At 48.4% G+C, this 67979-nt stretch overlaps 8 protein-coding genes and 1 pseudogene across 13 annotated transcripts; 7 read left to right on the top strand and 2 right to left on the bottom strand.

Moving 5' to 3' along the window:
- The first annotated feature begins 17368 nt into the window (after window positions 1-17368).
- On the top strand, window positions 17369-26740 carry LOC120664279 (boron transporter 4-like). 4 transcript variants are annotated; one of them, XM_039943418.1, is made up of 15 exons: window positions 17404-20724; window positions 20821-21349; window positions 22176-22282; window positions 22371-22453; window positions 22747-22939; window positions 23023-23161; window positions 23237-23402; window positions 23487-23653; window positions 23756-23929; window positions 24191-24286; window positions 24370-24486; window positions 24950-25272; window positions 25355-25622; window positions 26027-26158; window positions 26285-26366. In XM_039943418.1, exons 3-15 carry the CDS (start codon window positions 22176-22178, stop codon window positions 26357-26359), a joined length of 2040 nt encoding a protein of 679 aa, XP_039799352.1. In that variant the 5' UTR covers window positions 17404-20724; window positions 20821-21349; the 3' UTR covers window positions 26360-26366. The 4 variants fall into 4 exon arrangements, with proteins under 4 accessions (XP_039799351.1, XP_039799350.1, XP_039799352.1 ...); XM_039943417.1 differs by having other exon boundaries at window positions 17369-21349; XM_039943416.1 differs by lacking the exon at window positions 20821-21349 and having other exon boundaries at window positions 17403-19356; window positions 26285-26740.
- A 2691-nt stretch (window positions 26741-29431) lies between these two features.
- Window positions 29432-30292, top strand: LOC120667354 (annotated as a pseudogene).
- Window positions 30293-35812: 5520 nt separating this feature from the next.
- Window positions 35813-36607, top strand: LOC120664278. The gene has a single exon (XM_039943415.1). The coding sequence runs from the start codon at window positions 35927-35929 to the stop codon at window positions 36263-36265; it is 339 nt and encodes a 112-aa protein (XP_039799349.1). The 5' UTR covers window positions 35813-35926; the 3' UTR covers window positions 36266-36607.
- Window positions 36608-42326: 5719 nt separating this feature from the next.
- On the bottom strand, window positions 42327-46405 carry LOC120664277. Of its 2 annotated transcripts, XM_039943412.1 has the most exons (5): window positions 46232-46405; window positions 46046-46140; window positions 45866-45956; window positions 43200-43277; window positions 42327-42603 (listed from the first exon to the last, which is right to left on the bottom strand). In XM_039943412.1, the coding sequence occupies exons 1-5, from the start codon at window positions 46258-46260 to the stop codon at window positions 42573-42575; spliced, it is 324 nt and encodes a 107-aa protein (XP_039799346.1). In that variant the 5' UTR covers window positions 46261-46405; the 3' UTR covers window positions 42327-42572. The 2 variants fall into 2 exon arrangements, with proteins under 2 accessions (XP_039799346.1, XP_039799347.1); XM_039943413.1 differs by lacking the exon at window positions 43200-43277 and having other exon boundaries at window positions 46232-46399.
- Window positions 46406-46559: 154 nt separating this feature from the next.
- LOC120664276 (mitochondrial ATPase complex subunit ATP10-like) lies at window positions 46560-49601 on the top strand. Its single transcript, XM_039943411.1, has 7 exons — window positions 46560-46765; window positions 46869-46909; window positions 47038-47101; window positions 47201-47398; window positions 48310-48381; window positions 48884-49044; window positions 49136-49601. The coding sequence occupies exons 1-7, from the start codon at window positions 46637-46639 to the stop codon at window positions 49251-49253; spliced, it is 783 nt and encodes a 260-aa protein (XP_039799345.1). The 5' UTR covers window positions 46560-46636; the 3' UTR covers window positions 49254-49601.
- An 851-nt stretch (window positions 49602-50452) lies between these two features.
- Window positions 50453-54180, top strand: LOC120664272 (zinc finger CCCH domain-containing protein 34-like). 2 transcript variants are annotated; one of them, XM_039943408.1, is made up of 3 exons: window positions 50453-50643; window positions 50833-50940; window positions 51946-54179. In XM_039943408.1, exons 1-3 carry the CDS (start codon window positions 50545-50547, stop codon window positions 53242-53244), a joined length of 1506 nt encoding a protein of 501 aa, XP_039799342.1. In that variant the 5' UTR covers window positions 50453-50544; the 3' UTR covers window positions 53245-54179. The 2 variants fall into 2 exon arrangements, with proteins under 2 accessions (XP_039799342.1, XP_039799341.1); XM_039943407.1 differs by having other exon boundaries at window positions 50465-50646; window positions 51946-54180.
- Window positions 54181-54188: 8 nt separating this feature from the next.
- On the top strand, window positions 54189-55751 carry LOC120664274 (uncharacterized protein At1g15400-like). Its single transcript, XM_039943410.1, has 2 exons — window positions 54189-54560; window positions 55464-55751. The coding sequence occupies exons 1-2, from the start codon at window positions 54217-54219 to the stop codon at window positions 55720-55722; spliced, it is 603 nt and encodes a 200-aa protein (XP_039799344.1). The 5' UTR covers window positions 54189-54216; the 3' UTR covers window positions 55723-55751.
- Window positions 55752-55895: 144 nt separating this feature from the next.
- On the bottom strand, window positions 55896-57392 carry LOC120664273. Its single transcript, XM_039943409.1, has 2 exons — window positions 56578-57392; window positions 55896-56424 (listed from the first exon to the last, which is right to left on the bottom strand). Exons 1-2 carry the CDS (start codon window positions 56935-56937, stop codon window positions 56392-56394), a joined length of 393 nt encoding a protein of 130 aa, XP_039799343.1. The 5' UTR covers window positions 56938-57392; the 3' UTR covers window positions 55896-56391.
- Window positions 57393-60148: 2756 nt separating this feature from the next.
- On the top strand, window positions 60149-66515 carry LOC120664271 (probable cellulose synthase A catalytic subunit 1 [UDP-forming]). Its single transcript, XM_039943406.1, has 14 exons — window positions 60149-60518; window positions 61194-61389; window positions 61603-61793; window positions 61879-61963; window positions 62054-62240; window positions 62457-62723; window positions 62825-63170; window positions 63249-63386; window positions 63471-63596; window positions 63683-63895; window positions 63976-64234; window positions 64412-64608; window positions 64734-65084; window positions 65557-66515. Exons 1-14 carry the CDS (start codon window positions 60432-60434, stop codon window positions 66142-66144), a joined length of 3231 nt encoding a protein of 1076 aa, XP_039799340.1. The 5' UTR covers window positions 60149-60431; the 3' UTR covers window positions 66145-66515.
- Window positions 66516-67979: the final 1464 nt, after the last annotated feature.

Here is a 67979-nt window from a genome sequence, read left to right as displayed (position 1 = left end):
GAGATTGTTTAGTACTTCAAAAGTACATTATAAGTAATCTGGTTTCAAGTTTGAAAACTTTAAAAATTTCAAATGGCTTCGGATGTAATTAAGTTCTATACCAAAGTTGTAGAGCTCGTTGAGATCTGAAACTTTATAGTTGAACACTTTTTTATTTGAGCTCATTTGCCTATCCAAAAATACAGTATAAGATCATAAAAAAACACAACTCGCCACGTCAGCAATCCAATTCTTTGAAACGAAGGCTTCCTATTGGCTAAAACACCTTCCCACGGATCCATCCCCACCAGCGGCCTTCTTCTTCCCTCTCTCGCGCGCCTCTCTCCTTCTTCCCTGCAGTGGCGGCCGGTGGGCCCCCGGCATGCGTGCGCGGGCGGCCTCGGCGGCGGCGGCGCATCCTCGTGCGGTGGCCCCGGCGGCCTTGGGTGGTGGCCCAGGCGGCCTCGGGCGGCGGCGGCATGGCCTCCCGCGGCAGCCCCGGCGGCCTCGAGCGGCGGCGGCCGACGAGGGCGCGGCCCCGGGCGACGGCGCGGCCACGGGTGGCGGTAACGTGGCCCCGGGCGGCGGCGCGGCACCGGGCGACGGCCCGGCCACGGCCGGCGGCCGGCGGGATCCTGTGGGCGCCGCCCCCTCCCCTCCTCTCCTGGCTGTCCGGTGTGGTGGTGGTGACGGCAGCCGGCGGCGTGGTGGTGGTGGTGACGGCGGCCGGTGGCGTGGTGGCGGTGGCCGGCATGGTGGCGGCAGCGGCTGTCACTGTTTTTTTTTCTTTTCTAAAAAATACTTTGCCGTGGGTCAGCTTTGGCACACGGCAAAGGTTTTGCCGTATGCCTGTCGGTACCCTGTAGCAGGGATACCCACTCTTACTGCAGCAAGGCAGGACCCAAATAGTTATCCGTAACTGCGCGGAAAGGACGGAGTAGCCAGGCCCCACGGGTCAGGCTCTTCCCTCACCAGGCCAACGGCCCCGGACCCGTTCTCCGCCTGGGGATGGGTCCGGAGACGCCACGTGTCTCTAAGGAAGGGAAGCTCCGAGCTGACAACCGAGGCCTCGGACCCCCCATAGGGGACCGGGACCTCCTGCGTCCGTACGGACTCCCCTTACCGCATGGGGGTCCGGAGCCGCCACGTGTCCCGGAGGCGCGGGCTCATGCGCGAGCCTTCCGCTGGGAGCTCGCCACCCACCGCATTTAATGTGGATGGTGAGGCGTGCTCTGTCGCCGCGGCACGCGGGACAACCTTTGTCAGGCCTCACTGTGCACCGCTTATTACCAAGGTGCACAGTGCAGCCGCCTGTGCCGCACCCGCGCAGAGCCCGTCTGCAGCATTAAATGGATACGACGGCACGGCACTTTTCCATCATGCCGCCTACGCCACAAGCTACACAGCCCGTGTAGCTACATGGCAGGCGACGCCACTGGCTACGTCTGGCATCGTCCCCGACAAGACAGCGCCTGGACATGAGGAGCGAGAGATCCCCTTTGCCTACGACGCCATAATGTATGAACAATACGTTATTTTATACTACATCGTTGGGCCCACCTGTCGGGGACCCAACAGCCATGTACGCGCCTCCCTTGAGATATATAAGGGAGGCACTCGCTGTGCACAGAGAGCTCTCCAGACATACAAGCTCTCGCGAACTCTCTCTCGAGGGAAGGCAATACAACACACATTGGACGTAGGGTATTACGCTCCGGCGGCCCGAACCACTCTAACCCTGCTGTGTTCATCGTGTTCTTGAGAGAGATCGAACTAGGACTAGCTAACCCCCGAGTACACACCCTCTGGGCTAGGGCGGGTGCCTTCCGCCACCCGGCTGTGGTTTGCAGCACCACGATATTTGGCGCGCCAGGTAGGGGAACAATTTAGCTGGTTGCAGTTCATCTCTTCTTCGTCCCCATGGTTCGTGTGGACGACGTGGAGATGACGGAGGGTGTGGCGTCCTCCACGCCACACGCCTCTCGTATCCCTGCTCCAGGGGCAACTGTGCCTGTGGAGCAGCCACCGTCGGCGGCGGCGCGCGCTGCTCGCCGGCAAGAGTCAGGGCGCCTATCAAGGGCCCCCTCACAAGCTGCGAGTGGCGGAGCGCTGGCTGCGGCTAGGGAGTTGCTTCGCAACCCCCCGTCTGAAGAAGCCTTGCCAAACGCCCTGAAGCAGTGGCGGGACGACGTTGACCGTCTCCTCCACCTGGCTCAGGCCTCCCCCAGTTCTGCAAGGACTGGGCAACGACCTCCGCCCGGCAACGCGGTGGTACCTTACCTCCAGCGTCAGGGCGGTGCGTCGGCGTCTGTGCGCTCCCCTACCGTGAGGGGTGCACGAACAGAAGACCTGCGGGCGGAGCTCAACCGCCGGCGCGCGGGAGAGGATGCCCGCATCTCCGTCGAGAGGGCGCGAGAGCGCCGTCTTAACATTGAGGGCCGCAACCTCAACGCCGACTTGGACGTGGTGGCACCCAAGCCCCCGGTGAACGCCCGGATACAGCCAGGCGCACCAGTCGCTGAGGTGGGCTGCGCTGCACTGGCGGAGCACCTCCGCGCTGTGGCATGGCCATCCAAGTTCCGCCCCCACCTGCCAGAAAAGTACGACGGTACCACTAACCCGTCGGAGTTCCTGCAGGTGTACGTTACCGCCATCACAGCGGCTGGTGGTAACGGCGCCGTCATGGCAAGCTACTTTCATGTAGCCTTGTCTGGGCCAGCCCGGACCTGGCTCGTGAACCTCACACCTGGGATGATCCAGTCCTGGGAAGAGCTCTGTGCGAGGTTCACAGCGAACTTCGGCAGTGCATACCAGCAGCATGGTGTGGAGGCACACCTTCACGCCGTGAGGCAAAAACCCGGAGAAATGCTCCGGGCCTTCATCTCGCGCTTCACCAAGGTACGGGGTACCATTCCTCGTATCTCAGATGCATCTATTATCACTGCTTTCTGCCAGGGGGTACGTGACAAGAAGATGCTCGAGAAACTGGCGACGCACGAGGTGGAAAGCGTCACTACGCTTTTCTCCCTGGCAGACAAGTGTGCCAGGGCCGCTGAGGGCCGTGCATGGCACTCAGCCCCCCAAGACGGAGACGCCAAGGCTGGTGGCTCCGGTGCTACCGCTCAGGGCGGTGGCAAGAAGAAGAAGAACAAGAACCGGAGTCGCGGGGAACCGCATTCTGGCGGACCAGTCGTTGCAGCAGCAGCGCCAGCGGCGGCGCCGGCAGCGGCTGGGGGCCAGAATGCACATGGCAAACGCCCTCGCCCGCAAGGTGGAAGCGGAGGTTCATGCCCAGTGCATCCCACCGCTCGCCACAGCGCCGCTGACTGCCGCGAGATCCAGAAGCTCGCGAAGCGGGTCAGTGGGCGGTGTGAGCAGTCCTCCAAAGACGGTTCACCCCCTCCTCGCCAGCGGGCCAGCAAGGAGAAGGCCTCCGACAGCGGGGCCGCGACCGGGGAGAAGGAGCTGGGGTACCAATCCCCCGCTCGAGAGCTGAAGGGCGTCTACCACGACGATGACTCCGATTCCGACAACGGCGACCGCCGCAAGAAGTTGTACGTAATGTACGGCGGAAGCTAGGAGCTTGTCTCCCGGCGGAAAGTGAAGACCCTTCGCCGGGAGGTCCTTTCGGTGAAGCCGGGGGTCCCGAAGGCGGCGCTGCACCAGAGGTGGATGAACACCACCATCTCTTTCGGGCCATCCGACTGCCCGGAGAATATGGCCGGAGCTGCTGTACTACCTCTAGTCACCGCTCCTGTCATATCCAACGTAAGGCTCTATCACGTGCTGATTGACGGTGGGGCTAGCCTCAACGTCATCAGCTATGCAGCGTTCAAGCAGCTGCAGATCCCGGAGTCCAAGCTGACTCCCTCTCGCCCATTCTCCGGAGTGGGCCCACACCCGGTGTTCCCTCTGGGGAGCATCACATTGCCGGTCACGTTCGGGACCGAGGAGAACTTCCGCACAGAGAGCGTTCTGTTCGATGTTGCGGAGGTGAACCTCCCGTTCAACGCCATCATTGGCCGACCGACACTCTACCGCTTCATGGCCATTGCTCATTACGGGTATTTGGTCTTAAAGATGCCTTCCCCTGCCGGAGTCCTCACCGTGCAGGGCGACCGCACCACTGCCGTCACTGCAGTTGAGAGACTGCATGCTCTGGCGGCAGAGGCTGCACGTTCCGAGGAGGATCCATCCACCTCGCAACCCAAGGCGCCTGCAAAGGCTCCCAAGGTCCAACCGTCCAATCCGGACCATGTTCCCGTGAAGACGGTGCAGATTGGAGCGGACTCCACCAGGACCACCCGCATCGCGGGGAACCTGGAGGAGAAATAGGAAGACGCGCTCATCGCTTTCCTACGGGCAAATGTCGACGTGTTCGCCTGGGAACCGTCACAGATGCCCGGGATCCCCAGGGAAGTGATCGAGCACAATCTGAGGATCTACCCCGACGCCACGCCGGTGCGCCAAAAGCCTCAGAAGCTGTCCGTGGAGCGGCAGAACTTCATCCGCGAAGAAGTCCGCAAGCTCCTACACGTCGGCTTCATCGAGGAGGTCCACCACCCCGAGTGGTTGGCCAATCCGGTCGTCGTCCCAAAGGCCAACGGGAAGCTTCGGATGTGCATCGACTACACCAGCCTCAACAAGGCATGTCCTAGAGACCACTATCCTCTTCCGCGTATCGATCAGATCGTGGACTCCACCTCCGGGTGTGACCTTTTGTCTTTCCTAGATGCATACTCTGGTTTCCTCCAGATTCAGATGTCTAGAGAGGATAGGAAGCATACTGCCTTGTAACAGTAGATGGGCTTTATTGCTACAATGTCATGCCGTATGGTCTAAGGAATGCCTTACCCATGTTTGTACGAGCTATGAGCAAAACCTTCTGTAATCTAATTAGAGATATTGTTGAGGTTTATGTCGATGACATTGTGGTCAAGACTAAGATAGGGTCAACACTAGTGGAGGACCTGTCCCTCGTCTTCGACCGGCTCCGCGCCACGCGCACGAAGCTGAACCCCGAGAAGTGCATCTTCGGCGTCTCAGCAGGGAAGCTGCTGGGTTTCCTGGTCTCACATCGAGGCATTGAGGCAAACCCAGCCAAGATCAAGGCGATCGAAGCGATGAGGCCTCCTGGCCGCATCAAGGACGTTCAGAAGCTTACTGGATCTCTCGCTGCTCTTAGCCGCTTCATATCGAGGCTGGCCGAGAGGGCCCTTCGCTTCAAGCTATTGAGGAGGTCCGGTCCATTTTCTTGGACCAAAGAGGCTGAACAGGCCTTCTAGGAACTAAAGCAGCACCTCACCTCGCTGCCAGTATTGGTGGCTCCAGAGCCCGGTGAGCCGTTGTTTCTGTATCTTGCTGCGTCAGCGGAGGCAGTCAGCATGGTGCTGGTCGCCGAAAGGACGGAGCAAGCTCGCCAGGGGAACACCAGGGTCTCCCCGGCCAAGGATGGTGAGCCGGACCACGGACACGGGGGCCCGTCAGCCTCACCCCAGCTTGAAGGTCCAGATCCCGCACAAGCGGGTCCGGAGGAGCCTCGTTCCAGTGGGAACCCAGAACCGCTGGGGGCCCAAGGACCTGATGTGGTGGATAAGGGCGAGCCGGACCCGGTAACTAGGGTTCGGACCGTCCAAAAGCCAGTTTACTACGTCAGCGAAGTCCTCTACGAGGCGAAGGCCAGGTATCTTGAGACGCATAAGCTTATCTATGCAATACTTATTGCGTCCAGGAAACTGCGCCACTACTTTCAGGCACACCGAGTTGTCGTAGTGACCTCTTACCCGTTAAGAGCGATCCTGCACAACTCCAACGCCACAGGCAATATCGCCAAGTGGGCGGCAGAGCTGGCAGAGTTCCAACTGGACTTCCAGCCACGCCATGCAGTCAAGAGCCAGATCCTGGCTGATTTCATAGCGGAGTGGACTCCTTCCCCAAGCAATTCTGGGGGTCTGGTCGTCAACGCTGGACCCCCGGAGCCGGAAATCAGGACACCAGTCCTCACCGAGCCCCACTGGACACTCTTCTTCGACGGGTCCGCCCGCGAGAAGTGGGCTGGAGCTGGTGTGGTCCTCATCGACCCAAACGGAGATCAGATGAAGTACATGGTGCACCTTGAGTTCAAGGCCACCAACAACATGGCGGAGTACGAAGCTCTGATCTTTGGCCTGACGCAAGCCCTCTCATTGGGGGTCCGGCAGCTTCTGGTGAAGGGGGACTCCCAGCTAATCATCAAGCAGGTCCGAGGGGATTGCAACTGCAACAATCCCCAGCTCGCGGCATACCTCATACACGTGAGGAAGCTCGAGAAGGATTTCGACGCCTTGGAACTGCAACACGTTCCCCGCGAGCACAACTCAGTAGCAGATGATCTCTCTGCGAGAGCATCTATCTGGGCATCCGTGCCCGAAGGTGTCTTCGAAAGACGGCTGCTGAGACCTACCGCCCAGCCTACCGAACTGGGTAAAGGGGATCAAGATAGCACCTCGAAACCAGCGGTCCCGGCAGCATTTCACCTATGGTGCCCGACCTGGGCTGTGTGCTCCGTTGAGGGTCCTAGTGACCTCATAGAGCCACCCCCACCTACTCAGGGAGCTCCCGATGCATGGATCTCCGAGATCCGGGACTACCTCAAAGATAACATCCTCCCTAATGACGATGTGTCCGCTGAGTGCATAGTCCGATTGGCTAAACGCTACGCGGTGGTAGAAGGGGATCTCTACCGCTGTGGCGCCAACGGTGTCCTCATGCGGTGCATTTCCCAGGGAGAGGGCCGCGAGTTGCTCGCGGAGATCCATGGAGGCGAGTGCGGAAGTCATTCCTCCTCTCGCACGCTTGTTGGCAAGGCCTTTCGGCATGGCTTCTACTGGCCAACAGCACTCCAGGATGCGGCTGAGGTGGTAAGGTCCTGCAAAGCATGCCAATTCCATGCAAAGCAAATACACACCCCGGCTCAAGCTCTGCAGATGATTCCGCCCTCATGGCCATTCGCTGTGTGGGGTGTGGATATCCTGGGGCCTTTCCCCCGGGCTGTCGGCGGGTACCGGTTCCTCTATGTCGCCATGTTCACCAAGTGGCCGGAGGTTACCCCTGTGGTGAATATCACTAAGAAATCAGCAGTCGCATTCCTCAGGTCCATTGTGTGCAGATTTGGCGTCCCAAACCGCATCATCGCGGACAACGGGACCCAATTCAAAAGCAGACTCTTCCAAGAGTACTGTGAGGACATCGGCATCCAGCTATGCTTTGCGTCCGTAGCACATCCCCGCAGCAATGGACAGGTTGAGAGAGCAAATGTAGAGATCCTCAGGGGACTCAAGACCCGCACCTACAACTGCTTGAAGAAGCATGGTGCCAAATGGGTTGACGAGCTTCCATGCGTACTATGGGGCAACCAGACCACACCCAGCCGAGCCACCGGGGAGACTCTGTTCTTCCTGGTCTATGGGGTTGAAGCATGCCTTCCCCCAGAAATTCACCTGGGCTCACCACGGGTCCAAGCCTTTGACGAATCCATGCAAGAATAGCTGCGGTGTGACGACGTGGACTTCGTTGACGAGCGAAGGTGGCGAGCAGCAATCCGAAATGCACGCTACAACCAGGCGCTCCGGCGCTATCATCAACGGTTCGTGCATAGTAGGGAGCTCCGGGCTGGCGACCTCGTCCTCAGACGGATCCTGAGCCGAGCAGGGCTCCACAAACTTTCCCCCAGCTGGGAGGGGCCTTTCAGGGTTACAGAGGTATGCCGGCCCGGATGCGTTCACCTCGCCACAGAAGATGGAGTGCCGCTGCCCAACCCATGGAACATAGAGCATCTGCGTAAGTTTTACACCTAGACGAAGCAGGGAAATAAACTTTTCCTTTGTAATAAGATACAGTTAGCGTGTGGCCCAGAGCGGTTGGGGGCCACCCTCGTAAACCCGACCTCTGGCATCCATCGCACTGTCGGCTAACGCGCAGCTCAGAACGGTAGAGGTCCGACCTCGTAAACCCGGCCTCTGGCATCCATCGCGCAAGCCATGTACATCAAGATTGCAAAGGAAAGATTTTCTCCTAGTTCTGTCATTGTGTCAAAGTTAATTTACGCATTTCGATTCTCGAAGATTTCGCTTTTCTAACCCCCACGGGGACCTCTATTCTTGTTGCTACAACTAAGATCTGCATTGAGCTGCTGGACTGTCGTATAGATCCGAACCCTCTTGCTGCTGGAGAGGGGTCCGGACCCCTAGGGACCTACTCTGGAGAGCGGGTGCTTGTTTCCTGGGGTGGTCCGGAGCCTGTGTAGCCGCTTAGCTGGTTCCGTACCCAAAAGCCTACACACTCCACCACCCTGTAACGAGTACTCTAGTACCTGGAGCCGGGTAATTAGGGGCCCGGACCTCGTTCCAGCTCAAGAGTTGGCTTCCTAAGTCCAACACGGCATGTCCAGTCCTATATCTCAAAGGATCGAGTACAACAAAGTGACCTCACCCACTGCTGTGAAAGGTTTGGGACGATGAAGCCAGGTCCGGAAATATCGTGTTGTTTCCTGGAGTGGTTCGGAGCCCTGTGTAATGCCTTAGCCTGGTCCCGTACCCTAAGCCTACGCACTCCACCACTCTGTAACAAACACTGAGCTACCTGGACCTGCGCATCTAGAGCCCCGGACCTTGTACCAGCCTGGCACTGGTCAGGGATGAGTCCCGCGGGACTGCCACTAAGCTGTAAATTTGAAATGGTACACAGATTAAGCCCTGACTGGTGGTAGCCAGTCTCAAACCATTAAGCCTACCTACCAGGGGGTCCTAACATCCGCTTCAAAGCCTTCATGCAGATCAAGGTCCAGTCTCAATGGTAGACAGACTCAAAACAACTGAGTCTATCTCCCAGGGGGCCCGGAGCATCCGCTTTGTCCCAGACATCATGAATGGATTCTGCATGCGTCAAACAGCTAAGTTGCAGTATCATTGCTACCGTATAAGCGAATTTGATTCTTCTCTCTGTAGTTCTGTATGCTACACAGGGAACAAGGCGTTTGCTCGTCTTACAAACTATGCGGCACCTATGCCCAAGGAGGTCCGGAGTATCTTCTACGGCTCACGTGGCAGACAGGTCCAAACAACTGAACCTATCCGCCAGGGGGCCAGGGCGCCGAGGTGGTGCATACCGCAAATCAGCAACTAACAAACAGCTAAGTTGAAGTTTCTTCTATTTCAAAGAATTTCAGCTAGAACAATGTTTGTTGCATAGTGCAAAAGGAAAAAGATACAATGCCCAGCTCAAGGGTCTGCAGGTTCCCGCTTGAAGTAGGCGGCAACGAAGTCGACGACCTCCCGCACGCTGTCCCGAGCGGCGGCATCCGTCCCTGCTACAGGGCCATTGACCACAGGCGCCAGCGAGATGGCCGGGTCGTGGCTCCGGAGGCAGGTCAGGATGTGCTCCGCCACCATCCGGATCAGCTCACGACCCTCGGCTTCGAGCTGGCTAGCAAGGACCAGCCCCAGACGTTGGAGCCTATCCGAAGCAGAATTCAGCACTGGGAGGGCGTCAGCTATCGAAGCTGGCGGCTCCGCCCCCTGGATTGGGCTCATTCCAAGTGGCACCAGTGCTAGGCTCGCTTCGGTCGCCCAGTCAGCGATCCGCTGGGCCTCCACACGCTGGTCCTCCTGGTGCTCCCGGACCGCCTCCTGGACCGCCTCTTGCACCCGGGTGTCCAGAGCCGCCTTGGCCACCTCCACCTCGCGGGACCTCTCCTCGAGCTCGCGGGACCTCTCCTCGAGCTCGGCCTTCCTCTTCTCCGACCACTCTTTCAGCTTCTTGAGGGAGTCCCGCTGACGCCCAAGTTCCTTCTCTATGCCGGTGGTGTGGGCCTCCCGCTTGGCGAGGGATTTCCGGCCCTCCTCCAGATCCGCCTCGTCGACAGTCAGCTTGCTGGCTCTCTCCTGCAGTTGCTCGCGCCATCCCTGCAGAGTCGCAGAGAAGACATCGAGCTCCTGCCTCCGGACCTCGAGGCCCTGGCTGCGAGTCTCCAGCTCGGACTGCTGAGCCGCGAGGCGAGTCTCGAGGTCGGACCGCTGAGCCGCGAAGCCAACAACCTCCAGGGCGAAATCCTTCTCCCGCTGCGCCAGGGTTTTCTCTCAGTTCGACAATGCGAACTCCTAGTCAAACACCTTCTTAAGGTTGGCTCGGTAGGCCTCTTGGTCCGCCTTGAGCTTCGACCGAGCTTCCGCAGCGCGGGAGGCTTCAGCCTTCATGTGCGCTTCCAGGCGGGTGTGCCAGTCGGAGAGGCGCTGGCGCTCGCTCTCCAGAGCAGACCACTCCTGTTGCAAGGCCTCCTCGGCGGAGGAGGTTGCCTCCTCGATCGACCGCCGGACCTGAAACAGCACCTGGGGGAGGGGAGTCACATCCTCCTCCGGGAGTTGGAGCTGCAGGATCCGCCTGCCAAAGACCACCTCCAACTCCTCCTCTGCAACGGGACCGGAGCTGGAGGTGGGGGCTTCCGCTGCAGCACTTGTCTCCGGCGCCTCCGCTGCCGCCGCGTCGGGTGCGGCTGTGCCCAGCACCGACGCCTCTGCCGCCGCCGCATCGGGTGCGGCTGTGCCCAGCACCGGCGCTTTCGCCGCCGATGCGTCGGGTGCGGCTGCGCCAGCACCGGCGCCTCCGCCGCCGATGCGTCGGGTGCGGCTGCGCCCAGCACCGGCGCCTCCGCCGCTGCAGTGTCAGGGGCAGCAGCGCCCAGTCTCAGCCGCCGCACCGGCGCTTCCGCCGCCGCCACGACGGGTGCGGCTGCGTCCAGTGCCGGCGCCTCCGCCATCGCTGCGTCGGGCACGACTGCACCCAGCACCGGCGCCCCCACTACCGCTGCGTCTGCTGCCTCCGCCACAGGTGCCCCCGCAGCCGCAGCGTTGTGCGCTGCTGAGTCTGGAAATGACGCGCCTGTCAGCATCACATCGCGCAGCACCGGGCTGGCATAGGTCGCTGTACCTGAGGGTCCCGCACCCGCTGTCGCCGTTGCTGTCGACGCCGAGGCCGCGGACGCCTGTGTACCAGCCGACGTGCCGGCGATGGTGGAAGAACTGCTGGGGCGACGACCCCTGGCAACAAAGTGGAGAAACCTTCAGCAAAAAGCGGGGCACCTGGCACAAGGGAAGAGAGCAGGGTAACACTAACCCAGAAGTGCCGGGTACCCAGCGTCCTCGGAAGCCCGGCCTCTTCTCCTGCAGCTGCTGCTGTTGCTGCTGCTGCTCCAGCAGCTGCGATGCAGGTGCAACCCGGGCTTGCTCCTGATGCTGTTGTTGTCCCCGTGGCTGCGGCATGGGCGCGACCCGGGGTTGCACCTGTTGCTGCTGTTGCCGCTCTCGCGCCCGTTGCAGCTGCTCCTGCGGCTGCTGCTGCTGCTGCTGTTGCTGTCGACGGGAGGAATTCCTCGGCGGCGATGGTGGTGGTGCAGTCGCCCCAGAGGACCCGCGAGGGCCGGCAGCCCGGGAGCTACCCTGGCCCGCGCCCTCAGAGGTCCTCTGGCGCTTCGCGGCGGGCTCCGAGACTAGGGTCCCGTCGCCCCTGAGTAGCCTGCGCCGGCCTGCATCTCCCGACGATGCACCGGAGCTGCTCTGTATCTGGCTGGAACCGGTCGTGGCGGCGCTGCTGGCCGCGGCCAGCTTCCCCTTCGTGGTGGCGCCGGACCCCGCGGTGCTCAGTGTAGCTTGATCCCCTGACGCGCCAGGGATCCGGAGCCCACGATTCGGATCGCCCCCGGTCTGGCGTGGGGCCAACCCCCCGTCATCAAGAGTTGGCAGGGTAACCAGCACCGCCACCCTCGCGGAGTCCACGCAGAGGGGACAATTCCCTGGGGGAGGATCAGGTTCTCTGGGATGAAGGCGTCTCCCGTCACGTTCCGCACCAGGACCTCTAGGGCTTCCTGGGTCAGGTCGCTCCCCTCCCCACGGTGGGTCCTGCTGCAGTCGTTGAGACCGGTGAAGTTCCACACAGGACGCGGCCGCTGCTTCAAGGGAGCGATCCGGCGCTTCAGGAAATCTCCAAGCACGTGCCACGAGGTGAGGCCGCTCTCCGCCAGCGACCTGATCTTGCCCAGCACAGAGTCGAATTCCGGCTGCAGGGACGGCTTGGCCCTCCAGGTTGCGCGGTCGGAGGCGGGCCCCTCGGTCGGCAGGGCGAGGCGCTCGTTGGCTTCGGTGGTGGCGATCACCCAATCCCTGCGCCACTCCTCCCACTTCCCGCCAGTGAGGCCGGGAATGTAAGGAGTCGATAGGTCACTCCTTATCTGGAAGTAGTACCCCCCCCCCCACTTCGTCCTTGCTCCTTCCGGACCTCACCAGAATGAAGAAGTAGCGAAAGAGGATGACGCAGGGCTGCACTCCCACGAACATCTCGCACAAGTGCACGAAGATGGACGTCAGGAGGAGGGAATGGGGCGTCAGGTGCTAAAGTTGGAGGCCGAAGTCTTCCAGCAGCAGCAGCAGGAACGAAGAAATCGGCAGTCCCACGCCGGTGGAGATGTGCGAGGTGAATAGCACAAACTCCCCGGCGCGGAGGTTGCCAAGGGGAACCGAGCTTGCTCGGATCCCCCAGCTGGTCTCCTGAGCACTCCACCCAAGCAGGCGGCGCACTGTGTTCAACTCTCCCTCGGTCTGGAAGCGGCGGGGATGAACAAGGGATGCCATCTCTCGGTGGAGTGAGGAGCAGCCTGCGTAGGGGAGAAAGGGGCAAGGAAAGCTCGAAGGCAAAAGGGCGCAAAGGTTGGAAGGAAGAAGGCGAATGCGGGAAAGTAACCGTGGAATGCGGTTCGCCCCATTATAAAGTCTGACTCAACCGGCGCACCCCGGAACCGTTCCCCGCCTGGGGATGGGTCTGGAGACGCCACGTGTCTCTAAGGAAGGGAAGCTCCGAGCTGACAACCGAGGCCTAGGACCCCCGTAGGGGACCGGGACCTCCTGCGTCCGTACGGACTCCCCTTACCGCGTGGGGGTCCGGAGCCGCCACGTGTCCCGGAGGCGCGGGCTCATGCGCGAGCCTTCCGCTGGGAGCTCGCCACCCACCGCATTTAATGTGGATGGTGAGGCGTGCTCTGTCGCCACGGCACGCGGGACAACCTTTGTTAGATCTCACTGTGCACCGCGTATTACCAAGGTGCACAGTGCAGCCGCCTGTGCCGCACCCGCGCAGAGCCCGTCTGCAGCATTAAATGGATACGACGGCACGGCACTTTTCCATCATGCCGCCTACGCCGCAAGCTACACAGCCCGTGTAGCTACATGGCAGGCGACGCCACTGGCTACGTCTGGCATCGTCCCCGACAAGACAGCGCCTGGACATGAGGAGCGAGAGATCCCCTTTGCCTGCGACGCCATAATGTATGAACAGTATGTTATTTTATACTACATCATTGGGCCCACCTGTCGGGGACCCAACAGTCGTGTACACGCCTTCCTTGAGATATAAAAGGGAGGCGCTCGCTGTGCACAGAGAGCTCTCCAGACACACAAGCTCTCGCGAACTCTCTCTTGAGGGAAGGCAATACAACACACAGTGGACGTAGGGTATTACGCTCCGGCGGCCCGAACCACTCTAATCCCTCTGTGTTCATCGTGTTCTTGAGAGAGATCGAACTAGGACTAGCTAACCCCCGAGTACACACCCTCTGGGCTAGGGCGGGTGCCTTCCGCCACCCGGCTATGGTTTGCAGCACCACGACAATGCCCGATAAAAGGCACACGGCAAACGACGCCTTTGCCGACGTCTGAATGCCGTGTGCTCTTTGCCGTGTGCATATAGGGCTTTGCCGTGTGCTTTGGCACACGGCAAAGCAGCAGTCTCCCGTAGTGAGTATACTTGTCCAGATTGAATCCTTTTGAGTTGGAAATATTATTATATCATCTAGCAGTGTACTTTAGTAAATATACATACATGGTTTTGTAATGTCCTCCGTCAAATGCTATTTAGTGGCTCTAAGCAAAGGAATATCTTATCAGTGTCTACCAGCAAATTTTGCTTTGGAATGCGGTCCAAATATTTGATGTGGGTAAAAATCACTATGCTCTCACAAAATTAGTTCTCAGCTCATTTGACACCGTTGCATGCTGTCCGCGAGTAGAAGCAAACTTAGTCTTCAATTTTAAAAAGTAGAAGTAAAATCACAAAGGGGATAAAAATGAGGGTAAAATTTGCACTTCGGAATGAGGGTAAGGACCCAATAATCCAAACTGTTTGCTACAATACTTAATATTTCAAATGGCCATTTAGGTCACCGACCCGGTACGTTCACAAATCAACCAGACGGCTCTTTTTATGGAACTAGTAAAGTGTAAGTGCGGCACGCACGTGTTTAAAGTTTTAATTTAAAAAAATGAGAATTAAAATTAGAAGCATCAGCTGGTACATGGTAGACAGTCTATGAATGATTGGGTGATAGTAGATCACCAGCACTTTATTGTTAAGATTTGATAGGCAGTAATGATAAGTAGTCATTCAAAACTTATATATTCACCGTTATATGTTTTTTTTAAATCATGAGTGAGGTTCTAGTGGGAATGCAAGCATCTTACCTTAAGCAATACGAAAAATTATACATCAGATAAGCCAAATCTGCTTTGTTGAGCTGAGCTTAACAAACTAACTGAAACGGTACCGTTTTGAAAGGTACTATTAGTTGTTTCTGTGCTGCGGTAGTACAATTCAGTAATAAGTAATTTACCATACCTCAATCTAAGAAGTGTCAAGGAGAGAGGTGCTGCACCCAACAGCATAGTTTTACCCAAACAAGGTCATCATCATTCGCATGCATTATCACCCGTACCGTAAAGTGAGAACTCTTTAGGCTCCTGAACACCGTGGGTGCCCTCCAGAGGTTGTGACTAAAACACCTGAATTTTGAAGTAACTCAAGTTGCAAAGAAATCGTGAAAAGTAGCAATAATATTTACTCACCTTATTAAGTACAATGTTTGAACTTGTTAGCTGGGGCAAGTCTAATGATAACTTTCCTATAATATACTTGATAGAGCCTCCATCACTGGGATTATCTTTTTTTTTCGAAAGACCCATCACTGGGATTATGACAACTTTTCCTATAACAAACTAAATTTTCTGTATTATCACAGGTTAGGGGGTTTTTTTTGAACGGAACAGGTTAGGTTATTGTCGTGATCCAATTAAGTTTGACTTCCCTCTCCCCTTATTATTGAGAGCACCAAGTGCATGCGATAAGTCAGTCAAAGTTATTCTTGTTTTATTTCCCTCAACAAGGCCCTATTGCTTTACAAGCAGAAAGAAAAGGGTAACGACGAGAAGGACCCCAGTTACAAAGAATAGAACATGCATTCAGACCTATCCAGCCATCCCCAAAACAATCAACAAGCAATTCAGACCTATCCAGCCGTCCTCCAATTAGTCCACAAGCAAGCTATCCAAAGCTCAAACTGTTAATTGCACAAACAAGCAGGGGGCAACTCGTTTGTACCTTTGAGATGGTCGGCATCGTGGACGAGAACAAGTATATATATATTGAACACGAGGTTATCCGTTTCCTATCCGAGGATTCAATTCAGTCTACATGATTTGGGAACGAGTACGTTCTCAGGGCCCGAGGTCTAGGCTAGGTTGGCCAACAATATCTACTTCAACACAACACATTCTCCTTGTTTATTTCCAATCCACCAAAAACCTAGGCGCCCAAATTAAACCTAGTTAACTCTCATGTAGATCAAATCCAAAAAATCCTCGCATTACAGGTGTTAATTAGTGACTCTTAGATGCACCTCCAATTTTTTTTAATTCAAAATTTTATACTATTTCTCTAAAATGAAATCTCAATTTCAAAAATAGTATAAAATTTTAAACTAAATAAAGTTGGAGATGCACCTAAAAATCACTAATTAACACCCCTGCCTCGCATTAAACAACATGTGTTATATTATCGGACAGGTCTACTTAAATTCAAATGGACTGTTTTCTGACTCTCTCGGTAGCTAGCTAGGCACCTCAAGCTGCTTTCCATCATCAGGTCCGTCCCGAGGTAGAAGGAGACGGCAGCGAGGTACTTGGCCGGCCCTGTGCGGCGTGCGACACGGAATCATAGAGGCGACAGCGAGACGTACGGGTCGACGAGCGCGAGCGACAGGGACAGGGTGGCGAGGCCCGTGTTTGGTTTAGGTTGAAAAAAATTCGTAAAAACTTTTTACACATTTAACCACTAATTTAGAGTATTAAATAAAGTCTAATTACAAAACTACCTCCACAACCTTCCGTGTAAATCACGAGACGAATCTAATGAGACATTTGACCGCGTGAGTAGAAGATATATACTGTAGCATCAATGTAGTAAATCATCAATTAATTATCATCATTAGATTCGTCGCGAAAAATTACATCCATCCTTAAAAAAATTTTACAAATAGACTTTATTTAATACTCCATGCGAATATTTATTTTTTTATATAAACTTGATTTGACCGCTAACCAAACGCGCCCGACAGGTCACTATATCTGTGTGATACCTGTGGGCCGAGGGATCGGAAGCAGCACCACTACCCAAGGTTTTTTTTCCCGACCGGTTGACCCAAACCGCCGGCCACCGGTTCCGGTTTACCGGACCGGTTGGACCGGTAACTGGTTTATACCGGCCAAACTCAAAATTGAATTCAAATGTTCCCGTTGAAACGGTCAGTACCGGTTAGTCGGCCGGTTTGACCGGTAACCGGTCGGTTTAACTGGTAACCGGTCAAATTCAAATTTTTTTTCTTTTTTGGTTTAAATTCAAATGCCCGCAAAGTATACTAAATAAATATTTGTATAACATATTTTAGTCTAAATGAACCCTCCAACCCTCTTTTGTACTACTTTTACATTGTATTTGTATACTTTTGTATGCACATTTTTTTTGTTTAACTTCAAATCCCCCGCAAACTATACTAAATGAACGGATTTTTGAGAAAATTTGACACCATTAGATTCGTCGCACCTTGAAGTATTTTTAGAATTTTTTTGGGAATTTTTCATTTTTTGAATTTAAATTTAAATTTTGAATTTGGACTGGTTTGATACCGGCCCAAACCGGAACCAGGCCGGACCGGTTTGATCGGTAACCGGTCAAACCAGACGGGTTCCCACCGATTAGGTGAACCCTGCCACTACCACGCCTTGCTGACAACGGAAGGAAATGATAGTCAGGACTCAGGAGGTGTATCATCGTGTGGTGGAGGGTGACACACCGCCAACCTATTTATGAATAGCGACAGCTTAATTTGGCCCATTTGCAAAGCCTTTGTCTTTCTTTGTTGCTTCATTATGGATAGGAGAGCGACATCCTTCGCCACGTTGAATAACTTTTCTCGCTATGTCTAGCTTAGCCTTGTAATTATTATATATACACATATATGCAGTGGCGGAGTCAGCCCAGCACTTAGAGGACTCATTTCTTTTCCTTCCTCTTCTTCTTTCTTCTTTTCCTTCCTCTTCTTCTTTCTTCTTTCCCTTCTCTCCTCCTCCGGTCCTCCTTTCTCTTTACCTCCAATGAAGTTTTTGGGAGTAGGGGGCTGCCCACACACTGGCTCCGCCCCTGCATATATGGTTCGAACTTATAGTTGAGATAGACCTGGCAAGCTGACAAGCTCCGTCCAAATACAAGGATTATTGACAGAATTGACGAAGCAATTATTATTACCATGGGAATTTGAAACCGACAGTATAGCTTAGTGTCGCTCTTGATTTTTTTTTCTTTTTTTTTTGCGAGGAATTTTTTTACTGGAGCCTATAGCTACTGTTGCCGCATGCATCTAGCAAAGAACCTACAGCTTTTCTCTTAGTTTTTCTTTCTTCATAGTACCCACATTTTTAAGCCCGTCATCTAAGATCTGAGTAGCACGTGTCTTTCTTCTACCTCATGACACTCTTGCAGGCTTGCATATGCTGTTAGTGATGCACGTCCACTACCCGTGGGCCCGAGGTGATGAACGCTAGCTATATAATTTAAATTTTTCTCATCCTATGCTACTTGTTTCAGTAATCAAAAGTTCTTCTCTGCTACTAGTACAATGACGCCTCCTTTTGCCTACATCATTTTTTATCAGTGATGTGGCCGCATGTCAAGCGCACAGCCCTTCCTATCACGACTGTCTATCTTCTCGATCTTAACTACTACTATTCGCTAGTAGTAGTAACATATCTCTTACCTAACAGCTTTGCAGTAATACTGTCCACTGCTCAGTTCAACTGACTCAGTTATTTCTTTACTAGCTTTTCTACTTTATGATCCTCTTGGTCGTCTGTTGCTATTATGTTTAATTCGGTCGTCTGTTGCATGACGCCATGCCTTCATTACCTAGTTTCTGTTGGGGAAGAATCGATCCAAGTTTCTTGCTTTTTGAAAGTCAACAAATCTCCATAGTTCAAAGCAGGAGATTCCGCAATTTATATTTATGTTCAAGCCTGATGAGCTTACTATACCAATCATGACCTGATCGATATTGTTCTGGTTTCTTATCTGCTTGTGGTGTTAATTTTTTTGAGCTTGTGGTGTTAATTGTGAGGTGAGGTAGTGTCTTGTAGCAATATCGGCAATAAACTGTTGGAGTAATATCAAGGATCCTCCCTCGGCAAGGACAGAGATGCATGAGGATTGCGAAAAATGGTTAGGTTGGACATTGGTCTTGTGTTTGTATTGGGCCTGCAGACATACACATTCAGACATCACTAGTAGGCAGTAGGTGATGTACAGTCTCCAGACTTCACGGAGAATGAAGAAGCTTGCGGCGCGACGCTTACTCTTACTCTTAGCCTCCAACTCTGTGATCCTCATCGCTGGCCTAATTTTGGCAGCCCTCTCATCATGATCACTGGAGGCCAGGTGATAGTCTAATATAGCGCAAAGCCTAGAATTATCTTGTTTATTTTGACTAATAATAATAATATAAATTTTATTGAATTTGACCAAAATTTGTTAGAGATGACTCCATATGACTGATAGCTACTCTATGCATAGCAGCGTGGCTAGATCTACACATGAACCCTACGTAATGAGCCGGACCCTGTAAATAAAACATCGCGTACACATTATAAAATTTTGTCGAAATTGATTGAATTTTTTTTGAAGATGACTCGGTATAACTGGCAGCTACTCTGTGCAAAACAGTGTGGCAAGAACTACGTTGTATTTTTTAGGAAACAGATTTTTATTGGGTTGTAACCATAGTTTAGCTCATAGTTTATTACATTATGAGCTAAAATGTTTGGGTTGGTATGTGATGTTGGTGGTTTGGAGTGGAGTAGGTAATATTAATTTCCCTAGTAATAATGGATGGGTGTGGATGTAGTTTGGTTTCCAACATATTTGCAGAGCTATATGCGGGGAGAATCAGAGAAGCGTGGCGCCGTAACAAGCAAAGAGGTAGGCAGGGGATCGGTGAGAAAAACAATCGGATTTTAGCAAAAATATTTCCCAACATGCAATTTGTATGGGTTTGCACCCTCTCTCACCACCCTCGAATCCGACAGGCAGGTCTAGTGTGAGGGGTATAGCAGATCCAATATGGATGAAAAATATTTTCAATTGTTTTCGATCTTTATATACAATCGGTGTTAATGACCAACTGCATAGGACGCGTGATATTTCAGATGTAGATTCACGCAAATCACTAGAAAAAACTACAACATACAAAGCTCAATTCAGTTTTTCGAGAAAAGGATTACCCTGCTTTTATAGAAAGCATATAGAGTTGATACAAACTGTAAAAGGTCGGGGTTGCCGACCGCAACATCTGAGCTTTAAAGGAACTAAGTCACTTGGAACCCCCTCACTACAAGCGAGTCTTACAGCAGAAAAGGAAAGCAACAAACTAAAAGAAATCCTCCTTTCGGCCTTCTTGTACTTTCCTTAGGAACACTTCGCACCACTGCTTAGCCTGCCATCTCCATCCATCCAAGCTTGCCTTGTTGGGTCCGCGAAGAAGGCCTCTCCATCGCTGTAGGATGTTATCAGTTTTAAAGAGAATGTCAGCAGGCACATGAACAAACACCCCCTCAATCATCATTTTGTTACGAACGTTCCACAACGTCCAGAAAACCCCTGAAATCGGGAAAAGCTTAAAGCTGTAATTTTTACACTCTAACGGTAGCCAACCCTCAAGAAGGTCTTGCATAGACTTGGGAGAAGTCTCCCAACCCGCGGCCTCTTTCACACATGTCCACATAAAACAGGCTAGAGGACAATGGAAGAAGATGTGGTCAATGGTTTCCGGCACTCTGCAAATGACACACTTGAGATCTCCCTTCCAGTTCCTACGTTTGAGAACTACCCCAGTAGGGAGTCTATCCTGCAGAGTCAGCCACATAAACACTTTGATTTTCATAGGTAGCCTGCACTCCCAAATTCGTTGCATTCTCTTATTAATCACACCCCTGAAAGAGAGAAACTTATACATAGACTGGCTTGTATACCCCCCCCCCTTTTTTCCAAAGCCCATAGAACACCATCGTTTGAATCCGTCAAATTCTCCTCATCTAAATAATGTAGAAGTGTCTCCCACTGTCTCACTTCTTCAGGCCCAAAAGATCTGCAAAGGTCCAGCCTCCATTCCCCATCAACCCAGCAATCCCTCACTAAGCAGTCAGTCATACAGATTAGGGAATTCTAACCTCAGTGGGGTGTGGCCAACCCAAACATCGTCCCAAAAGAGAATGTTATCTCCATTACCTAGTTTGAAGATGGCCCCCCAATTGAAGTTATGTCTGATTTTCTGGATTCCCTTCCAAAACTGTGAGCCATTTTTACCTAAAGCTCAATTCAGTTGACTGAATATACAACAGTAATCCCTTGACTACTTTTTGGGCTAATGAAAAGTTGAATATAAAGCTCATACTGATGGGATTGCACAAGAAGGTGAGAGTGGAATCGAAGCTCCAGCCCAATCTGAAGAAAACCTCCATCAGCATTCAGCAGCGCATGTGCTCAAGCCGCGACAGGAGAAAGCAGGAGAAACAACAGCAGGGACACGGCGAGCGGATGGCCGCGACCCGCGATCGCACGGGGTTTCCAGCCCGGCCACCCCAAAAGCGTGCGCCCTCGGCCGGCCCGGACCGACCTGGCTGGTGCCACGTGTACAACGTGGCCTTCCCCTTCCCTCCCCTCGCGCTCGCGCCGCCCTGTGTCTGCGGCTCTGCGCCTCCCCTCTCCGCTCCGTCCGCCGCTCCCGTCGCTTCGGTCACCTGCCCGTCGTCTATAAGGAGGCCATGGAGGACGAAGGGGAGCAGGGCAGCAGGCCCTTCCGCCCGATTCGCCGCCCCTCCGCTCCCCCGCGCCTCCGCCCACCGACGCCTAGGGCTCCGCCTCGCGTCGCGGTGGAGGCGGCCAGCATCGCGCCACCGCCCGCCCCTCATCGCTGGTACGTTCGCGGGGCTTCCATCTGTTGGTGATGTATGGTTGCGCCTGCATTGGTGTTCGCGCGCGCGCATTGCTCTTGCTGTACAATTGCTGCCTCTGTGCTGGAGTCGTCTGGATACGACACGATGTTCAGGAGCAATCTGTTTCGCTGCTGGTGTTCAGCGAAATGGAAGCTTACCCCATTTATTTTGGTGTGGCCGTGCTGCGTCTTGATTTCCTGTGCTCTTATTAATACCTCCCTTATCTCCCGGTTTGCTAATTACTAGCAGGAAGGAGCCCATATGTTCATGTTTCAATCTTTGCGTGTGTAGATGGGATGGGACCCGCCTGAATTTGGTTGGTAGTTCTAAGGAGAGCAAATTCGTCTGCTGGGAATTTACCAACTTTATATGCCCAAACGTTCTTTTTCCAAACGGTCCTGCTTTGTTTGCATGAAACTTTTGTTAATCTTCAGAGTTGTCGGTAATTCGGTATGCTCATGTTTTCGTGCTCAAACGAGCTAAAGATAGCATAAGCTGAAGTGAAATTTGATCATGTCATGGTCTCGACACTATTTGAAGTCCCTTGTTAGGCACATACATACCCAACTGTACCAACCTTCCAATCTTTTTAACCGTGGCCTTATGTGCTACTTAAGTCATTATTTTTCAAATTCAACGTCTTAAATTTCAAGCTTGCCTATTGTGTGGTAATCCTTGTGTAATCCTGCAGAAATTTTTCTGTGATATCCGCTGTTCATGAAGCATTTTGACTTATGATTTGTTTGTAAACCCAATGCATGCCTTTTATGAGCGCAATAACTGATTATTTGGGAGCTTCTTCTTCAGATGGCGGGACCTAATAAAGTCCCATTTAGTGGAGTGGCTGAGGATTTCAAAGGAAGAGCAGCTTGTTACAAACAAGACTGGAACAATGGGTTCCGTTCTGGTTTCAGGTTTGCACGGCACCATTCTGTAAATGTGTTTACATTCTATCATAATTTAGTCCATCATGTTGACTGTGCTACATGAATCTGTTGTCAGGATATTGGCACCTACACTCTACATATTCTTTGCATCTGCCGTTCCTGTAATAGCCTTTGGGGAGCAATTAAGTAAAGATACAGGTGGGTTGTCATCCTTCACACTCAGGAGTCAGGATTGATAGATATTCGTGATCTGCAGTTACTGCCATGATATGATTCATCATTTCCTTCTAGCTTCCTGTAAATAGGTAGAAAAGAAAAAGGGGAACACTGATTTGCCATTGGCTTGCATGTCATTGTTGTTTCAACAGGGAATATTAGGAAATAGTAACAGTTTGCTAGATTGCTCAAAATTCACATTGTAAAAGAGAACAATAAAAAGGTCCTGAATTTCTTAGGCACAGTTGCCAATGATTAAAATTGGTATGTTTCAGATGGCGCACTGACCACTGTTGAGGCATTAGCATCAACTGCTATTTGTGGAATCATACATTCAATCATAGGCGGACAGCCACTATTAATTGTGGGAGTTGCAGAGCCGACTATTATTATGTATACTTATATCTACAATTTTGCAAAAAGTCAGCCGAACCTGGGAGAGAAAATGTTTCTTCCATGGGCTGGATGGTAAGGGATAAGTAATATATTATGTCCTGCATTAGTTCGTCGTTCATTTCTAAATGGTACGTGTAATTCCTTTTCTGGGACAGGGTTTGCATCTGGACTTCCGTTATGTTGTTCCTCATGGCAATGTTTAACGCTGCAGCTATTCTAAACAAATTTACAAGGTTTTCAGGAGAACTTTTTGGAATGTTGATCACAATTCTGTTCATGCAACAGGCTATCAAAGTATGCGATTTACATATGTCAAATCTAAATTCTTAACTGATTTAGTTTAATTACTAACTACATAGCATGTCATAGGGGATGGTGGGCGAATACAGTGTCCCTGAGGGTAATGACGAAAGTCAACCGACATTCCAGTTCCAATGGTTATATGTTAATGGTCTCCTTGGAGTTATCTTTTCAATGGGTGTACTATATACTTCATTAGCCAGCATGGAGGCAAGATCGTCTCTATACGGAACTGGTTTGTTATATTGGCGTACACATACTTTTAATTTCACTATGGTTTCCAAACACCAACTACTAATTCTCCAGATAATACCTGCAGGGTGGCAAAGGAGCTTAATTGCTGACTATGGCGTTCCACTGATGGTCATACTGTGGACAGCACTATCGTATTCATTGCCAAGCAAGATCCCTTCAGGAGTCCCTAGGAGGCTCTTCACCCCACTTCCTTGGGAACCCAAGTCACTCCAGCATTGGACAGTAGCAAAGGTAATTAGGAAGTGTTACTATGATTCCAGGATTCCATTGCAGTTTTGTGAGCGTAGAATATTTTTCATGGCTATTCCACATGTTTCAATGATGAACTTGCAGGATCTTTTGTCTGTCCCTCCAACACATATATTTCTGGCTATTGTGCCTGCTGCGATGGTTGCAGGGCTCTATTTCTTTGATCACAGTGTAGCTTCACAGATGGCTCAGCAGAAGGAATTTAATTTGAAGAACCCATCAGCCTACCATTATGACATTTTGGTCCTGAGCTTGACGGTATGTTGTGTTGATTTGTAGGTGCCTCTTTAAGATAGCAGCATTACTTTTCATATTAGGGATATCACGATGTAAAAAATATTGAATGTTTCGCTAATGAAATCCTTCTGCTTATAGAAACCGTAAAGACATAAGAAATCAATGGTGGAAAATAGTTCTTAAATATTATTTACGTGGTAGCGTTTTTTTAATGAAAATGATAGCAGACCTTTTATTTTTTGTGTTTGTTCCTTCTTCTCATACTATAGAAATGTCATGTAGACCTTGATCTGCGGTCTTCTTGGCATTCCTCCATCTAATGGAGTGCTTCCTCAGTCCCCCATGCACACAAGAAGTCTTGCTGTCCTCAAACGGCAGGTTGGTGATTTTCACAGGTCTCTTAGCTGTCATCTGCAATACAGTTAACTTTGCTCATCTGCCTTCTCTTTCATTTAAAATAGTTGATTCGCAAAAGGATGGTCCGAACTGCCCAGGAGGGGATGATGAATAATGCTACCAGTTCAGAAGTTTATGGCAAGATGCAAGAGATTTTCATAAAAATGGACAATGGAAGCAACGTGAGTATTCATCAATTAAACACATGCATTACTAAGGAACTATTTTTCTCACTACATTAGTAAGGATCTATTTGTCGTTGTGGGGGCTTATCAAAAGCACCTCTTCATTTCTGATGACTGATGTTGTTGAAGCATGTTCATCAAAATACAACGGCGGGGTGTTTATAGAATTTGTAATGGCTAACTGCACTGTCGCTAAATTACAATGCTGCATCATTTTGCTGATGCCTCTATTTTGTTTTGTTTTCTCATGGAGAGGGTTTCGTACCTTTGTTGCGAGTGCTGTAGTGTTACTGTTTCAGAGCACTGCTCTCAAACAGCAGAGCACGGCCCTAATTAATTAATATTTCAGAAAATTGCTCCAGAAATCGTCTTGATAATACTTTTGTAAGAAACGCAAAATAAAAAGAATTCGGTATCAACTACCTGAAGGCACTAAACACATCTTTGAAAAATGCTGCAGTCTGTTTCTGCCAGCAACGAGCTGAAGGACTTGAAGGATGCCATTATTCCAGAGGGGGATGGAGCAGGGAAAGTGCCTGAAGCATTTGATCCTGAGAAGCATGTGGATTCTTACTTGCCTGTCCGGGTGAATGAGCAGAGAGTAAGCAATCTGTTACAGTCCCTGTTGGTTGGTGGTTGTATCGGAGTTACGCCGCTCATTCGGAGGATACCAACATCAGTCCTTTGGGGTTACTTTGCCTATATGTCCGTCGACAGTGTTCCTGGGAACCAGTTCTGGGAGAGGATAAAACTTATGTTTGTCACACCTCAAAGGCGCTACAAGTAAACCCTTGTTCGCTGCATTATATTTTCATTTAGGAAACCGGTGCTCTCAGTGATTATTCGTTTGTTATAACTCTGACAGGGTTCTTGAAGGAGCACATGCATCCTTCGTGGAGTCGGTGCCTTTCAACATAATATCTGCCTTCACGCTGTTCCAGCTAATTTATCTCTTGCTCGTCTTTGGGATGACATGGATACCAATGGCAGGAATCCTCTTCCCGCTGCTCTTCTTTTTTCTCATTGTAATCAGGGAGCATCTCATTCCGAAGTATTTTGATCCTGCCCACCTGAGGGAATTAGATGCAGCAGAGTACGAAGAACTCGAGGGTTTCACCCCTGATCCTTCAGAGGTATGAAATCCTGACCCACCTGGTCCTGTCAGTTGCCCGTTCACTTTCCTAGTTTATACGAAACACAAGCTATTTCAGCTCTAGTCAATATGTTCAACTGGGAACAGTAATTTTTCTTGGTTAATGTTTCTTTTTTGCATACCATATTAGTACATTCATCTTCCTAGTTATTTCAGTTACAGTCTATTCTTTTAGTCATTGTAGTCGAGTTAGTTGCATGTTTTGAACACCATAATTTTTGGTTAATATAAAGTAGCACTGTAGCAATGGGCTCGCTAAGGAGCATGCTAGGCTATATACCTCCATTTTTTCTGTTTGCAAATCAGATATCTCGATAAGAGTAAAGATTGCTTTCATTTCCATGTTACTGAGATGATCTGAGTTGATTTTGACCCTTCACGCAGGGCGGCGATGAGTCTGTTCGCAGCCGAGATGCCCAGCCTGAATACGCTTCTGAGATACTGGAGGAATTCACGACACACCGTGGAGAGTTGAAGCACAGGAACTCGAGCTTCCGCGACGGGAGGCTACTTCAGGTAACATCACGCGCAGACAATTCAGTACCACCGGGTTTCGGATAACATGATGTTGATGATGATGAAAGCCCCATGAACATTGGAGTTATCAGAATCTGATGTAGCTTTTATTTTTGCGTTCGGCAGCTTAACTCGGTCAGGATGACAAGAGAGCTTTCCCGGACTATGTCGAGGGCTCCAACGCTCAGGCGGGAGCATTGAGAAAAAAGAAAAAAAAAAGAGGAAAAGAAGGGCACGTGTACAGTGTACTAGTCATGTGCAGCAGAGATGGGGGGAGGGGATACAAAGGGTGAAAAAACTAAAAAGGAATAGAAGGATTTGCATATATTGCTACTAATAGAAAGGGTAAAAATACGGACAGGGTTTTTATTGTCAATGCTGTCGTCTGCTATTTTGCTGTGCCATCCTTTCTCTGCCGTTGTTTGGATACGACATCGTCGACATGTGAGCAGAGTGAGAGGGGATGGGCCTGGTTGTTAGTGTGGGGTCCACTCGACGATGATGAATGAGCATTCGCAATTTGTATGGAGAAAGATCCCTCCGGTTTCGTGGGGTTTATATTATAAACTTTGTCACATCGAATGTTTCAGTGCCATTTGAAAGATTAAATATAACTAATTATAAAACTAACTGCATAAAATTAGAGCTTATTCATCTAATAAGTTTAATTAATTTATAATTAGTATATATTTATTGTAGCATCTACGCGTCTGCCTGGATTCGGACGAGATACGTGCTCTATGATCTTGTTTCTATCCATCTTTCAAAGAGATGCACGAATCGCGAAATAGGCAATTCCTGTCCACGACACCAGGGCGGGCGACGGTTGCTAATCAATTGAGCTTTTCCGCGAAGAACACATATTTTTCAAAGAGATGAACGAATCGCGAAACAGGCAATTCCTGTCCACGACACCAGGGCGGGCAACGGTCGCTAATCAATTGAGCTTTTCCGCGAAGAACACATATTTTGTTAAGAGAAAAATAATACGATCATTACAAAGCATAATAGATAGAGGCTATTAAGATGAATAAAAACACCACCAAGTAAGTGGCAGACGACCCTAAGTCCCTAACAATAAAGAAGAATAGAAACAACTTAATCAAATGTGCTCACGGCTGATGCTAGGACTATCAGATAAATCGGTCGATCAGGGGGCGCGCGCTGCTGACGGTTCGTTGAACCTCTGGTCCGAATCAGAATTCGAACTGACGATCAGATCAGTTAGCGTGATCGAGCCTGATGTGGATTGAACCAGTGAAGTTTATGGCTGGGGAGATGTCAGCGGCTAGCAAACTCGGTCCTCGACAGCAGCATTCGCTGTACCTGCTGCATCCTGTACTGCATAATTCAGATCAGACATCCCGGTTTCCATGCAGCCAATCCAAGCTAGCGTTAGCATGGCCAGCAGAGTAGCTAGCCAGGCAACCAGCCGGTGCCGACCTACAACACATCCATGAATCCATGACCCATCCGTGTGGAGAGGACGGCAAGAAATGCAGAGGCAGAGCCGAGTTAGCGTGTCTCGGGGAGAGCCAGCAGCCGCGGAGAAGCAGCCAGGCCGCACCTGACGACGAACAGGCGAACTCTCGGGTCAGGGTGTCGCACGCCCGTTGCCGTAGCCCCGTAGACCGTAGACGAACAGGCGAGGGCACCTCGGCGGGTTGGCCCGTTATACAAGGCCCAGCTTCGTGGAATACAGCCCGGTTATTGACTTGTGATTTTATGAAGAAGAAAGACGCGAACTATCGAGTACTCCCTATGTTATTTTTATGTTTCTTTTAAATCAGATCTTTTAACCTTAACTATAGATAGTAAAAATATAAAGATTTGTAACATAAAGTTGGTATTATTTTATTCATAATGAAATCGACTATCAGAGCTTGATATTATTTGATCAAATCCAAAAGTTGTTATATTTTGAGATGCAGGTAGTAGCAGCAAACAAAGCGGACATATCATAGCAATAATTTTTTCTTTTATCAATACTTTTGTAAGACCATCTCTCTCTCTTTTTTATATTAAAATAACTTTCCAGGCACAACAATAAGAAATAGCCGTTCCGTGACTTGAGATAGAAACATTCCAGATGGTCTTAGCCTTCCTTTCATTTTCAACAAAGACCGCTCTCATAATATGCGTGGTGCTTAGTCCGTATATTAATGGAGGTGAGCATGTCAATCGGACGTTTGTTGACGATAACAACCGGACAGGGTATATTAAAAGCTATATACTACCATACACTCTATTCGCTGGACTAGAGCTGGAGCTGGAGCTGGTGGCTGGAGTGGTGTGAGAGAAAAATACTATTGGCTGGCTGGTGATTGGAAGCTGGTGCTGAAGCGGTGTGAGAGGAAAATATTATTGGGCTGGAGGCTGCTGGAGCTGCTAAACAGAGTGTATGTTGACTAGTAGTTGTTAGAAAGCGACGAGTACTCGGCTAATTGAACGAGTCGCCATATAGAAAGTCCTTGACTGCTTTAATATGAGTAGGACAAGAGTATTCTACGCGTTGGTGCTTCAATAGTAGTCAAGCAATCTTAGGACTGCTTCTAGATGGCATTGTTGCCCATCTAGAACACCCAAAATAAGATACCATACCATATAGTTTGCACACTGCTATCGCGTGGGAGGGCAACGAGTAACGACTATTAACCGCACAAGCTGGCACCACCGTCACGGCAATGATATCACACGGCGGCACCTGGGCCCAGCTGTCGGTGGCCCGGAAAAGTAAAGAAGCGACGGTAACTAACACAGAAGGATCAGTTACCGGCGCGTAACCGTCACTGCACAGGCTGTGCAGTGCCGGCCGTGTGACGCGAAACGGATCCAATCCGTACAGGGCTCCCGCCACGCGGCGGTCTTATCCCAGTCGCTTCCATCTCCTCCCACTCTGTTTGGAACCAAACTTTTTTCAAAAGTCTCTATCACATTAAAAAGAATATTACTATTTTATAGTATTAAATAAAATATGTTTATAAATATTTTTTTGACACTTGAGTGTTTTTTCGCGAGACGAATCTAATGAGCCTAATTAATTCATAATTTGCTACAGTGATGCTACAGTAATCATTCGCTAATCATAGATTAATATACCTCATTAGATTCGTCTCGCAGTTTAGCTCCAGAGTTCTGCAGTTAGTTTTATAATTAATATTTATTTAATACTTATAAATACTAAAAAGTTCTAGAGACTTTTTTTTTAAGTCCCTGGAACCAAACAACCCTTAAATTCGTCCTCAACGCCGTGACCATCCACCACCAGCCTCGTTTCGCATCAAGAAATCGGCCGAAGAAATCCACCACCACTAGCAACTCCAGCCGCCGCCCAACTCCCAAGGCAAGAGGAAGCGTCGGAGAGAACCAATCGGCAGAGACCCGATGGCAATGGCGACGGCACCGTCCTCATGCGCCGCGTCGTTCCCGGCCCGCCCGGCAGATGCCCGGCCCCGCGCCGCCGGTGGGGTGGTCCGCACCGCCGGCGGGGCGGGGGAGGGCGGCAGCAAGTGGTGGGCGCCGCTGCTGGGGTGGTCCGGGAAGGCCGACTACTTGGAGGCCCCGGCGCCGGGGGCGGCCCAGGACGGCGCCGCGGCGGCCCGGAGGCGGAGGCCGTTCGTGGGCGGGCGGGCTGACGGAGGAGAAGGCGCGGGAGCTGCGGGCGCGGATGGCGCGGACGGAGTCGTTCCACGACGCCATGTACCACTCCGCCATCGCCTCCCGCCTCGCGCGCTCCGCCTAGGCGACGAGGCAGGCGCGAACCGGCTCGCCGGCGCCGCCATCCCACCTCCGCTGCCGCGTGCGCTAGACATAGTAGTTGCCTAGGAGAGGAGTGTGATTAGGCGAGCGAGAGGGAGGGATTTTAGGGAAGGGGGGACTCTGGATTTTAGCGTGGAGATCCCGTTCCCGCGCTGAGCCGCGCGCACATCTGTTTCCGATCGCACAAGCAGTTGCGGGTGGCAAATTGAAAAACATTGTTTGTTTGGGTTACGAATCAACTACTACGATCTACTCTCAGCTTCATGTTTTGATGCATTATTAGTTCCTGTGGGATCAGATCATGACCGCCAACTGCCGCCGTGTTCGATTAAGCTCGGTGCTAAACATGCTTGGCCGCTGTAACAGCTTTATGTTTGTTAACAAGTTAAATATAGCATCATGTGTATCATTAAGTTTTAAACATAATTAGCTCATACTTAAGGAGAGAATTAAACCTTAAACTAATCCACTATTTTTGGTAGTGGCGGACAGTCTGTCCCTAAACGGCGGACGGTCCGCAGTTATGCCATGTGGCATACCACGGTTCACCTTGGACACATCGACTTCACTGCCACATCACCCATCCGCGGACGGTCCGCTCCTCACTCGCGGACGGTCCGCCAGTGCATCTCTGGTGCGTGTCATGCGCGTAAAGTCTGGGCGCCACGTCCTACCCTCGGACCCCACTCGTCAGCCTGACTCCTCTTCACCTGGGAACCATCTCCCAGCCCTCTCTCTCCCTCCCACTCTCCCCAAACACTTCTCTCTCTAGCTAAGTCATGGAGGAGCTCCCCTTCCTCCTCTCTTGCCATTGATGCCCTACCTCGCCGGAGCATCGCCGGAGAACGCCAAAAAACGACGCTGACGATCTACACCGCCCCGATCTACTCTTCTTCCTTGGGGAGGAGCTTCCCCAACGGGTTCTTCTTCTACTCCATCTCCTCCTTCAAGCCCCAAACAAGGAAGACGACCCGAGCTACTCCAAGCCTTCCCCGTCGCCTTGAAGCCCTTGCTGGTATCCTACTCGACGCCGGTGAGTGTTTCCCCTCCCCGATCCATTCCCCATTGCCTTAGGATGTGAAGCTAAGAACTCACCTAGAGCCCAATCACCATTGTTGCCCTAGAGCTTTGAGATCTTAATGCATGTGTGGTTTAGCTACCAAAGTGAACTCCCTAGGCTCCCAGGAACCTCTAGGATCAAACCCCACCCCAAACCGTGCTCGGAATCTCCGGCGGCGAACTCGCCGGTGAGCCTCGGCCGTGTCGCGGACGGTCCGCCCGACATGGCCGGACGGTCCGCCAGATCCCCCCAAATCAACACAGTCTCTGCACGATTCCTAGCCTTTCATAATCTAAGAGGCGGACGGTCCGCTTAACCTACGCGGACGGTCCGCGATTTAGTCAGAGAGCATGTTTTCACCCAACACGGTCCGCACCTGACCGGACGGTCCGCTTCTCCCAAGCCGGACGGTCCGAATTTAATTGTTCTTTACCCTTACACTTAGCTATGATTAACCCACATATGTACTCCATGTCTAGCCCCTTTTATCATAGTTTTGCAATGTTAAATCATACTTCTCATACCGTTTGCATACCATGTCAATCATTCATGGCATATTTATTTATCATGCATCATTGCACTCGTGTAGAGACCGTGACGCCGGAGCAAGAGGAGCTTGAACCGGAGATCGTTGGAGACTCTACTCCCGTCGAGACTCAAGGCAGGCCCCTAAGCATTTCTTACACCCTATTTTGGATCAATGAAGTATATGTCTTATTTGCGCATGAGTTACTATATATATATCATTGATTGCGCCGAACCTATTTGATGCATTATCAACTTTGATTAGGGTATCATCCTTAGATGAGTATGCTTGAATAGGTGTCACGAACTATATGCTTAGCCATGCTTAGCTACGGTACAAGACGAGAGGTGGCAAGGTCACCACCACCCGCGAGCTATATGATGTTTGATTAATTTACAGGATTAGTTAAGAATGGATAAAAGTTGAGCAAATATGAAAGATGATTCGGACTTGGGCAAGTATGATAGGGCCATGTTGGGATGGAGCTCACATGGTTAGTCTTGCTTGAGTTGATTAAGGACCGATGCGTAATCGCTTTGATACTTGAGCACCTTTCCGTACAAACCACATACTTTATAATGGGACGGAAAGCCAATTAGCATGAGTCACACCTTGCCTTGATCGGATTCGGTGCGAGTTGTGATGGAGTGTGATCGGCGGGTCCGGTGCACTTGTCCTTCTTGACCGTTCGCTCATAGTCGGTTGTGTTTGTGTGAAAGGTTGAGGCATGAATCAACACTTATCTTTGGCCGTGGATATGGTCGTTGGTCTTGTTCTCGTGTGGAAAAAATTGTACACCCATGCAGAGTTTTTGATCTATTGCAATAGCCGCGCTCTCGGACATTGAGCACGCTCCTGTACTTTGACTTTAACGTAGAGTTATCGAGGACGTTCATGAAAAATTGAGCTTATGATTTATCAACACTTTACTTATGTAATTGTTTGATGCATGCTTTAGAGATCATAGATGCTCTGTCTTTTGCTTATTACAACTTGATCAAAGTTAGATGCTTTTATGCAAAGGTTAAATATCAGACTCTATCTTTGCTACTAACGAAATGCATTATCTTTGAGGTCGGGATAGTATATACCCATATTCGATAAGCCCTGCGAGTACCTTTTGTACTCATGGTGCTATCGTTAAAATTGTTGCAGGTGATCAACTGTCGGAGGCCGTTTTTGGGTACTTCTACCCCGCGGACGGAGGTGCGGGTGAGGAGTAGATGGCCGGTGGCTATGAGAAGGGTACTATCGGCATATAGTGTTAACCTTCTATTTTGTACTATGTATGGAATGAGCGCGACGTAGATCTTTCAGCTGCAAAAACTCTGAAACTTGATGTCTTTGTACTTGAATCTCTTTTATATAATCTAAACTCTATGTACGGTTGTGCTTGTGTGATGATATCTACATATTGTGCAAGTGGAGTGTGTTTAAATTCTGGGCGGTGCTCATGACACATTTCAAGAACTATCGAAGTTGGTCTTTTTAATCTAGTTAATCAATAGACGATAATCTGATTAAACGAGATCGAACTTAGGGGCTGGTTGCTTGCAGCCGCCTCGAGATGTTCCGCTCGACGATGGTCTCGTCCTCTTGCACTGCGTCGGGTTTTTTCAGGGATGGAAAGTGCGGGGTCTTCTTTTCAAAAAAAAAAGTGCGGGGTCGGAGGAGAAGCCGGCGCCGTGCGACGGACGGACGCGGTCGGTGGTTCTCTCTCTGCCTCGGCGCCCGTGACCGTACCGGAGGGGCGTGGAGGTGAGTCAGCGTGTCGCGGCTCGAGCCGGCACTTGCAGGCGCGTGCGGAAGCAGCCACCACCCACCACACCACGCCACCGTAAATCAACTGAGCTGAGGTTGTGTGCACTCGTGGTCATCGAGATTTTCTTCTTTATATACAATTTTTCTATACACATTCATTCTCTATATCTCTGTATTTCAAATTTTTTTAATCTTTTTTACCCCACTCCCTCTCCCTCCCCACTCTCTCTCTCTCTCCTACCCGCGCCGCCCCTCCCCTGGCGCAGCCCCCCTGGAGCTCGCCGGCCTGCGCAGCTCCCGGCGGCGGTGGGGCGGAGGTGGCCCGCCGGCTCTCCTTCCTCCCCCTTCTCTGGTCGGCGCGGTCTCCTCGAGCTCCGCCGCGGGGCCATGGCGACGGCGGCCATGGCGGGCCGCGCTGACCGGCGCGTGGCGGCCGGGGGGGGGGGGCAGCGGGGTCGGCCGGCCGCGGCCCCTGCTCCCTCCGGCCGCGGCGGCTCTGCTCAGCTCTGCGCGTGGAGGCAGACCGCAGGCCCCGCGGAGGCCGACGGGGACGAGCCGAGCCGCGCGGCCGCGCGCGACCACGAGGCCGGCGGACGAGGGACATAGCCGCGCCGCGCCGTCCTCCCTCCTCCCTCGCCGGGCCGATCTCGCGGAGGCCGGCGGCGCAGGGCCTCGCGGCAGTGGCGGGCGGAGCTTGGCCTCGACTGGCAGCGCGGTGTTCGGAGCTCGGCCTCCACCCTCCCCTCCACGGCGCTCGCGCGCGCCGGCAGGGCGGAGCGGCCGCGGCCACGGTAGGGCCGCCTGCAGCGGCAGCGCCCATCGCTCTCCCTCCTCTCCAGAGGCGAGCCGCGCCATCCCCATGCCTGCGGCTCCTCCGGGGCGCCGCCCCCTCCTTCCTCCCTCCCTCCTCCCCGCTCCCTCCCGAGTTCCCACCGGCGGTGGTGGCCGGATCCGCGCCCTCCCAAGCTCGGCCGGCCTCCTTCCCTCCCCGGAGCTCCCTCCCGTCCGTGGTCCGTGGCCGAGCCGAGCTACTCCTCGTCGTCCTCGGCTTCGGCTCCTCGCGCGGGGCCTGCGGCGGCGGCGGCCGTGGAGGTCCCCTCCCGCACGGGGCCATGACGGCGTCCGCGGCGGTCGGCGCGCGTGCGGCGGCACGGAGGTCGCCAGCGAAGCTCGGGCATCGACGGGCGAGCGCGCGGGCCTGCGCCACGGTGGCGGGGAGCGGGCGTCCGCTGCCTGCGCCAGATTTGGCGTGCGTGCCGGCTTCCGCAACGATAGCGGGAGCTGTTGCGGACGCCGCTGCAGCTGTTGCGAACGCCATCGTGTCCTGGAGGAACTTTTACAGTTCCTAGTGCAGGCAGCCTGACAAGGCACGGTACAACATCTTGGGGATTTTAAAAGAGCGTAAGCAAAGCCACTTGGGTCGGGTGGCCCTTAATTTCTAACCATGAAAGCCCAAATGGAGACTATTAAGAGAGCATAAGCAAAGCCCGAACAATTATTATGTTATCAAACGGTAAGCGATGATGCACGATGTAAATACGACCGTATAAATGTAGCAACGCTTGAAAGCGGTGTGTTTAGTTGGTGAAAAAATTGGGTTTGGATACTGTAATACATTTTATTGTTATTTGATAATTAATATCTAATTATAAATTAATTAGACTTAAAATATGCGTCTCGTCCTAATCAGCTTCAGGTTACCAATATCTTTTGGAATGCTTCCACTAAGACCATTCTGTCTCTAAATTAGCAATTCCTTATTTTCCAGTTGACCAATCTCCCTAGGTATTGGCCCCACCAAACTGTTTGATGAGAGATCAAGTGTCAACTGGTTCACCAACGCTGTTATTCCCGGGAATATGGATCCTGTGAGCTGGCTTGCATCAAGGTGCTAGACCCGAGACTGGTTAACAAAAGCAGCTGAACTGTATAATTAATTATTTTTTAATTGTATTTAATATTTCATACATGTGTCCGAAAATTCAATGCGACGGGTACTGCGCAAATTTTTTTTGCCAACTAAACGCGGCCTAATATGGACGGACAACATTTTTATTCTTTATGGCAGGATCTTATCAGGGACATTATTTCTTAACCATCTTGAAAGTTTCGTACATGATGAGCAGAATTTAACCCTGCCATCTTGTATCCATGCAGCAGCTTCATCCACAATTGCTGAACTGGATTCCAGGAAGCAAAACGTTTCCGGCCTGAACGTAACAGGAGATTGCCGCTAACGGGCAGGCACCCTCTTCCTTCTAGAAACCCTAAATTAAGAAAACGAGGACGTTGCGTGTGTGCTCTCCTCCATGCCTCCCTACGGCATCGCCGTCACGGTGAGAAAAAAAGAACCATCACCACCGCCCGCGCCGGAGCCCACAACCTGGACCCACGCGTCAGTGGAATGACGACCCCCCGGAAATAGTAACCGTAGCTGTACAGGCTGTCACGCCGTTACGCGGCGGTCTTATCCGTTCGTCCATCCCATCCCCCTCCCTCCTCCCCCGTCCGTCCCCGCTCCGACCGCTATAAAACACCCCAGCCACCCCTACGGCCGAGGGAGACCTCCACCACAGCATATATTCCATTCCATCTTTTCCTTGCTCCAACCAAAGCAAAAGCAACCACCAAGCTCCAAAGCGAAGCGATCGACCGATCCGGAATGGCGATGGCACCGTGCGCAGCTGCGGCCTCGGTCTCCTTCACCGCCCGCCCGGCGGCCTCCTCCGCCCGGCCGCGTGCCGCCGTGGTCCGCGCCGCGGGCGGCAAGTGGTGGGCGCCGCTGCTGGGGTGGTCGGGGAAGGCCGACTACATCGAAGCCCCGGCGCCCGCGGCCGACGCGGCGAAGGAGGCTGCGGCGGCGGGCAGGGGCAGGGCGTTCGTGGGGGGCCTGACGGAGGAGAAGGCGCGGGAGCTGCGCGCGCGCATGGCGCAGACCGAGTCCTTCCACGACGCCATGTACCACTCTGCCATCGCCTCCCGCCTCGCCCGCTCCGCCTAGGCCCGGACGACGGGAGCAGCGACGGGATCTGCCCGCCGGCATCGCCGTGGATCTAGCGCGCCGTCCGTGCGTATGCATGTTGTGTCCTGTTTTTCTCCTTCCTTTTCTTCTTTGATGAGTTGGGGATTCGTTCCCCCATTGCTGTTGTTGTGGAGGAGGAGGCGAGAGAGCAAGGGAGGGGGCTCTGGTTTTTTAAGCACCCCTCCCTTCCCCGGCTCCTCGCCGCTCCCCGATCTGCTCCGATCTGGAGCTTGAAATGTTGTTCCTGAATCATTTCCGGTCTGTGCGCTGAAATGGCAGATCCGCGAAAACTTGTCGCAAACTTGATGTGATTGGATCCCAGACATTGTTGCTGCCAAGGCTCTGTTTAGTTGAAACAAAAAAAATTTTCGAAAGAATCGGAGTACTAAATGAAATTTATTTATAAAAAATTTTCATAGATGGGTTGGAACTCGTGAGACGAATCTAATGACGCTAATTAATTCATGATTAATTTATAATTAGCGGGTGGTTACCGTAGCATCACTATTGCAAATCATAGCTTAAGTAGATTATTAGATTCGTCTCGTGATTTACAGTTTATTCGCGCAAAAAGTTTTGTAAATAGACTTTATTTAATTTACAAAACTTTTTGTAAAAATATTCGATGTGATATTTTTTTTGTGTTTATGGGATTTATGAGACGAGAACTATCGCCTGTGGCAGGCCAGATGCCCAGATCCGCTGGCGTGCATGCATACGCCGTTGGGAGCGACCTGCTCAGGAACATTGTCCAACAACTCCAATCCCCATTTTTTCTCCGAATGTCCTTTCCCTTCCATATTCTGCCCGGTTCGATTATTTGGATTCGGCTGATCTTGTTTGATGATTGGGCTCAGGTTCATCTTGCCCACTACAATTAGCCGTTACATACACCCAATCAGTGATGCCGCGAATGATTTGATCTCGAACGGATCAGCATTGTTGCCGCACAGATTCGATCTCCCTCGGTGCATTGCAGGAACCTCGATCAGAATTCTGTGGGTAACCCCGCTCGGTCTCTCTTGGACTCGATTTAGTTGGTGAAAAAGTTTGAGTTTAGCTGCTGTAGTATATTTTATTGTTATTTAATATTTAATTATAAATTAATTTTTTATAGTATCTGTCACATCGAAATTTTTTCTACAGTATCTGTCACATCAAATTTTTAGACATATACATGAAATATTAAATTTAATTAGAAAAAATAACTAATTACACAGTCTGACTGATTCTCACGAGATGAATCTAACGATGTTAATTAATTTATAATTAAATATTAGTTATCAAATAACAATGAAATGTACTACAGTATCCAAACCTAAATTTTTTCACCAACTAAACACACCCTCCATCAAGTGGCCGAGGAAAAATGGATCAAGTGGCCGGCCCCGTGCTTTAGATGGCCATTCGGGCCGCCCGGCCCGGCCCTAGCACGAGTCCGGCCTGGCCCGCTCTTAGCTGTGCCGTGCCTGACCCGACCCAATATAAAGTCGGGCCGTGCCGTGCCAGCCCACGGGCTCTACCAGCGGCCCAAGCACGGGCCCGCGGGCTTGTTTCGTGCCGGGCCAGCCCGCTGGAGCCCGGCACTGCAGCCCAGGCCGGGCCGCCCGAAGCCCATAGTTCAAATACAGATCACACAATTATAGCAAAAAAAAAGATCACAGATCAAAGCCCGAAGCCCTACTCCAAATTTAACAAGCAATTCAAAAAAAAGATCACAGATCACAGCCAGCCACACACAGCCACACACAGAGACATATAGCAAAATATCACTTAACTGATAAGTGATAACACAATTATAGAGCTGTTTTAACACTTGATCTATGTGATCAAGTGTTGCTGCCTCATTAAAAATCTTTATAGGTAAAACTCACCCTTGTGAGAAACCCTAGGAAGGGAAAAAGAGTACAACCCAACTCTATAATTGTTCAAAATTACATCACACTGTTCAAGTTCAGCAGACTCATTAGTACATTACAAACAGAAGATCAAATTGCAAAACACTACTGCTGACTTGGTGATGCTGCTGGCCTCTTGCCTAGGCCCAACCTTGCCCCTTGCATTCACTTCTCATGACTAGCCATTGGTAGGGGCAGACCTAGCAAACACAGACAATAAAAGAATCAATGATCATGATTTAACTCATTTCCATGTGAACTTGTGAAGTACTTACTCATTTCCAGCAGCCTGCCCTTCAGCATTGTCCTTGATGCCAAACTTTAACTCCAAATCTCGCGTCAACTTCTCGACATCATGCTGCGCCCTTGCATCAGCAGCTTCCCAGTCCTTGACGCAGGTCAAGTACTCCACATTATGAGGCGCCAAGCGTCGTCGACGCTCCTCGATCACCCTGCCAGTGAGACTAAAGCAAGATTCCGAAGAGACAGTAGAAACTGGAACAGACATAACATCTTTTGCTAGTATGGACAGAATGGGATATGTCAGTTTGTGCTCATGCCACCAAATTATTATGTCAAAATCATCATCAAAGCAGGTGACAGTGTTGCTGTCCAAGTAGGAAGCCAACTCTGAAACAAGAGGCACAGATACAGCAGCAGATGTAGATACAAGAGTAGGAGAAGAGGGACTTGTACCAGCAGATCCATATATCTTACCCCAAGAATTTTTTCTTACCAGATGATCCTGATATGTTGGAGGGCCTCTGCAACCTAACTGCACCATACTTGTTTTCATACTTGTTATATAATTTGTACAATTCAGCTCTTACCTCAGTGAAGTAGTTAGAATAATCAACACCAACAGCTTGAGAAAGAAGCTGGAGAACATTATGAAATCCTCTCATCTTGGCCCTTGGATCCAAAACAAAAGCAAAGGAATACAAAAGAGGGATGTTTTGCCAATACTTGAGGAACTTCAGTTTCATAGGAGTCAGAATGCTCATGAGCAAAGGATCAGTCTCTCTGGCATGCAAATGACAAGCAATTTCAAGGATATGATGCAGCATCAGAGGACTAGTTGGATAATAAACACCAGACAAAGCAACAGTTGATTCATAAAAAATTCCAAGAAACTCCATGATTTTCTCAGCAACAGCCCAATGACCTTTACTGAGTAGTGGCTCGCCATTAACCAAACCATAATTAGCAGCAATAAAGGTCGAGAAAGTGCCCTTGTATGGTATGAGATGCTTGAGCATGAGATAGGTAGAGTTCCATCTCACATCCATATCCAAACCAAACTTGTGAGGTTTAACCCCCTTAACAATGCAATAGTTATGAAATTCACCAATGCGTTGGTTAGAAGAGTTCAAATAAGAGATTGCAGTTCTAAAAGCCTCAAGATAAGACATGATCCTTTTCAAACCAGATTTGACAATGAGATTTATAATGTGACATGTGCATCGCTGGTGCAAGAGTCCACGCAATGCATTGTCATTTTCTCTGTTAACATTGTCAAGTGGTGCTGGATCAGGACCAAGATAACCAACAAACTTAGGAATGAGCTTTGACATAGCTCTGGAATTAGAAGAAGCATTATCAAGGGTCACAGCAAAGATCTTATCTGTCAAACCAAACTCATGAACAACAGATTCAACACGTTCAGCAATGTTAACACCATTATGTGAGCAATCAATGAGCCTAAGCCCAATGACTCTCTTCTCTAACTCCCAATCAGTAGAAACAAAATGAGCAACCACACTAAGATAGTCTTCCTTAGCATTGCCCGACCAAATGTCAGAAGTGAGGTAAACAGATGTAACAGAATGCAAGCTATCAATTAGAGAAGTACGACGCTCAAGAAAGTATTTTTCCAAATCTCTAGTAGTGGTCTGTCTAGAGACTCTAGAAAAATAAGGATTGTGAGCACGCTGAATGTACTCCTCAAATACTTCTTCATAACCAAAACCAAGAGACAAATCAAGTCTAGAAATCAACCGGCACAGCTCTCTCCGAGCAACATCGGGTTTGTATTTCCAACCAGTGACTGAACCATCACCATTGAACTGGATGCGGGACTGCACTAAAGCAGCATACTTAGCTTTCTTGACGCATTGCGCCTGGTGACGGAGCAAATGTCCAGTACCAGAAGCAGATCGAGCAGACAGAACATGATTACAGTGGCGGCACTTGGCAGCGATTCGTACCTGCTTGCCAGAGGGCAAGGTCTCAAAGATCGGCTCGAAGTCGTTCCAGGCACCAGACCTGGCACGCTTCAGCACGATGTTGTTGGCAGTAGAAGCAGTAGGCGTCGAGGCCGGCGTCTGAGTCGCCGACGCGCCGACGCGCCGACGCCATCACCTCCAGCACCAGCGCCGGCATCATCAGGGGCATCGACATTGATCAGAGCAACACTGCTACCGAACAATGCCTCAGCGCTGGCAGTCAGGTCGTCGTCGTCGTCCGCGGGCAGGCCACACGCCCTGAGGTCATCGTTGACGGTGTACTCCATGTCGTCCATCACGACGACCTCAGGGTGCAGCCCACCTTGGCATCAACCCTCGGCGGCTCCGTTCCTCAACGGCCGGCGGCCCCGAGTGCACGAGACCTGCACAAGAGACAAGACGGAGATGAAAGACGAGGGTTAGGGGTAGGGAAAAGAATGGAGATGGAAGACGAGGGTTAGGGTTACGAGACTTGCGCAGCCGGAGCCCGGAGCCGTAGAGAGAAGAGACAACGACGGCGAGACGGCAAAGACTACTGCGAACTCCGACCAGGATTGGAGCGAGCCAGCGAGGTGTGTAGGAGGCTAGGAGCGCGAGATCTGCTCACCGGAGTGACGGAACCGGAGATCTACTCACAGGAGACGGAAGGGAAGACGACAAGCCGGCGGCGGAAGCGGGTGCGGCCGTGCGGGTCGCCGCTCACCGGCCGGAATGGAATGTGGGCTAGGGTTACGGGCGGGGAGCGGAGCGGAGCGGCGGCGGGATCTAGGCGACGGGGGGCGCGAGGCGAGGCCGCGACCCGCGAGGAAATGGAATGGGGGCTATGGTTACGGGCGGGTGAGTAATATACTCCTGCCCCGGTGCCCCCTCCCCTGGCCAGCTGGGCTGGGCCGGCCGGCCGCCGGCTGGAGTCACCGGGCCACTACCGGGCCGGCCTGGTAACTCCGTGTCGGGCCGTGCCGGCCCAGGCTCGGGCACGGGACACGGGCCGTGCCAGCCCGGGCACGAAATGGACTGAGGCAGGCCGGGTTTGGGCCGGGCCAAAAAAACAAGCTTCCGGGCGGGCCACCGGGTCACGGGCTGCATGGCCAACTATACCCCGTGCAGGCGGGGCAGCTTATTTTTAGCCACGAGCGGCGGTGCCCCAGCACTTGTACTCCGGTGTCCTCTGGAGGACATGGGGTATCTTTCTCGTCCACGGTCCGGATCAAAATAATGATCCGCTCGTACTCCTTGTTTGCTAATAATATTAGCACTCGTTATGATCACTTATTCCTCACACTCGTTATGATCATTTACAGATGGTGAAGTTAATTCGCCAATCAGCACTGCGTCAAGCGTGAAAATGTGAAGGATTAAGGCGCCACTTGCATTGCCGTCTGGCAGCTGTAGGGCGACCCGGTTAAACAATTGTTCAGCTAATGCGGATTTGAGACGAGGGTTGCTGTCCAAATCCAATCCGTACCAGTGATGAGAGAAGCGGCCAAAGACGCGGGCGCACCGCGCACACCACAGCAGCTGCCGGCCTCGTCGATGACAAAGATCATGTCCCCACGGCCTGATGCTTAAACCATCACTACCAGCTCAGCTGTGCAATGGACAAAATGCCGAATGCCAGCTATCGAGGTGTATGCTCGTATTTGTTTCGTGATGATGCCATGATGATGGCGATGGTAACAAGACCATGCATCAACAGCGAAACAGGTAACTCTAGGAGAGAGATTTACAAGTGTGTTTCTATTTCACACGGGGCAAAACGTTGTGGATTGCCTCAACCCTCAAGGGCCACCGGGGAAAAAGTAACCAGCCATTCGTTACCTGATGGGTTCTGGTCTCATGCTTAATGCTTTTGCCTTGCCTTTGCTTACCGATCTTTGAAAACCCCCACCTTTGAGCACCATTTCAATCATTCCGATGTAGCTATAATCAAAATCATTTATTAACGCAAGGCGATGACTTGTGAATGGATATATACTTCTCGCTGTCAGGATTATTTTGAGTGCTCAAACTCTATCCTTTTGGCAAACATAATAACATGAAAGGAAATATAGGTACATGGCACACTTGTCAATCTGAAGACCCAGTCAGCTCTTATCCAATGCGGATTCAATAATCAAAATTGTGGTCTGAAAACTCATCTCCTGATCTTTAGAAGGATGCAACTCATTTGCTCTCCACGTCATATAGCTCCGATCTGAAAGAACAAAGGTGAACCAGATAAGCACAACCAGGTTATATCTCTTTGTGGATTACGCTAGCATAGAGCTTCACTACCAAAATGATAAGAGTCATCCTCAATTCCTAATGAAGAAAGTGTATATGTAACTCTGTGCATATGGACAAACAAAATAGAGAAAACGTGGAAGTTGCAAGAACAAGTTCAATATGAAAATGCTAACAATGGCATCAGGCATGACAGGCACTCACGACAAATCAAGCACTAACAGACATAAAAGTTTGGAAACAAGTTTGTACAAAAAAAAACAGTATGAAAGATGAGATGCCTTTTTCAGACAGGAAATAAATAAAAGAATGTCCACCTCATATCTCTTTGTGGGTTACCATAGGCTTTCACAGCTATATATATTAATTATTAAGAATTATCGTCAAGAAGAAAGTTTATCTGTAAATTTGTGCACATGGACAATTCATAGAGACGTGGAAGTTGCAGGGAACTAGTTCAATAAGAAACTGCCGTCAGGCATGAGTGCATGAATGGACAACTGAAAGGTACAGTAATTCTATCACTAGAAGGCGTGAAGATAGGTAGTCATGCACAATAAACTTAACTGGTATGGTAGATGCAGACATGCAGTCACGACCATTGGCAGTGTAAACCAGTTTGCACAAGCAAGAATGAAGGGGTGCCTTTTCAGACAGGAACTATAGACATGATTAGCCCATTCTCCCTACTTTTATATGTAATGTGTAAACAGGACTGTAGCACCAAGATTTACATGTATCAAGAGCACTTCATAGTAAGAGTAGAACTTAAGAAAGCGGTTCCAGTTCCTTGTTCAGAATTCACATTTCATTCATAGGTTCACACATTATATGAGCCATTCATTCTGAAAACACAGGCAATTCAATATGTGATGGCAAACAGCCATGGTTTGACTGCTGTCCTCACACACCTGGACTTTGATTATACAATGCAAATCATGCTTTTTGCTGACATACAGTTTTTACTTCATAGTTGATCTGACGTAATATACAAGTATGCCAAGTAGTTCAACACAAGAATGTGAGTCTGGATATACTCCAGGTTAAATCAGCCCAAAGCATTAAATCTCCATCCAATCTTTATAAAAGCTAGACATTAGCATGAAAGTTCATTTTACTTAAAGTGTTATATAAGAGTTTATTGTGAGCCACTGAAGCACTAACAGACATACAGACTTGGAAACTAGTTTGCGCATGTAAGAACAGCACAACATCTGAGTTTCCTTTTCCAGACAACAGGAGCTACAAATAAGAATGTTCAGTTGTATGGCTTCATGGTTTAGCTTAACATAGACTTTCACATAAAATAATAACAAATAATTTCATGGAGAAAATACGTCTGTAATTTTGCGCATATGGACCAACCAATTGAGACAACGTGGAATGGAAGTAGCAGCAAATTAGTTCAATATGAACCGCTAGCCGTGCCATCAGGCATGATAGGTCAACTGAAAGATACAGCGATTAAATGGAAAGCACACACGTGTGCAGAATAGAAAAACACTGGTGCACAGAACCACCATCATCAATGTAAAAACAGTAGCAAGAACAGCGAAAGCAGGGGCATCTTTTCAGAGAGGAACTACATCCAAGAACATATTCTACCTATTCAGGTTCATACTTCCTATGATATACAAGAACATAGCCTACTAATTTAGGTTCTTACTCCCTGTGTAACCAGGATTGTAGTACTAAGTTTTACATATATCAGGATCAGCTGATAATAATAGTGAAAATTAGAAGAGCAGTTCCTGTTCCTTGTTTGGAAATCACATTTGCTCCATAGGTTCACACATTAATAACCTATTCGTTCCAAGCTACAGTAAAAAAGGTAACTCAATATGGGGTGGCAATGGGACTATTTTTTTTTCATCCTGAACTTAAGGACTCCTAGATCAATGCAGGTCAAGTTTTTGCTGGCACATACGATTTTTAGTTCATGGAGGATTTCACCTAACATGCCTAAACTTCAAGTACTTGACTTCAAAACACAATGATTCATTTCAACTCCAGTGCCATAAGAGTTTCATGTGTGCTTCCTATTCCCATTATAACATCATGAATAAAAGAAAACATAATCATGCCTGAAATTTTTCCATGTCACAAACTAACAATACATTGTTCTAGGACAGCCTTCGATAGATTCAAAACATAGCAGATTATCATAAAACCTAGATATGATTTCTTTCTTCCTATAACATGCACCCAGATGTTCACAGAAAGTAGACCAACTGTATAGGGATCAACTCTCACTTATGTTGAAATCTTAAGTATGGATTATGGATATACAAAATAATTCATGATATCTAGTACCTTATCAATACAGCTCATGAATCATAGCATGGCCAAGTCATTAATCATTTCCATATGGAAAGCATAACAATATAGTGACCATGACTGAGATGGTGAGACATAAAGATTGTTAAGTTCATATGATCATATAAAGTCTTTTTTTCCTTCATTTTATTTCTTTTTTTTATAAAAAAACTATGACTGCCAGATACCCTATTCTCGAATGTGGCTGTGCAGAATTGCCTTTTTCTTTTTGTTATACTATAAGGAAACTTACAACAACAAGATCTGCTCTGGGGCTGCTAGGCTGCCGAAGAAAGAATTAGGCCTTGGTGATCTTTGGTGTTCCATTTTTTCTACGGCAATGTAAAACCTAGCTAGGACAAATACATCCTGTATTTCACTATCTGATAGGCTGTTTTGGGCCACGATTGAATGAATCAGGTGGGGATCCCCTCCCCCTTCGTTGACCATGAAAAAGAAAACAAGTTCTGCTCTGCATTTGATACAGATGCCATATGACCACTCATGTTTTGTAACTGGTACAAGAAAGAAAACAACTTATCTGAATGTAAGTTGCTCAGTGAGCACGACCAAAATTACTGACTTCTACTATTTCTCTCCTGATGAATACTTACCAGATATTATCAAATATGCCTCTAGCACACTAACAAGACATTTATTTTCCCTACAATTGAATGGCTAATGCTGGAGATTTGCAATGTCTGCCATATTATAATGTCGCGATACTACAGCTGTCCGGTGTTCCTACCAGCCATCAGCATTACCAGCCAAGCACAAATAGGCTGAGCCATAGTTTTTGCTTTTGAGAATAAGCTGTGCCAGAATTCATCAGAATTGTAGCAGAGCAATCGACCATCCAATAAAAACTGGGGCACATAAAGGAGAGCACGAGCGTGCGGAGAGAGGAGTAGACGTACATGAGGTATGCGCCGTGGGCGAATGCGCCGGCGAGGACGCCGTAGAAGAGACGGTCCCTCAACACGGGGTTGCTCCGCAGCCCGATCCTGACTGCCCCATCGAGGTCGAACCAACCGAAACACAAGTCAGCAAAAACACAGCAATTGGAGGGGGATTGGGGCTGAGGGTGGAGAGCGTACTGAGGGGGAGCACGGGGGCGTAGACCAGCGGGAGCAGCAGCATATACGGCGGCTTCCGCTCATGCTGCGGGGGGCGCCTCACCGCCGCCGGATCGCTGACGCGAGAGGACGATGCAAGTCAGTGAGATCACTGGTGGAGCAAAAGGAGAAGCCGGATTGAGTAATAGTGGGTATTGAATCGCTTACTCGAACTGCGAGGAGGAGCGGGACGCCATGACCGGTGCCGGCGCCGGAGACGGAGGAGAGGAGATCGAACCGAATGGAATCTGAACGAGGAAGAGGTGGTGTCTGGCATCACGTGCTTCTCCTCCCGGGATTGGTTTTGCTCAGTTCGGCGCCGCCGGTTTTGGAACTCCTTGGAACCGTGGTTTCTACTGGAATACGCTTCCTCGTGGTGGTTACGTATTGCGAAGTGGGGTGGGCCAGATGTGGCTTCCTGGACCAGGTCCTTCTCGTGCCGAAACAAGGCCTCAGCCCAAAATGATGAGAGGTCCGGCCCAGATCTTTAGTTCCGCAACTCAGCCCGCTGATCAGTCTCGCGGCTCCTCCTGACCCGAGTGGATCGGCGGCGGCGGCGGGCCGGCGGCGACGATGCTGAGGGCGCGGGGGGCGGCGGGTGCGCTGCTCCGCCTCGCCGGCGCCGCAGCCGGTTTCCAGAGTGGCGGTGCCCCTCAGCTCGCGCGCGCGGCATTCACTCGCGGCTTCCTGGATCTCCACAAGGTAGCCGCTTCGTCTCCGTCCCTCCATTTCTCCGCAGCTGCAGTTAATTAGAGGGTTAGAGCGAGAGAGTGACTTGTCGGTCTCGTGTTGTTTGGGTAATCAGCTGGCGAACAAGGAGGCCATCGAGAAGGAGAAGGCCAGGCTGTAAGGCTCCTCTCCCCCCCCCACCTCTTTTTACTAGCTATTCATAGTTACTGCTGCAACTTCTCCGCAGCACTGTGTGGAATATGGATGTTCCATGTGATAGTTTGGTTCTGATTGGTCTAGTGCAGTAAGGATGAGATGAGTAGGGGATACTTCGCGGACATCTCCGAGATCCGCAAGAACCATGGCAAGGTATACCACCTATGAAGCTGTTTTTAGTATGGAGTTGCTCACATTTCGTTGTTGTTGATGGGTTTGACTTGTAATCACACTGCAATCAAAATGGTTTAGATTGCAACTGCAAGTAAGGTTATCATCCCGGAGGTTGATGCTGTGAAGTTTCCTGATCTGGCTGTGGAGTCCCCTGATGGTGGGGCATTGCACCTGCCTCTTGTTGTGCCTGCTCTGCAAGATGATGATGTTGAGGCTGGTGATGGTGTCATTCCTGATGCTTCATTGGTCTGCCTTTCCTTCCGTGCAAGCTCTCAGGTATTTGAAGGACTAGTTAGCTGCTGTTGCTTGATAAACCCTGCAGTTTACGTCTGCCTGGTTTGCAACCATGGTGATGTGCATTCCAGCCATTTGTTTTGCGTTACATTTGCAAAAATTTTACCGCTACATCTCCTAAGTAACTGTATACTTGCTAGATACATGTACATAGGATCATGTAGATTTTGACCAGATGGTCTCGGGTTTTATTTGTATCCGTGATAAATCAAGAGTTAACAAATCACTGGTCACATTTCTATCATAGCATCTTCATCCAGCAAGCTTTGTATTGTGTACATCTATGATTAAAGTTGCATTCATGTAGCTTCCTGGCCTGGTAGATTGTTTACAGAAGCTTTTATCCTGTCATTCAGGTTCAATCAACTACTTCCCACTATGCAGGTAGAAACTTTTAGTTGCTCCTATTCGAATTTCTAGGCAAGACATGACATCCAGCTACAGTTCTCTCACCATGGTAGTGAACAATACAGTGTAGACTAGTGTGCCCACCAGTGCATGTTGATTGTGAATTGATGGGCTGAATGTTGATTATGGATTGATGGGCTGAATGCTGACAGTGTGCAATCAAATGTATGTGCACTTTGTCAGATGCCCCTAAAAGGGTTGCTACTTAGGTCTGCAGATGCTCAGATCTTTTTCACATTTTCTCTAATATACTTGATTTGTGGCTTTCATATTTTTTCATGGATTAGTATTTGGTGACTGATACTAAGATTTTCTTCTCCAATATGATATACTTTTTTCGTTAGTGTTGCCTTGTAATTATTTTGTTCGAAATATATAATTGATCTAGTCATTTACATTTGCATTGACTTTATGCATTTAAAGCTTATATGCTAAGTAAATCTTAGTGATTCAGTGGCTAATTGGATGTGCCTTTTGCTTAACAGAAAATGACAGAGTCATGGAGTTCACCTTTCCTGGATGCATTCGGTGCTGACAAGAACATTCATGTTTATGAGGTACCAGTACATAATGATTTTTGTTTGGTGTTTGATGCCAAGTACGGAGTACCACAAACAGTATTCAAATCAAAATAAATGAAGGAAGATGTTGGATGGCACTAGATATATTCTGTAACTATAGAAACATTTATGATCAAGCTCTTTTTGTTATTCTCTCACCAAAATCTTCTTATGTAACGCTAAGCAGTAATACATTATTCAAATCAAACTCTTTCTGTGTTACAGGTTATGAAAATATTAAGACGCTCTAGTTTACATGATTGCTATTTACATGATCCAATCTATAATAGTTTTAATTGTCAAATTATGATCAGTTACTTTACCTATGCTTTTTGCCAGAGCCAGCACAATTTTTTTATTTAATCTTTTAATGGCATGCACATAATAAAAGAGAATATTGCCAATGTAAGTAATTAACCTGTAAGCTTTTGAATAGCGCTGAGGAAAAAAACACTACACTATTCCAAGCGAGCTGAAAGTGAAATATTTTGTGTTCCAGGTCTCATTTATAGATTCTTGGTTATTATCATTGGGTCCTGTGAGACGAGTATTCCTCAAGGTGATGAGGAAATCTAACAATCCTCACAGACATGTCGTATATGCTTTTGGGGACCATTATGACTTCCGGAAGAAGCTTCAGATTATAAACCTTCTTACTGGGTAACCTGAATTCATTTCCCTTCAGTAGTTTGTTAAAAGCTAAAAGTATATATTCTTGTCAATATAAGGTAGTTCAACTCTTGAACCGCAGATACATATACCTTGTCGACCGCGAAGGAAGAATAAGATGGCGAGGCTTTGGATCCGCAACAGAAGAAGAGGTGTCGTCGCTAACGGCATCTGCCTCCATTTTGTTAGATGAAAAATGAGATGGGGTTGCTACTTCTTTTTTCCTTGTAACTTTTGGTGGATGAAATTTTGTTTCGTTGCAACTTCAAAGTGATTTCTATCTTCTCATTTGGCAAACGGAGGCATTCTTTTGCTGTTGTTAATAAGCATGGGATGGCTGGTTTTTTGGTTTCCAATCACACTAACTGCGATTGTTCGAGGATGCAGCATGGATATTCTGGTGCCAAATGATTTCCATGCATTATGTAACAGTTTACAGGAACACAAATCCTAACTTCTGTGGTTATTAAGACTGCTGACCTGATTGTGGGTTTTGATATTTTTGTACAAGAAGTTATGTGGAGAAGATATGGAAAGTCTCTTTTGTTCGTCTCCTTTTATTTCCAGGGAGGGTTTGATTGCCCTGGAACGTGCATAGTTAAAGAAGAAGATGCACGGGCTTTTGATACGTTTTCACATGATTATGTACCTAATTTGTTTTTTTAATGTTCGAGATTGGCTAATAAGTTTCCAAGATTCATAGAATTCCAAGCATATGTTTAAAGCAAGCAAAATTTCTCTCTCTCTCTCATGGTTGATTCTTTATTAAAATAAACGGAAATTTTCATTAGTTTTGTATTACATTATTTAAACATAGTATTTGCACAAACGCTCATATATAGGGCCCCATACACCCCTAGGATAGACTATAAACGCACAGAGCCAAGCATTGGAAGTTTCCCATTACGTTATGACAATAATAAAAGTTGAGCTATGAAAAGTTGAGTTAGAGGAGGGTAGTTTAAAATATGATGACAGGAAAATATCCTTTTCTGAAACTTAATTCTTAAAGGGTTTTGTTAGCTCTTCTAATCTTGGTCTTACGAAATTTCTACTATTTCTAAAGCAAATAATATTTTCTTGGTCCGTCAATTGGAATCCTAATCGGAGTCCGGACAAATCAATCGGAATCCCCTATCGGAATACGGACAATCGACATCTCACACAATCACAACACGACCTGTGCATAAAGTTAATGAACAAAAAATTGATGATATTATATAGGTATATTATATTATCCGTAGCAACGTACATGAACTATGCTAGTTTATTCTTAATTTCACATAAGAAGAGAAAAGAATTAAAAGAAGATGAAGCACTCTCCTCGTAAAAATCTGTTGCAAATCACGATCTTTTGAGGGGCATAAATGCAATTGCGAAGAAATCAACAACTGGCTAGTTGATGGCAGTTCATTGATCGAAAACCCCAAAGCCATCGATACCGGCGCCGCCTCCCCATTTCCGGCACCGCCGCCGCTGCCGAGTGAAGCAATGGTGGACTTGGCGGCGGGAGATGGAGAGGACCCTAGGTGGAGGCGGAGCAGCACCGATTGCGTCTCCTTCCTCGCCTCCCGCTTCGCCTGCACCAAGGTAGTAGTACCCTACTCCTTAGCTACCAAACCCTTCGGAGGCGAAGCCCTAGTCCGGCGCCGCCATTTCTAGGGGTTTTGCGTTTCGGCACCGGCAAGCGGCTGGTAGCCACCGTGGGGGCTCATTGGTTGGTTTGGTAGTTGATCGAATTCTCGCTTCCTGTGTGTATGTTTGGGGTTTTGGTTGCAGGGGACGAATTGCGAGTTCCGGCACTGCGAGGGCGCGCGGTTCAGCCCGAGCTGCTGGTACTGGTTCCAAGGCAACTGCGTCAATCCGAGCTGCACCTTCCGCCACCCCGTGAGTGATCGGAGCCTGGCCGCTGTGTTAAATTCCTCGGATGATACGCTGTGTTGGTGTGTTTACTGCTTTACTATGTACCATGAGTAGAGAATGTGCTCAGGTTCGGTACTTGATAGTAGATAATGACGGATGCAATTGTCAAGCTTGTGCTGTTATAGCTCTGGTGACTTCATTTGTGGAGTCCCTCTGAAAAAACTTACTTTGTTGAGAGGTGTTGTAAGAAAGATGAGACGGCAGTACTCTGGGCCCAATGGATTGGCTGTGAACGACTTATTAAGAACATTTGCAATTTTGGTACATTGGTCCAGAGGGCTTGTTGGTTGGAGTGATGGAGTCGATTGCATACAGGCAGAGCCCATTAGACTGCAATCAGTTGCATTGGCTGTGAACGACTTATTAAGAACATTTGCAATTTTGGTACATTGGTCCAGAGGGCTTGTTGGTTGGAGTGATGGAGTCGATTGCATACAGGCAGAGCCCATTAGACTGCAATCAGTTGCATACAGGCAACCCATTGAACTACCGCCAATGGCCTCTCTAACAACATTGGGTTCTATCTTGCCGTGTCAGTTGGAATGGACAGTAATTTCCTGAAAAAAAAAGGTTGTTTGTGCGGCAACATTGACCGATTCCACGTTCTTTCTCTTTTGCTATGGGCATGTGGCGTTGCTGATGTATGTAAATGAGTTCATGGATGGATAGGGCAGTACATTTGATCCGGTGGTTGAAGTTGTTTGTGTTCATCAATTCATTTCCTGATGTACAGATAAGAGGTCGCCATGTGCTATTTGGTATTTCTTCCTGTAACATTGATAGCGTTCATTTGTTTGTTAACTTGTTCATAATTATTGATTGAAGTAACTTACATTCTTCACTTTCTACTTTATGCCTTGAACCCTTGAATTAATTCAACTGACTTGCTGATCCTTAGCTTCTCATTAGCTTTCTTGGTTATGTAGTTTTGTACAGTGCTTGTTATCTCATTACACCCTTATCTTGCAGCCATTGGAAAGCTTGAACCAGACCAAACCCTTGGCAGATCTACTCCCATCATATTCTTCTGCGTCTGTCAAGGCAGCTAGTCCTTGTTACTTCTACTACAACTCATACTGTAAGAAGGGTGGCAATTGCCCCTTTCTACATGAGCCTCCAACTTTTAACAGTGTTCTTGGAACTTGTTCTAGAGCCACCACTTCTAACATTGCTGTACATGGAATTTCTGCTGTAGAAGAGAAGATTGAATCATCGAAATATGCTCTTGCTAATGCTTATCAAGGCAGCCCTGAACACATAAAGAAACACCACTCGAAAGGAGTTTCAGAGCCAAGCAGTCCCGCATTTAATGGAGCTACTTCTAATGCACCTGAAACATCAGCTGACACAGTTGGATACATGAACTCCACGCCATCTGATCTCAATTCAGGAGATTCAGGAATGGAACATGCAGAACAAGACGAATCACGTGATTCCTCCCCTGGATTTGATGTGCTTGTGGATGATGGACTCGTGGACGAGATTGATCTTGAGCATCAATTGGCACAGGAAAGAGACACTGAGGTGCTTAATGCGAAACATTATACTGGCGACCCAATTGTTTGTGGTCTGGATTATCATGATGCAGAGTACCAGGAACAAGGACTTAGTGACTTTGAACAAGGCTGTTATCTTAACTATCTTGAAGGAGTCCAAGGGCATGATTGTTTTACCACTTTAGGACATATACCATGTAGTAGATTAGATCTTGTAAAGTCCACTTCTGAAGGACATGGCAAAAGATTCTTCGACCTAAGAAGCTTAATGGGCTCGCGTGCTGACTTTGATCATCAGAACACTCAGATTGGACACATATCAAAGCAAAGACCTGAGAGGAGAAGAAGTGCAAAGGGCAAGAATGGTCGCACTAAGAGATGTCGTATTCAAGAACCCAGGAATGGTTCTGAAGAGATTGAGCAAGGATCAAATCAGCATATGCAAAATTCGTTGATGGGAGATTGTTCTCGTTCTCTTGTCTGTGCAAGCATCAGAGGACAGAAGAAGAAAAGTAAAAGAAAGCAACAACATGCTCATTCTGCTAGATCATCAAACTATACTAATGCAAATGCAAAGCACCTTGATGGTCCTGAAGATTTTATGGGTCCAAAGTCCCTTGCTCAGATAAAAGAAGAGAAGCGTAGATCAAGGTCAAGTGTTAGTCATCCCACTGTTCACGTGGCTCATGGGAGATCATCCTCAAATGATTTTGCGGGGCCCAAATCTCTGAGTGAGCTTCTAAAGGCCAAGGGTAGGCCTCCTGCTGGTTAGGGAATCATTCTGTAGCAAGTGTATATGGTGACCTTGGTCAGAATGATGCCAGTGAAAGCTAGTTTTTGCTATCATAACAATCAAATTGGAAGTAATTGTGTGAAACAGCATGGAAAATGTTGATTTCCGGCAGTCTCTGGACAAAGTACCTGTTAAGAAGATGGTGAGTGTGAGTGTGACTGTGAGGAGGATGAAGGGACTGCTGGTTAGGACTTTCTTTTGCTTACTGCCGTGATTGGTAAATGACATCAACCCACTTGTTTACTTAGTGTTGCTCTTAACTGTGAAATGGTGCTTTTTGGATATGAACTTCTGTTGTGCTGTTGGATACAATCCATTGGATGTGGAATAGTCATCAACAATCCAATGGATATGGGATAGTCATCAACGTTCTTTACGTAGTTCTGCTCAGTTATATGACATCAGCTTATTTATAAGAAAGAGCGAACGTTTCTACCTTTGTCCCTTCTGCTATGAATTATGATAGTTTATGAACTTATCGGCTTCGTAAGTTGATTAATTGATTTTGCATGGATGAAATTATTAACTAGCATGTGCATTGTTTATATGATGGGAGCCAACGTATTGAGGCTAAATAACATTCTCAGCTCACTGCAAGTTATACTCAGTCTTTTGTCATAGTTTCTTCACCATCTATTTGTGGGTAATTTTTTTCGTTATAAACGAAATTATGCACATGGATGTTTGCTGCTTTACTGCCTTTAATGTTAATATACTACAGATTAAACTATGTTCAGTAGCTAAATACAATATAATCCGACCAAAGACCTCCCTACTTGTCACCATCATCTGAGTCATACTGAAATTTGTTATAGTTACACTCCTTTATATTCATGTACATTATTGGTTTCACAGCACACCATTTCCTCCCCACTTCAGTCCTTACTACTACAACCCACAGACTTCCTACAGAGATTTTTTTTTTTTTTTTTTTGGGGGGGGGGGGGGGGCATGGCAGAGCTGCAGAGATCTTCACAAACATTTAGGAGGTCTGGTTCATCAGGTTTGTTCTGCGACCAGAACCAGAGGGGCCATGTGGCAACTGGGGATACAGGGGAGGACAGCTTAGAGGTCAAGAAGCTAAGGCACTCCCGTAGTGTTGGTGGAATGCTGCAGCAGAGTTGGAATGGTGATGACAAAGAGCACAGCAGGTTCAACGATGGCAACCAGGCCTTCAGTTCTCGACTTGTCCTGCCTGCTCTGGATCCACCTTCACCCAAGGTCTCACGCTGCATATTCTGCGGGATTTTCAGGAAGGAAGAGCCCTCACGCACATCCAAACCCAATCCCAGAAGGTAGGGTGATATATAACTTTGGGACCTTGTCAGGGTAGAGTAAAGTTCAACTGCATCATTCAGTGTGTTCTTGTTTTGTAAGAGTTGTTGTTTGAATGGGTCTGTGTATCTTGTGGTGTGCTGCTGTTCCTTATAGGGGTTTTGATACTCAGGCGTGATAACGGCTACTTGTTACTATATCTGTTCTATCTCGTACATGATACTCACTTTCTGGCTGTAGTGTATATGTTGATACACTTGTACATGGGGTATTATGTTTCATTATTGTGAACCCTGTAATCGACCCAAGTTAAACATCATAGTACAAATTAGAAATTAGCTGCACCATGAGTTTACTTTTCTAACAGAAGAAACCCATTGTAGACATGTAGTCCATTATTTAATTATTTTCCCTGATGACATGGTTTTGCTCCTTTGATCTTTCATGTTTTGTGCTGTTTCAATTTCTGATTTTTTGGGTCTTCCATTTATCCATCCAGAAACAGCCTTGTTGTGTCCATGGAATTATATTTCTGTATGTAATAGGATTGAACTAAACCTGGCGATGTTGGAAGCAATTGAAGATGGATTGCGAGGGTTTAGTAAAGCAGGTTCTCTAGGCTATACTGAAGTTCCATATAGGAGTAAATGCTACGGTGACATTTCACACCTACTCTCTGGAAGCTAGAGCCTAGAGCGGGATTTGTTAATTTATGGTTGCTTAATATATGAAGAAGTAGGCTCTGATTTCTGATGTACGCACATGTGTTTGGTTGTTTGCTCCTTTTAAAAGGAGTGCCAGGATAGCAGAACTGGGAGTTCCTTACGGCTTAACAGCTTTGCCTATGCTATTCACTCTGAAGGGAGAGCTCACGTTTCTGCATGTTCAGGTTTGCCTAAACTCTCTCTGACTGGTGTTTACAGGATGTCAAGATCATGGTCATCTGATCAGCAAAGTTATCCTGGTTGGAGTCTGATTACTGCAAGTGATTCTATCACTTGTATGTACTGTTGCAACTGTGAGGCTATGGCCTTAGGGCTTCACAGGCGCTCAAGTTTCTCTCGTGTTAAAAAAGTTACAATTTCCTGGCATCTGAAAATGCTATTCTTAGTGCCTGGACAACGGACCTGGATCCTGTGCAGTTACTACTGCTACTGTAAGTTATGCAGTCTCTCCATCTGAACCATCGAAGAGGCCAACAATGGTTAAGATTGGACCTTTTCTTTTCTACCAGGTTTCATCCCCAACTTGTACAGTTAGCCACCGGTACTTAGAAAAAAAAAACAAGGAACATAGAAGATATAAATGTTACAATGAAATTAAATACAATAATATTATCTGTATTTTACTGAAAATTGAGAATTTAATGCCCTTTAAATTTATATCACCAAAAGAGCATATGTTAAGCTGAGATCTTTTTACATGTATGCAGTCCCTCCATCTGAACCATCGAAGAGGCCAACAATGGTTAAGATTGGACCTTTTCTTTTCTACCAGGTTTCATCCCCAACTTGTACTGTTAGCCTCCGGTACTTAGAAAAAAAAACAAGGAACATAGAAGATATAAATGTTACAATGAAATTAAATACAATAATATTATCTGTATTTTACTGAAAATTGAGAATTTAATGCCCTTTAAATTTATATCACCAAAAGAGCATCTGTTAAGCTGAGATCCTTTTACATGTACTAAGGTTCTCTATTGCTATTGATATACAAAAGCTTGCTTCACCAGTAGCAGACTTGCATTCACAAAAGAGGCAATACCATTTGCTTAACCCAAAAGAGCATATGGTAGTCTAGGAATATAATAAGGTTCACTTTGCCTAATTCATATACAAAAGACTTGCATCAACCATAGCAGCCCAGGCTCAAGTACACGGCCTGCAAAAAAAACAATTATAGATGATGATTTTTCAAGACCATTTGACCTGCATAATTGACCTATACTTACAATGATAAATTGGATTTCCTCATTCACGATAATAGTTCACCTACACAGAATTACAAAAACTAGTAACTATATAGAGTACAAACCTTGTAGGCGATTCCTCGACCACCTGCTGGGCGCCATCCATGGCACCATAGCTCGCTGCTGTTCTGACACTTGCCGGCGCACTGCGCTGCAGGAGATTGCACAGGGGCGCGGTTGTGCGGTGGCTGTGCAGCGTCGGCCTTCTTCGTCGTCGTTGCAGGCATCTCGCTCGGCACCGGCGTCGCCGCAGCTATGCTTCCATGAGCAGCTGGAGGATGGCCGCTCCGTCGCGCCCACGAGCAGGAGCAGCAACAGCGCTGGTGCGTCCCCAAGTCGTCGCACGAAGAGACAATGGCTTCGGCCACAGATGGGGGAGGAGGTGGGGCGCGATTTGTAGATGGAGGAAACTCGGGAGGTTCCATGGTGGAGCAGGTCGCCGGCCTCCCTCGCCGGCAGGTTCCCTCTTGGCGACGAAAATGGCGCCAAGTCCTCGCGTTTTCCCTCCAGCCAGTGCCAAATCATGCATTTTCCCTCCAACCAGCATCAGGTACTGCATACATGTTTTGGCCCTTCGATTTGTCCTGGACGCTCAAGATCTTGCAACTGTTAAAGTTGCAGTCACTATAGGGACTGCACCCGATCTGTGTCCCTGGACAACATAGCGGTGCCCTTGTTACTGATAAATTATGCCAGTTAGAGGATCAGTTGCTAGAATAATGCCAACAGAGCAACTCTTTTTTTTTAGGGTTACAGGGCAACTCATATGGTAGTAGAACCTTGTTAGAACATCAGCAGAAACATTCGCTTGTGAGTGATAAGGCCGGAACTATTTTCATAATTTTAAAAAGAGCATCAGCAGAGGCGGGAGAAGAGCTGGTGGGCTGGGCCTAGGGGTGGTAATGGGCCATGGCCCTAATGGCCTCTTCACAGCCCAATAAAACCCTTAAAATTTTTAGTTCAAAAATACATATGTTTAGAGCCCGGCCCTTTTAGGGCCCGATCCTTATATTTTCTAGTTCAAAATGTTGGGCCCTTTACCACCCCTAGCTGGGCCGTCATAGATTCCTGGGCCCTTTCCCTCCTTCTCTCCTCTTTGAATTTACCCTTGACGTTTCATTATTTATTTCCTAAACTCACAAAAGTTCAGAAATTTTCGTTAAATCATGAGAAATTGAATTAAAAATCATTTGAAAGAAGAGAAACACCTGAGAATTCCTTGCCACGGTAGCTTCTAGGTGGAAGAGCACGGTAGCGCAGCGCCAGTCGGACTAGAGCGCATAGGTTTACAGTTGAGGAGCGCATCAACCCTCTCCCTCTGAACATGTCCGTGGCTGCCGGAATTTTTGAGCAGTGTGGCGTCTCTCTCTGTGCTTTCTTGGGTTTGTTTTCGGTTACTCCGTCACCATGCCACATCGGTCGAGAACTCGAGACTACAGAGACAGACAGCTCTGGGGGGCCTCTGCCGCTCTGCTCTGTCATCTGAATATTCCCTCACGTTCCATTCTCCAAATAAAATCTCGCCGTGGCACCAGCGCATGTGACCAGCAAGGCGCAGGCTCGTTAGATTAATTGTTTCGTGGTGGTTGATGCCGCTTCAAATCCAGCGAAGCATCCACCGGATCTACACATAGTCTATCTCTCTCTCACACACTAAACCTGACGCTTAAGCTTCACTAACACTAAGCTGAACGGTAATGAAAGAGCTGGACCACGTCAGGCTCGTCAGCTACGGTAACTCCCTGCTCTGCGTCATTTTGGGTTTTTGGTGAGGTGTGACTCTCACTGGAAGAGCTTCGAAGAGACTACTCCTCACGGGTCATGACTCATGACAACATGCCTTTAGTACACATCCTCCGACTCCACACGAAATTTAGCAGCAAAAAAAAAAAACTTTTGCCAACGGTTGATCGGTAGCATCAGTTTTTCTTTTTCATGCGTTTAGGTGCCATAACAAACATGTAAGGCCGTGTTTAGTTCCCATGGGCTGTAAACACAAAAAAAAATTGCGACGGAATCTTGCTAATTTGAAGTACTAAATGAAGTTTATTTACAAATTTTTTGCACCGATGTGTTGTAAATCGCGAGACGAATCTAACGATGCTAATTAATCCATAATCAATCAATAATTAGCGGATGGTACTGTAGCATTACTGTTGTAAAATCATGGATTAAGTAGGCTCATTAGATTCGTCTCGCGATTTACAGCTCATCCATGCAAAAAGTTTTATAAATAGAATTCATTTAGTACTTCAAATTAGAAAGATTCCTTCGCAAAATTTTACGTTTTTGTGTTTACGGGATGGAAACTGCCTAACTATCAGATAGTACTGTCACGACAGCACCACGGAGTGTTCCGTCAAACCCAATCACAGAAAGAAAGAAAAAAAAGAAAGAAAGAAAGAGAGCAACAATAAAAAAGGAGGTCACCGACGGCCGGGAAAGCTGCGCCCCAACCGCCATTATTGGGACAGGAACGGATTACCGGACAAGTTTAATGCAAAGCGCGAGCCAGCAAGTTGACAACACTCTTCCAGTGATAAGTAGAGTATGCTCGATAGGCAACAGCTGAACAGCAGCGCTGCACTGTCTGCAGCTCAGTCACACGGAAGAGGCGGCGATTTCGCAGAAACCCCCTCCGGCTTCCTGCTTCACGTGTCCCCTCGGCCTCACACAGGGATGCTATCTTGCTATTTACCCCTTGTTTAGTTCCCTTCAAAATTCCAAAATTTTATAAGATTCCCGTCACATCGAATCTTTGAATGCATGCATGAAGTATTAAATGTAGCTAAACAAAATAACTCAACTAATTATACAGTTTGTTTGTAATTTACAAGATGAATCTTTTGAGCCTAGGTAGCTTATGATGGGACAATAATTACCAAATACAAACGAAAATGCTATAGTGCTTTACAACTTAACTTTTACACATCTAAACAAGGGCTTACTGTAGGAATTTGTACCTTACAGGTCATTTCCTGTCGGTGGATGAAATGAGAAAGGGTGGGATGAGTGTTGTCCGCCAGAAGTGTTCGGTAGTCTAGGCAATTCCAATTGCACAAGAGGTCTAATCTAATCAGTTCAAAGGAAGCGGACAAAACCAGTGATGCTCCTCAAGCTAGCAAAAAAAAAAAAGAGTCACTGTCAAGAGATGATTCCCTATGTGCCTCCTCCAATTGGTTTCCTATGCAGACGTGTAGTAATAACTCATACTGGCTTCAGAAAAATGGAACAAAAAAAAACTGTAGCCTCCATTTGTAATATGAGGCACTGAGCTGGTGCTTTGTTTTCTATAAACTATAATGTACTTACTCAAAATTGTGGCAGTGACCAGGGGACACTGAGCTGGTGCTTTGGCCATAAACGATCACCAGTGACAAAATCAAGCCTGTGATTTCAACCGTGATCTCTCTCCGTCTACCAATCACACACCCATGATCAGGCGGCTGATGCCAGCTCACACGGAACACGCATGGTGCACATGGCTGTTTCCTCCCCTTTTTTCCACTAAAAAGAGAAAAATCCCCTCAAAAACAATAACAATCACCGGCAGGTAGGAGGGCAGTTCGGTCCACCGACGAGAGGCCCCACCTCAAGGAGCAACAAATCAGCGGCAGGTGGGAGGGCAATTCGGTCCACCGACGAGGGTCGCCGACAGATCGACCCGCTGCAGCCGGTGGGAGAGGAGGCTCCCCACCAAGTCGACTAAAACTAACCCAGCGAGCGGGGGTGGTATGTAACGGAAGGTGTGGAGAGGAAGGCAGCGGCAGCGGCAGCAGCAGCAGTGCGGCATTGCAGCGAGCGGGGGAGGGGGGTCTGGGCATGGTGGTGGCCGCCGCCGCCGCTCGGATCTAGAGGAGGCCGATCGGTCCTCCGCCCGCGCCTCGTTTGCTGTCGGTGAGGAGGGGGAGCGCCGGAGATGGCGGCCAACAAGGGCATGGTGGCGGGCTCGCACAAGCGCAACGAGTTCGTCATGATCCAGCACGACGGCGACGCGCCCGCCGCGGTACGTGCGCCCTCTCCTCCAACTCCGCCCTCGCTCCTTCGGGTTCCGTTTGCGACGGCTACATGCCGTGCGCCGTGCGCGTTGTCGGTGGATCTGGGTCGCGGGCGTTGGTTCAGGTGTGTGAGGCTCGGGGTTCGCCCCAATTGCGTCCGCAGCTGCGGGTCGTTTCAGCTGCTCATGGATTACGGCGATCCTTCCGTAGCCACTAGATCACAGCTTGTCCTCCCTGCAATTTTAGAATTGTTGGAGCGCGGTGGACAATCGGGCTTCACATGGCAAATTGCCAATTGGGTCGTGCCATAGTGGTGGAGGTTCACTGCAGCCGAGATCTAGCGGAATGCAGCCTCGGGGTTGTTTAGATCCTGTGTTTACCCAGTAATTTGTGTGCCTCAATAGTTCGGCCGACGATGAATTAGATCCTTGTTTGGCCTGCTGCAGCGTGCCTTAGTGACTGCAACACCATGGAATTAGTTTGTCTTCTCTGAATTGGTGCCACCCTTTCGGGCATTTGGTTCTTAGCCTCGACTTGAAGCCGAGAATACAGTTGATCACCGACTGATTTTCAGCTGTGGTGGCTCCTGGATGGAGTGCCTGAGAGAATACTGTGTATTTTTAACACGTGTATTTCTGTTTGGATGTGTGCTGACCAAGTGTATTCTTCTCTTGCCAATGCAGGCTAAGCCGGCGAAAAGTGTGAATGGGCAGGTCTGCCAGATTTGTGGTGACACTGTTGGTGTTTCAGCCACCGGTGATGTCTTTGTTGCCTGCAATGAGTGTGCCTTCCCTGTCTGCCGCCCTTGCTATGAGTATGAGCGCAAGGAGGGGAACCAGTGCTGCCCTCAGTGCAAGACTAGATACAAGAGACAGAAAGGTCGGTTTCTGTACGACTTCTTTGAGTTTGTATAACTTGTATGATAATACTATCCGGCAGTCCACATCATGTGCTTACTTTATGCGAACAGAAAGGTTGCAGTGTAGTGGGCATTCCTTATGATGTTGACAACCAAGACTAAGCCTTCTTATCCATTTGATTCACGACAACAACAGTTGACGAATTCTACTTACTCTCTTGGATGAAATTCAGGTAGCCCTCGAGTTCAGGGTGATGAGGAGGAAGAAGATGTTGATGACATTGACAATGAATTCAACTATGAGCAAGGCAATGGGAAAGGCCCAGGGTGGCAGCTGCATGGTCAAGGAGATGATGCTGATCTTTCTTCATCTGCTCGCCATGAGCCGCATCATCGAATTCCCCGCTTGACAAGTGGGCAGCAGGTAATATATGGCATTATGTTCATTTGTCAATGTTAATCTATGGATATGTGCTCTTACAACTAACATACTGATAATATTTCTTCAGATGTCTGGAGAGATCCCTGATGCTTCCCCTGACCGTCATTCTATCCGCAGTCCAACATCGAGCTATGTTGATCCAAGCGTCCCAGGTATTCTGTCATACATCGCAAATCATTAGTCTCGCAGATTTATCTGCATATTAGTTCGGAAGCATTAATATTTCTTTACTATGGTTTCAGTTCCAGTGAGGATTGTGGACCCCTCGAAGGACTTGAATTCCTATGGGCTTAATAGTGTTGACTGGAAGGAAAGAGTTGAAAGCTGGAGGGTTAAACAGGATAAAAATATGATGCAAGTGACTAATAAATATCCAGAAGCTAGAGGAGACATGGAGGGAACTGGCTCAAATGGTGAAGATATGCAAATGTATAAACTACCTTCCTTTGCCTATGTTATTATACAGTGCATTAGATTTAGGTTTGCCTGATATAAGTTCACATTGGATAGTGGAACTTGTATTTCTTGGGATGAATTAGCAGGGGGTATGTCATACAAGCTTACACTGAAGAAAACTCACAGGGGCATTATGTTTATTATAGATTTTGCTTCAAAGTAACAGGGTATCTGTAATTTTCTTTGCAGGGTTGATGACGCACGGCTACCTCTGAGCCGTATTGTGCCGATTCCCTCAAACCAACTCAACCTTTACCGGATAGTGATCATTCTCCGTCTTATCATCCTGTGCTTCTTCTTCCAGTATCGTGTCACTCATCCAGTGCGTGATGCTTATGGATTGTGGCTAGTATCTGTTATCTGTGAGGTTTGGTTTGCCTTGTCTTGGCTTCTTGATCAGTTCCCAAAATGGCATCCAATCAACCGTGAGACATACCTTGACAGGCTTGCATTGAGGTAAGCTGTGACATTCGTGCACATTTCTTCAAGATTTTGGGTACTGAAATGCTCTTATGTTGACTTTTTTTGTGTTGATATGCATAATTCTAATGTTGCAGGTATGATAGAGAGGGAGAGCCATCACAGCTGGCTCCCATTGATGTCTTTGTCAGTACAGTGGATCCATTGAAGGAACCTCCATTGATCACAGCCAATACTGTTTTGTCCATACTTGCTGTGGATTATCCTGTTGACAAAGTGTCATGCTATGTTTCTGATGATGGCTCAGCTATGTTGACTTTTGAGGCTCTCTCAGAAACTGCGGAATTTGCTAGGAAGTGGGTTCCCTTCTGCAAAAAGCACAACATTGAACCGAGAGCTCCTGAATTTTACTTTGCTCAAAAAATAGATTACCTAAAGGACAAAATCCAACCTTCATTTGTTAAGGAAAGGCGAGCAATGAAGGTAAGCTATAAATCTTACACTACTTTACTGTTGCTGCACATTTTACTTAGGTTATAACTTCGGTATGCTTTGTTTCAGCGAGAGTACGAAGAATTCAAAGTAAGAATCAATGCCCTTGTTGCCAAAGCACAGAAAGTGCCTGAAGAGGGTTGGACCATGGCTGATGGAACTGCTTGGCCTGGGAATAATACAAGGGATCATCCTGGCATGATTCAGGTGCCTTTTACTTAAATGAAGCCATGTTCTAAAAAAAATTAATGAAACTTTGATCTTATTGAACTTGCTCTATGTGGAAATTAGGTGTTCCTGGGGCACAGTGGTGGTCTTGACACTGATGGAAATGAGTTACCCCGCCTTGTCTATGTCTCTCGTGAAAAGAGACCTGGCTTCCAGCATCACAAGAAGGCTGGTGCAATGAATGCACTGGTATGTTACATTCCGTGAATTCTCTTCTGCACCATGCACTGTATTATATATTCTGTACTAATTATACCCCTTTTGCTGGTGGGCAGATTCGTGTATCTGCTGTGCTAACAAATGGTGCCTATCTTCTCAATGTGGATTGTGACCATTATTTCAACAGCAGCAAAGCTCTCAGAGAAGCAATGTGCTTCATGATGGATCCTGCACTAGGAAGGAAAACTTGTTACGTACAGTTTCCACAAAGATTCGATGGCATTGACTTGCATGATCGATATGCTAATCGCAACATAGTTTTCTTTGATGTAAGTCTGATAGAGTAGTTATGTCTCTGTTAACCATCGAAACCAAAATTCCATAGCTCACATGATATTTGTTTTTACAGATCAACATGAAAGGTCTAGATGGCATCCAGGGTCCAGTTTATGTGGGAACAGGATGCTGTTTCAATAGGCAGGCTTTGTACGGCTATGATCCTGTATTGACCGAAGCCGATCTGGAACCTAACATTGTTGTTAAGAGCTGCTGTGGTAGAAGGAAGAAAAAGAACAAGAGTTACATGGATAACCAAAGCCGTATTATGAAGAGAACGGAATCTTCAGCTCCCATCTTCAACATGGAAGACATCGAAGAGGGTATTGAAGGTGCTTGCTTGCTATTATGCATTTCTTTTATCCCTAGAAATCTGAGAACAATAATTGCTTATATTGCATTATCAAACATGCTTCTCTTGGTCTGATTTTGAACCATAAAAGAACAAAAGAATGTTAACTACTCAAGTTGCCTACCTCCTACTGATCTTACTTATGGAATCCTATTAGGTTATGAGGATGAAAGGTCAGTGCTTATGTCCCAGAGAAAATTGGAGAAACGCTTTGGCCAGTCTCCAATTTTCATTGCATCCACCTTTATGACTCAAGGCGGCATACCACCTTCAACAAACCCAGCATCTCTACTAAAGGAAGCTATTCATGTCATCAGCTGTGGCTACGAGGACAAAACTGAATGGGGCAAAGAGGTTAGTGTGGCAAGCAAAGTTTCACTCTTTCTTTCGTTTATAGATTTGTTTAACTTCGTATCATGGCATAGAATCTCTTTTCCCGTTCCAGGACTCAGAACATGATTTTCCTTTTTATGTTTCAGATTGGCTGGATCTACGGTTCAGTTACTGAGGATATTTTGACTGGGTTTAAAATGCACGCAAGAGGCTGGCAGTCAATCTACTGCATGCCACCAAGGCCTTGTTTCAAGGGTTCTGCACCAATCAATCTTTCTGATCGTCTTAATCAGGTGCTCCGTTGGGCTCTTGGGTCAGTTGAAATTCTGCTTAGCAGACATTGTCCTATCTGGTATGGGTACAATGGGCGGTTGAAGCTTCTGGAGAGGCTGGCTTACATCAACACCATCGTTTATCCAATCACATCTATTCCACTTATCGCCTATTGTGTGCTTCCTGCTATCTGTCTCCTTACCAATAAATTTATCATTCCTGAGGTTAGTCACAAGATATCCTCTTCATTTCCTTGCTCTGTTCAATATTTTTAGGTATCATTTCTGTTGTTCTCATTATTGCTTTTTCCATCATATTACAGCTTTAACCTGTATAGCTGTTATCACACTGAACTAACAAATAGTACAAGTGCGCAACATTTAGCCATAACTAGTACTTCCTCCTCTGTCCTTAAATATATGACGTTTAAGACAAGCTAATTAGTCAACATCACATACTTAAGAACGGATGGGATGTAGTTCTTGTTTCCCTTTGGCACTTTTCTTCTTACTCAATAGTCAATTATTTTGAAGTACTACACTTGTGATGTTGGTGGATGCAACCAAACAACGTTTTTGTGCTGTCATAAGTTCAAGTTCAGCAGACCTTTTTTTCCCTAAATTGTGCAGAAGCCATTTCCATTGAGTATCATATGGTCAACTTTCTAATGTCCATATATTTTTTTGTGATGTGCAGATCAGTAATTATGCTGGGATGTTCTTCATTCTTCTTTTCGCCTCCATTTTTGCCACTGGTATATTGGAGCTCAGATGGAGTGGAGTTGGCATTGAAGATTGGTGGAGGAATGAGCAGTTTTGGGTTATTGGTGGCACCTCTGCCCATCTCTTCGCTGTGTTCCAGGGTCTGCTGAAAGTGTTGGCTGGGATCGATACCAACTTCACAGTTACCTCAAAGGCATCTGATGAAGATGGCGACTTTGCTGAGCTTTATGTGTTCAAGTGGACCAGTTTGCTCATCCCGCCAACCACTGTCCTTGTCATTAACCTGGTTGGAATGGTGGCAGGGATTTCGTATGCCATTAACAGCGGCTACCAATCCTGGGGTCCACTTTTTGGAAAGCTTTTCTTCTCAATCTGGGTGATCCTCCATCTCTACCCCTTCCTCAAGGGTCTCATGGGCAGGCAGAACCGCACCCCAACCATTGTCATTGTCTGGTCCATTCTCCTTGCATCTATCTTCTCGTTGTTGTGGGTGAAGATCGACCCTTTCATCTCCCCAACACAGAGAGCTGTTGCTTTGGGGCAATGCGGCGTGAACTGCTGATCAGGACTAGACCCCTCGTGGAATGGGCTCAATCAGGATCTACCTCCTCGTGTTGATAGCTGAGGAGGCTAGATGGGAATTTTTTCTTGTTGATGAAGATGGATTGCATCTAAATTATGCCCCTGTTTACTAGCTTCTTCAGCGACGGTGGCTCCTGCTGCAGACTAAAAGAAAATGTGAAGCCCCCTTGCAGCGCCAGCCAGCAGCGTAAATTGTGAATTTTGCGTTTAGTACACGTGGTGTTTATTGTTTTAGAGTAAATTATCATTTGTTTGAGGGAACACTGTTCACACGAACTATACATTCTTTGGTTTGTGAGCAAACACTGTAATCTCTTATAGCACAACTATATAAGGAAGCTGTTGCATGAACTCTCTTGTGTTCCTTGTGCCCGGGAATATGGAATTGCCATCTCCTGGCAACAATGTATGTCGGCCGATGGTGATTGCAATCTGCATTGCTTGAAAGACATGGAGGGATCAACCTCCTGCGGTCTCTCTGATATTCAGGAATCAGATGGTAGCACAGGCTAGTGAACTGCTGCTAGAGCACTGGCTTGTTTTCTGTTGGTAGTACGCTCCAGCACACTGGGCCGTGCAGCCTTGCTGCTCTCGTGGTATTGGATGGTAGTTCTTGATAAGATGTGCAATGAAGCTTGTAAATCTGGTACCTACAAACTGGAAGTAGAGTTTTACACAGTACACACCAACTGGTATTTTGCACGTAACATGAAACTCTGACGGCGGCTAGCAAGTGCAAGGGGGACGCGCAGGCACGTTGCCCAGCCGCCCAGGATGCCTGGCTACCGCACCGCGGCGGGTTGGAGACAAAGGGAAGGGCATCTCAGTCTGTCCTGTAACGGTAAGAAACGGTGGTAACTGGTAACTCGACGACGAAGCAATCTTGATTGTTTCAGTTGCCTGAGCTGGATAACCTCTCGATCTGTCCTGCAATGGTGAGGGCATCCCAGGATGCCGGAGCTGGATAACCTCTCGATCCGTTGCCTGCAAACCGACACGCCTGGAGCTGGACATCCATATCCTATCTCCGGGGCGGCCTCCTTTGTGCGGAAGCTTCGTTTTTGCCCTCGCGATGGACAATTGGACGTACACCTTGTCAGTTCTCGATCGATCCGCGTCCTTGGGACACACACGTACGCCTCTGCTCTACACTCGCGCGATATTTCACGTCCCCGCGAATCCGCGGTCGAGAGCGAACACAACTCCACAACACAATGCTCCGCCGTTTTCAGCGGAGGCACCGACGCGCGCGTCTGTACACTAGCTGCTAGGGCGTGAGCGATCGATCGAGCACGACAGGCTTGTACACTACTGCACTTGACAGCACCTGTGCTGCGGCTCCTCGACCTAATAGTTTCACCAAAGCAAAAGGAACTGCAATCTTGGGCTCGAATTCTTCATCAAACTACAGTATGTTCTCTGGTTTATTGGACATCAAAGTGCACAGTCCATTCAAGACATTCATGGAGGAGGGTCCTTTTGCTACCCCAAGTGCAATAATGTTGTACCTTTGGCTCCATTCCAGAAGAGGAGATTATCAAACAGAACTCTGTCTAAAGAACCTTTCTCAACAAACTCGGAAACCACAAGTCTCCGTGTCTTCTCAGCATAAAACCCCCCGAACTCTCACCGCATTCATATGATAACAAATTCTTCCAATGAATTTAAGTTCATATCTGATCTGCCACAAATTCATTGGATCATATCACTTACTAGCTTCTTCCACTGAAACCTTCCTTTCATCACTCCTGATCTGCCTCTCATGGAAACAATGCCACCTTGGGAACTTTCAGATAGATATCACTACTGTAGGGG

The sequence above is a fragment of the Panicum virgatum genome, chromosome 3N (assembly GCF_016808335.1).
Source record: "Panicum virgatum strain AP13 chromosome 3N, P.virgatum_v5, whole genome shotgun sequence".
Classification (NCBI taxonomy): domain Eukaryota; kingdom Viridiplantae; phylum Streptophyta; class Magnoliopsida; order Poales; family Poaceae; genus Panicum; species Panicum virgatum.
The sequence above is the reverse complement of the archived record's forward strand: the minus strand, read 5'-3'. Positions and strand labels throughout refer to the sequence as shown.

Coding starts and splice junctions, on each gene's coding strand:
- LOC120664277 (XM_039943412.1), bottom strand. CDS start 46,260: ATGGCGTCCCGCTCCTCCTCGCAGTTCGA. Junction 46,141..46,231: donor CGCTCCTCCTCGCAGTTCGA/GTAAGCGATTCA, acceptor CTCTCGCGTCAG/CGATCCGGCGGCGGTGAGGC. Junction 42,604..43,199: donor TGTCTGCATCTACCATACCA/GTTAAGTTTATT, acceptor TTGTTCTTTCAG/ATCGGAGCTATATGACGTGG.
- LOC120664272 (XM_039943407.1), top strand. CDS start 50,545: ATGGTGGACTTGGCGGCGGGAGATGGAGAGGACCCTAGGTGGAGGCGG. Junction 50,647..50,832: donor GCTTCGCCTGCACCAAGGTA/GTAGTACCCTAC, acceptor TTTTGGTTGCAG/GGGACGAATTGCGAGTTCCG. Junction 50,941..51,945: donor GCTGCACCTTCCGCCACCCC/GTGAGTGATCGG, acceptor CTTATCTTGCAG/CCATTGGAAAGCTTGAACCA.
- LOC120664276 (XM_039943411.1), top strand. CDS start 46,637: ATGCTGAGGGCGCGGGGGGCGGCGGGTGCGCTGCTCCGCCTCGCCGGC. Junction 47,399..48,309: donor CCTTCCGTGCAAGCTCTCAG/GTATTTGAAGGA, acceptor TTTGCTTAACAG/AAAATGACAGAGTCATGGAG. Junction 48,382..48,883: donor AGAACATTCATGTTTATGAG/GTACCAGTACAT, acceptor TTTGTGTTCCAG/GTCTCATTTATAGATTCTTG.
- LOC120664279 (XM_039943416.1), top strand. CDS start 19,267: ATGGGTGTGGATGTAGTTTGGTTTCCAACATATTTGCAGAGCTATATG. Junction 24,487..24,949: donor AAATGGACAATGGAAGCAAC/GTGAGTATTCAT, acceptor AAAATGCTGCAG/TCTGTTTCTGCCAGCAACGA. Junction 25,623..26,026: donor TCACCCCTGATCCTTCAGAG/GTATGAAATCCT, acceptor CCCTTCACGCAG/GGCGGCGATGAGTCTGTTCG.
- LOC120664273 (XM_039943409.1), bottom strand. CDS start 56,937: ATGGAACCTCCCGAGTTTCCTCCATCTACAAATCGCGCCCCACCTCCT. Junction 56,425..56,577: donor GTCGAGGAATCGCCTACAAG/GTTTGTACTCTA, acceptor TTTTTTTTGCAG/GCCGTGTACTTGAGCCTGGG.
- LOC120664271 (XM_039943406.1), top strand. CDS start 60,432: ATGGCGGCCAACAAGGGCATGGTGGCGGGCTCGCACAAGCGCAACGAG. Junction 61,390..61,602: donor TAGATACAAGAGACAGAAAG/GTCGGTTTCTGT, acceptor GATGAAATTCAG/GTAGCCCTCGAGTTCAGGGT. Junction 65,085..65,556: donor ATAAATTTATCATTCCTGAG/GTTAGTCACAAG, acceptor TGTGATGTGCAG/ATCAGTAATTATGCTGGGAT.
- LOC120664278 (XM_039943415.1), top strand. CDS start 35,927: ATGGCGATGGCACCGTGCGCAGCTGCGGCCTCGGTCTCCTTCACCGCC.
- LOC120664274 (XM_039943410.1), top strand. CDS start 54,217: ATGGCAGAGCTGCAGAGATCTTCACAAACATTTAGGAGGTCTGGTTCA. Junction 54,561..55,463: donor TCCAAACCCAATCCCAGAAG/GTAGGGTGATAT, acceptor TGGTGTTTACAG/GATGTCAAGATCATGGTCAT.